Consider the following 57737-nt stretch of genomic DNA (forward strand, 5'->3'; position numbering starts at 1 on the left):
CTAGTAGAGCGCCTATGGAGGTCATTTATCAAATATAGGGTCAAGATCAGTGCTTATTATTATTATATTATTATTATTATTATGATTATTATTATTATTATATATTATTATTATTTATTATTATTATTATTCAATGTACTGCATACTTTTCAGAAGAGAAACCCTATCCACATGGAACAAGGCCACAGGGCCCATTGACTTGAAATTCATTCTTCCAAAGAATCAAAAATCAATTCGTAAAAATCCACGAAGAGAAAAAGCGGACGCTTGATGACTCCCTCATAGATTGGGACATTTTCCCGTTATTTTTGAAGCAGTTCTGATTCACTCCCCTAACAGATTCTTTTGAATAATCATAAACTCGGCTCGTGATAATAATGGCTCACCCTTGTGAGGGCAATTTTCGACCTGGCTGGTTGTAACTAATTGCAGACCCAAACAGATGTTTTTTTCTGACTAGTTCCGTGTTCGTCGGACGGACGTAGAATCTTTTGATTTGCTCAGCGGCTCAGAACGCAAGTGGGGGGAGGGGGGGGTGATTATGTGCTGATTATGTATGCATTTGGTAATCGTGGTTTTTGAACGTGGCTGCCTTCGTGCTGCGTTGAGATGGCTGTAAACAGTTTTATCGTCCATGTAAACATTTTTTCTTTTTTACGATTTCTCTGTCTCATTATATTAAAATTCGGTGCAAATGCCGTTTGAAAGCTCCGGTATAATGAAGTTTTTCCTCCTGTCCGTTATACATACATATATATACTATATATATATATATATATATATATATATATATATATATATATATATATATATATACAATTACTTTTATCTTCATATTCACGATTTAAAGTTTTAGGATTTATTGAACACACACACACACACCATTCTACCATGGATTTATGGATATATATATATATATATATATATATATATATATATATATATATATATATATATATTATATATATGTGTGTGTGTGTGTGTGTGTGTGTGTGTGTGTGTGTGTGTGTGTTCAATAAATCCTAAAGCTTTAAATGGTGGATAGGAAGATAAAAATAATTTCGAAGTCACGACGCAATAAATGCCAAGTATGGTGTTTGTTCCTTTGCAGTTATACACACAAACACACACACACACACACACTCACACACACACATATCGCTGAATCTTTTGTTTATGTTTATGACGAAGTTTCCCATCTCTCGTCCTTTCTTGTTTTCGCTGGGTTCTTGAGAAAACATCTGTGTTCTGTCATGACTTCCGCGGTTTACCTACCTATGAACTGTGCCTATCCACTTTTTTGTTATTTGTCTTATATTCCATTTGTATTCATTACGATGCTTCAATGAGACTTTGTGTAATGTTTTAATGAGACTTTTTGTAAGATCTTTAACCATTACAGCCATGAGGAGGCGACGACGAAAGCAACAGTCTTGAAATGTTGGCGTAATAAACTAATAGTGACATTGGTGTCTTTTCCCTTCGCCCCCGAGATTGTACAAGTAACCAGTGAAATAAACAATCTATGAATAGGCCAGCTATTCAGTAGCATGTTCCATGTTACCACTCCAGTACTACTCGTTTAACTTAGAAAAAAATTCCATAATATATATATAAAATATATATGTATATATATATATATATATATATATATATATATATATATATATATATATAGTATATTTAGCTAGTTTATTAGTTACGAGTTTTCTATGCAGAGAGAACTGACCTTAGAGAACTGGTCTTAGAGGTACATACATCAAGTTTGTGAGCGTACTTTTAGCAAGCCGTACCAAGTCACAAGCCTAGGTTTGACACTGGAGAGCATGTACATAAGTCTTCATATTCCGATTCACTTAGTTTTTTCTTCTCAAGAAAAGTTGTATTAGAGCGGATCCACCTGATCTGATTATTCCAAGACTGCCTGCCAGGGTCATTCAGAGGAGACATAATCCTTTTTGTCTCACGATGGATTTAGCTCTCGTGAATCTCTTCAATCAATTTCAATAGTACTAGTTTCCTAAAAAGGGAGATGTGAGAGGAGATATTTCCGTTTTAAAGCATCCATTCAGCCCATCGCTACAGCCTTTTACTTTACGTCCAACTTTCCTCGTTCAGTCTTGCTGTCCAACCTCTCTGGCCATGACTACTTAGTGCAACTGTGGGCGTTTCTAGAAGTTCCTTGTTGGAGAAGTGGCTTTCGCGCTCGGCTACCAATCCAGTGGTTCGAAGTTCGATTCTCGGCGCTCGGCCGACTTGGAATCAGAGGAATCAATTTCTGGTGATAGAAATTAATTTCTCGATATAATGTGGTTCGGATCCCTCTATAAGCTGTAGGCCCCGTTGCTAGGTGACCAACTGGTTCCTAGCCACGTGGATATATCTAATCCTTCGGGCCAGCCTTGGGGGAACTGTTAATAAGCTCAGTGGTCTGGTAAAACTAAGGTATACCTAACTTTTTTTTATCACCTTTAGATCCTTGCATGTCATGCTTTAAGGCCCCCATACACTGAACGATTGTCTGAATGACTGTCTGTATCGTTCGCAAAAACGCTGTGTATGTGCTAGTCTGAATGCAAAAGTGGGCGGAGCTTCGTGTCTGAACGATTGCAGCGGAAATCTGTCACGACCAGGTTGTTGCTGGCTTGCGACTTAAGTCTGTCACTCTGTCATACACAGATCGTTCAGTGTATGGGGTTTGACTGTCCATATAACGCCATCGCGCGCGTCTCTTCTAGAGATGATGCCATGTCTTCTCGAGACAAAATCTTTGTTCAGACTGAAATCGGTGCGGAGATCGTTCATACTGTATGAATAGTGTATGAGTGTGTGTGTGTGTGGGTCGATAACGACAATCGTTCAGACAGTCGTTCAGACAATCGTCCAGTGTATGGGGCCCTTTATCTTGCCGCCAAACCACTCTTAGCTAGTCCTTGTCGCCTGCTGGAGCACTGATTGTCCAAAAGTACCTCAGTGCTGTCATTGGCAAAGCAAACTTGCAATGTAATAGCTGAAAGTAAAAAGGAAATTATATCATATATACTTACTGAAAATTTGAGAAGAAATTTGTATGATTTAAAAAAAAAGAAACAAAATCTGTGGCTTTATCTTTTAAAGAGTACACTCATTAATAACATGTTATAATCTAATTGGCATATTCTAGAATCTGCAAATTAATTGCATAGTCAAATTTAGATGGTTTTCTCATGCTACAAATATCATTTGGTTTAAGTTCAATTTGACTAACTGAAGTCTCCCCCCTCTCTCTCTCTCTCTCTCTCTCTCTCTCTCTCTCTCTCTCTCTCTCTCTCTTAGGTTGTGACAAGCAAAGACGTGAAGTTTTTGTGCTTTATAACAAGTGAAACAAAGTTCAATTGATCTTCAAACAGTTAATCAAATTAGCTGTTAGACAGATGTTTAAAGGTTAAACAACTTGATCAATAAATAAAACATATTTGCCAGATGATGTATGAGATATTTTGTGATGCAAAGGACCTTTCCCCCTTCACGCTTTTCACGCCTTCAAATAGGACAGATTAACGGATGTCTCATCTTCTTACTTTATCACAGATAGCTTCAATCAGAACACTTGGTCACTCGAGGTATAGCGTCAACAGACTTTCACACTTGTGTGGGACTTCATATTGGTTATAACTGCAGTTATAAAAGATGGTAATGTCGTCTGTATCTTTATCATTACTAGGGAATAAGCAAGGAAGACTTTATGGCCTTTGGGAGAATTTGTCTAATTCTTCCTCGCACTTATAAAGTAAATCTGCCAATAAAATCTATGGAAAATAGGCTCTAAGAATCTGTAAGTACCTGTAAGTTACATAGGTAAATAATATATAGCACATATATGCCAGCTTAATCTACAGATACAGTTGGTATATGTTTAGGGGGAATGAAAACAGATGGGGCCAAGGTTTGGATATATGGGAGGACCGAGAACTAACAATGATTCTAATCACCTCCTGATTATCTACAATTACCTTCAAATTATTCAGGTACTAACTTGGCATATATATGCCTAGCTGTACAGATTACAGGCCAGCTAAATCTACGAGTAAACTTATACAGCGTCGTGATTTCTAGAAAATTATAAAAGGACATATTTTTAAGGCAAACATTACTTTCATATTTCAAACGTCAACATATGCTAGGTAACGGTCCTCGTGATATGCTCTGAATTTTCATGGCATCTCCAACAAATTCGTCTGCTTTTTCGAGCTACCAAAACGCTTAGCGCAGAAAGCCTTAGAATTTCATTTATTCTCAAATAAAAAACGACAGTATTTGATGCAAAATAGTATTAGATGATAAATTTTATATAAATTTCTTTTGATAATAAAAACATTAACTATGTTATTGAGTTTTTAATGTACAAGACAATAGTCCTTTTTTAAGAATACATAGCAGACGACACAGAGCAGACGAATATTGAGAAGGGGTAGAAGCAAAAAATTAAAAAAAAAATAAGACGTTGAGATGAAATTCTTATAAAGTATAAGTTATAACTTTTTGAATTTTAATATAGAAACATTTGTATATGATAGATTTAATGTGGGTTATATTAAAAGGTTTTAGCTTCAAGTTCTCGTATATCAAAACAATTCCATTTAAGCAAGTTTATAAGTTGCTATGAATTATTTTATATATAATTATCTAGCCAATTCTAGTGGTTTTAACTCAATACCTCTATAGCCAATGTGTTATGGTTGATATAATAATTCAAATTATTTATTAAACAGTGTTTAATTCGACCCAGCACCCTTTAAATCATAAAAAATATTTTCTATAATTACAAGATATTGTCAGCTACAATTAATAGCATTATTTAGGGTTTATATTGTAAATTATGTGGTCCAGAGCCATTTATGTGCATTAAGATATGATCTAATACAAATTTATTATCGATGCATCCCCAAATATAATACATTTTCAATATGACGAATTCAGTGTTATTTTAGTCCGGTTTCCCATTCAATACCGTCTTGGAAATATTTCACGAAACGACTCTATAAAATCTAACGAAGAATACCTTAATTTTCCAATAAAATCTACCTCTTTAATGTATGAACTTTATCACTACTTAATCTTATATGATTCAAAGCCCATAAATTGTATATTTATGAACCTATTAAATATACTTTTATGTTTCTTTGTCAAGTTTCAAAGATTTCATGACTGTCTGCTTTACCAAACTCTAAAGGGAAAATACCTTTTGAATTTTAAGCTCTTAATCAAAATATAGCATTTACTGTAATATTCAATATAATTAAATATAATATTTTAATAATAATATTAAGTAGTATTAGGATTCTCAAATAAATATTTTTACGTGCAAATGATTTAAAGTGTAGACAATAGTTGTATACTGAGAAGAGCCAGAAATTCAGTAGTTACTATATGCTGATTTTAGAATCTACTTATTTTAGAATTTTTAGCCAAAGCAAAGAATGATTTTTGAGACCAAAGAAAATAAGAATACTTCTTAATTTATTTATCACATTCAATCGTTAAAATCTTTTGTTATTTACGTAAAATCGAAGGGTAGATGTTTATATAAACAAAACAAAGTTGTTAGTATATTTAATATTTTTTTTTTTTTTCAGTTACTTAAATATTTCATAAATTGAAGGTTTTATTAACAACAATTTGATTATATTCAATCAGTTATGTTAAAAAGTACTTTATATTTGAGGATTTTAGTTTAGGCTCCTACTCCTTCTGAGCAAAGTGTAAACATCTGCTGTGATTTTTCGACCGTCATCTTATTTTACGGTAAGTAGGTATTTACGTAATTTTTCGTTACGGCGTCGTTTAATCGCGTCTATAATGAATTGTCGGTATATCTGTGACTATATATCAGCCATACATAACGAATTTATGTATAAATAGTATACGAATTTATTTTAAAAAGTTTTTTGAGTTGTGTCAACTGTCAATACCTTGTCATGTCCGACCTTTCTATCATCATTCATGGGCGTTTTATTTCGGCTCGTAATTTCCCATCGCTTTCGTGATTCTCATCGTAAGTGTTTCCCAGTACTTTATAAAATCATTAACACTTGGTTCAGTGTCATATAAACGTAAGACGCGTCAAATAAGTGTGGGAAAGATTTAGCTGTCACCATGAGAGACTCCCTAAGGCGACCCAGTAAGTGTCATGTTGCCTCGGTAGGGAACATGGAAGTTATTCTTTAAGTACGTTCGTTGAAATAGACTTTAGAATGGCACAGGGTACCCTAGAGAGAGACATCTAGCCTAGGGGTATGTTAGGCTCTGCCCTGCATAGCTCAGAGTATTCCTCAGTCTGGGTAAATCAATCCAGTTGTAGGTTAGACTCACTAACAGCTATATGCCACTGCCCTTGTGGTTAAATTTCTGTGTAGCCGAAGACTTAGAAGGGAGAAAGAGACCTAAGCTAACGGGCATTGGGTCTTCCGTGGCGCTTCTTTAACGTATTTGTCCCATACCACAGCCCTTGACTCTGTAGGTTTGCTGATTGGGTATTTCAGGGTTTTGGGGGGAAGGTATTTTGCCTTTAAGAAACATGTGAAGTATGACTTTTAAACCTTTCTATTCCTATGTTACAGCTTTCAAACCTCTGCATTCCTCTGTTACACTTTTCAAACCTTTCCATTCCTCTGTTACAGCTTTCAAACCTTTATATTCCTCTGTTACAGCTTTCAAGCATTTCTATTCCCTATCTACATCATTTCCTAAACCATCAGGGTCGTCTTCTTCCTTAATAGGAAACATGCATCTACTAAATGTATGATCTAGTTTATTATCCATCTCAACTAATCCTTCAACCAGGACACCTATGCTCACACTAGTCTTCCTTTTTCTACCTTTTTTCCTTCTTTGTCCCATTCTTAACTGTCTGTTAAAACTAGTAACTGTTTCTCTCTTAGGAGATCTTGCTTGCTCACTTCATCCTCCACTCTTATTTGCAGTCATTCATTCACTGATGGTGATGTGCCGTAATCTCCCATACATGTCCACCTTCACCCATGGATTCCAACAAATAGCTCAGCCCACTCGACCACACTTTAGCTACAACATGAGGCTCCTCATATTTCTCCCCAAGCTCACTTATATTCAGTCTTCCTTCCATTACAACCTCTTTTAACACTTCATAGCCAGATTTTCGTAAATCAGTCCAACCAACGTATTATATTTTTTGGGCAATTGTAGTCAAGGTACGCTCTGTTTCATTTCATGTTTGTTTCTTGAATATGCAAATTATGGAGGAGTTATGGAGTTCCATTTGGCAACGTCTGTCTGTGTGTGTGAGAGAGAGAGAGAGAGAGAGAGAGAGAGAGAGAGAGAGAGGATGTAATTGCTGTATGGATTGTTAACGATTGGATTGGCTGTTTGTGAGTTCTGGGTTGTCTGCTGGTGCTGTTAGAGATCAGAGTTCTGTGTTTTGAGTGAGTCAGCTGAGTCTTTCGTCAGTCTTTAGTCAGAAGCTGTGATAATCAGTAGTGTTGACAGTGGTCTGTGGAAAGTGTTGAGGGATTGGTTAAGTTATTTAAGTAGTGTGTTATTGGTTTGTCGCTGATTGTTGTTGGGATTGATATTGGTTGCATAGGAGTTGTTGTGCTGTGAGGTTTTTGTTGAGTTGTATGTGAGTTCCTGTTGGATTATATGTGAGTTGTGGTTGAGGGTTGTTGTTAGTGTGTGTGGATTTTTTTGTGTTGGTAATTGTTTGTGCATTGGTCTTTTGCTGTGTTGTTGAGTTTTTGTTGTTATATGTTAGGTTGTGGTTGTGTTCCTTGTTTGTTGTTGTGTTGTGGTTGTGTTCCTGTTTTTGTTGTTGTTGTTGTGTGGGTTGTGGTTCTGGGTTGTGGTTGGTATCTCTGTGACCTCGACCGGCAGACAGCACAACATAGCCCTGGAGTATCTGGAGTTGGTAAGTACAGTGTTTTTTTTTTTTTTTTTTTTTTTTTTTTTTTTTTTGTAGGTATAGGTCAAATGTCCTGTGTGTATGCTGTAGTGTAGAGGAAAGTGTGACTGAGGTGAGTTGGGCAGCTGGAGTGATTAGATTTATGTGTGGAGGATTTAGCCAGCTTGTTTTTTTTAGCTTGTGATCCCGCCACAAAATGAGAGTAGAGAAGAGAGAATTAGGAGTCATAAGTAACGTTGGTATTTAATATGAATCACACTAATTGCGGTTCATTGAGTTTCTGAGAGATTGCTGCCAAGATTTAATGTGGTTATTGAGAGAATTGATTTTATTCATACAAGGCTGTTACAATGGCACTTTTATTCTGGATGTAGTATTGTGTATCAGTTCTTGATTTGAATGGTCATTTTGTAAATGAAGTTTAGGAAAGAGTTTTTTTGCCAGGAAACAAATGCAGGTCTGATCCTTGTTTTGATATACTTTAGGCATTTACTTAAGGTACTTTGCAGCATCCATTCGGCCCCTAGCTGCAACCCCCTTTCCATTCCTTTTAATGTACCTCCTCTCATATTCTCTTTCTTCCATCTTACTTTCCACCCTCTCTTAACAGTTGATTAATAGCGCAACTGGGAGGTTTTCCTCTTGTCACACCTTTCAAGCCTTTTTACTGTCAATTTCCGTTTCAGCCCTGAATGACCTCAAAGGTCCCAGTGCTTGGCGTTTTTATTACATTGTTTCATTCATTGTCCGTAAAATTTTGTTTGTAGGTCTCTGGTACTCTCTAATGCATCTTAACCTAAGCTCTTACTTCCTGAAACAATATGACATTGAGTTCCGTTACAATATACTCCAAACAGGACATAAATTACATAGAGGCTGGGCTTCCTTTGAGTTCTAGAGTAGTAAGATTAATGTACTGTAGCTACTGACAATGTCCACTTCAGAATGTCCGCTTCAGATCAAAGGGAACTGACTCATTGAGAGTACTCTGCAATGTAGGTTCAAGTGGTTATTATAAAATGCTGTTCAGTTCAGCTATTGGCTAACTTTCTCCCGTTGAAAGAATATTAACCTTAGTATTGGTAAAAATTCAAGAAATCATTTCACTTATTGAAGTTCAGTATTTGATTTTGTAAAAGCTAGAACCTGAGTATAATTTTGTCATTTCTGCAACAATTTTAAGTAGATTCTAAACTGTTTGCAAGGCAGTGACAGTTCTGAAGTAGTTAATTACATGTACTGCTGGCGGAAGACTCCGCATCTTAAAAAGGCAACACTATACACTACCCTCTGATTCCTCTCCGTGTCCAACATACTGACATAAGGTAGCCCCTTTTCCTAAAGTGCTGTTTTTGCATGATACAACAACCCTCTGCCTTTCACACTTGAAGTACGTCTGCTGTCCTTGTGTTACTTATTTCATTGATGCTGCCTTGTCAGTTTATTCTTCCCTGCTACTGAATTCCTTGCTATTTTGTTTCAGTAATGTCCTGCGAGATTTGAAATACTATTTTCGCTTTCTACTAGGTTCCTTTGTTCTTATTTTGGTCCATTTTACCTTTGATTATAATGTTAATTCGTATTATAATATGAATTTTCCAACATGATGTAACCGTAACTAGTATTAATTTGGGTGCAATTAAATATACCGTGCGACTACTTAGCAGCGAAGGATTCTAATTAAAATTTGATTTATTGTAGCTCCAACAACGTAAGATTCGCTTATGATTTAAATATTGAAATATGACAGTGTTTCATTGATCAATTTAGCTCAGAATTCCGCATTTTAGCATACTACGGCTATAAAGTAAGTGACTTGATAGAATCAATAAGAAAATATATATTGGCAGAAATAAATAGATGAAAATAACGGAAGTCTGTCAATTAAATGGTTTTACCAAAGGCTTTAAACAATACCGAGCAGCTGTCGCGAAAATGTGAGCTCCATTTTTCCGTCAAGATCTTCACCAATGTGCTCTATTTAACAAGGGAAGAAGGCAGACAGCAGGGCAACTTCCTTTATATTCGCGGAGTTGTTGACAGTCCCTAACTGAATCTGATTTTTCGTAACTCGGGCAAAATCACCAAACATTTCACTCCGAGAAGATTATTTATTCACTTGTCTATATCAGTCCGGGTTTGTTTTAATCGACGGGATTTGCGTAATATCAGTGATACTGTCAGTGTAATTTGCCTTTTTGCTATGTCGAATTCATCAGTTTCACTGTACATATTAGAGTAAAAGTGGGTTATTTTTGTAATATTTGTAAAAAACAGTACCTTCTCGCTCGACCTTTGCTTCGGTTTTGCCGACTTTGCCAGAGGCCCAGTCGTGGGGCAAAATTCACGACAAATATGACAAAGAATTTATGGTTACTTGAAAGCCACGGCCTCGTAAATGTTGTGAGAAAACTGGCACTATTTTCTAGTCTTAGTAACACAAAACAAAAACAACGAAATTGTGATTGACATACAAGTTAGGTTCAAATGCGTTATATCTCCAATACACAAGCCAGTTACATTTAGTTTAAGTATCTGGCAAGTCTTTACACTGGAAGAAAAACTATGACATACATAAAGTCCTTGCAGGTTGAAAAATAACACAATGCGTAAATGATGGGAGTGGAAAAAAACTTTAGAAACTGCGCGCTAAGATTGCTCGACCTGCTCTCCTACTCGCGTTTCTTGTATTGCATTCCCAGTCATGGAACACATATGTAAATGGAATATCAATTCTTAACACTTTGATCATAACGTTATGTTCATGAAGTGTTGATTTGCGACGGTATTGTTGATGGGATCATAATCATCATATTACTTAATGCGCCAAGATCGCTTACCCTGAACTCCTATCTCATAAGGGTAGAAGAAGAAGACCAATGTCAACAACTCGAAATTCAAACTTGGTCTCCGATCTCCTCTAGCGTAATTCGTCAGCTGATAGCAAAGTTTCAAATTAATCTTCGTTACTGTTTGAAATGGCGAAGTGAGTATAAAGTAAATAGGACGAGGCTTGTGAGAGTTATTATTAAAAGCAGAAACCAAAGTAGCCGATCTCTGCAATTAGATTAGTAGCCGAATTGTTGGTAGGCCGTAGCGACTAGGCTACCTACTCGCCCAGCTTGGTTGTTGCGTGTCAAGGGTGGTAAGTTACGTAGGTAACTGGCCCAATGATAACAATTATTCGCCCTGGCAAAGTTTAAGAGTGTATTAGCGTTTAGCTGACATAGGAACACATAATAGGTAGTCCTTGAGTAGCTACCTAGCTCCGTGCGGCAAGGTGGGGTCATTGAAACAGAAGGTTACTACCGCTCCCCCTTTGGTTCAGCAGCGACCAGCACCGGGGTGAGGAACGAAAACATAATAAAAAGATACTGCAGATAGGCTTAGGCGTCCTTAACTCTAAAGGCTTAAACTTTAAAACAAGGAAAAGATGGTACTATAGGTAGGGTAGATCACCAGGCCACCTACATTCAACGCTTGCCACCCTCTGAAAAAGTACATTATAACGCGTCCTGACACCCGAGATGGGCATCAGTCGCGACTTGTTGTTGGTGAGAAACGGAGCTAAAGACCTCTACTCTCCTTTCGAAGTAAGTATTTTCTCCAAAGTTAGAAATTAAGGCCAAATTTTAAGATTAAACAGAGGGTACTGAAAAATGGCGCCCACGGCAGTGGAAATCTCACCAAAACGCTTTAGAAATTTTTTTTTTTACTTACAACTAAAAATGTTTCGAAGATTGACGCCATCTCGATGTTTACGGAGTCGCATGTGTCAACAAACTTTCCATTTCCTGTGATAAATCCGCACACCACTTGTACCCACAGACGCTGGAGCACTTTTATCACAACAATCGAAACACGATTTCTCACCAACAACAAGCCAGGAGTAAACAGCTGTTTTGGTAGAAGATGACGAGAAGCGTGCTCTTAGCTAATTTTTAAATAAGTAGTAAAACATCAATATTTTACATATTTATGATGATTAATTTGAAAATATTCGTTATTGAAAAAGTAACTCGACTCTGACTCAAATTTAAGTAATTATTTTTCTGAATTAGAACGTTCTTTTAAGTTCTGTATTATGACGTCACGACATCTTGACTTTCGTACCTATTGTAAATAATTGCTATACTCAACTGTCATTGCAGAACAGTTTACCAGTTATTCATGCAGATTGTTATCAGCTATACATGTAATTGTTATAATCGTAATGCGCATATATATCTTTATTATTTACTTTTTGGATATATGAAGATGTTTTACTGCTGGATTATCGCCGTAGTGTGACGCAATCGTTTTCGGTCCCTGGGCCTCTGTCTGTTTTCGCACCATAAGAAATTATGGGGCCGAATTTGCAATGACCAGAAAGTCGTTTAAAAGAGGAAAGTTAGCATTGAGGGGCATATGTTTTGACTGAGAAAAATACAAATTTATTCAATAGCTAGCTTGTAAAAAATACTTGGTTATAAAAACTTGATTGACAAACTAAGCAGCATGTCTACTATGGGTTTCAGAGACAGTGCAAGCACGTTTTTGGGCAATACCTATTTCTGTAACGAACACTCTTAACAGAACGAGATTTTGCTATAGTGCATTACACCCAGTGCCGTAATTTATAAGGGTATCGTGAATCACTAATCGTAAAGAATAACGACACTTGTCCTTGTACCAAGAGACAAAAACTCCATTATGCAGAAATGGGATCACGAACACGTGTATAAAGCTCCACCTACCCTCTCCCCCCCCCCCCCCCCCCCCCCCCCCCCCCCCCCCCCCTTCCACCCCCCCCCCCCCCCCCCCCCCCCCCCCCCCCCCCCTTCCACCGCCATCCCTTTTCTTCTTCGTTCCTCCGCCTTCCTTTCTCTCTCTCTCTCTCTCTCTCTCTCTCTCTCCTCTCTCTCTCTCTCTCTCTCTGTTGCCATTCGGTATGTGTTGACCCTCCAAACTGGGTATAAGACTACACACAAAACGTGAAATTGGTGAAATTAGGCTATGTATTGGAAGTATATATACATAAATATTAAAGCAATTTATCATTATTGCATTACTATGACAACTAGAATTCATGGAAACAGTTTATAATAATGGAACGGCGATGTGTGAAGCCTCCACTAATGTGGGCAACGATTATTTTGCCATTCTTAGCATGCAAACATTAAAGCATGCAAACATTAAAGGTTACATTTATTTCTGGCATACGATTATTAAAGAAATTCAAAATACTAATAAAGACTGAAATCAATGAAAAAGTGCTAGCAAAAACAAAAAAGCAAAAAAAAAAAAAAAAAACTAGTCGTTCCTCTGCACTTTTCCGTATTCGTTCCTCTATGGTTTTCGGCAGCCAGATGTACGAAAACGTTAGAAACATTTGATTTTATCTACTTAGAAATATCTGTAATTTTTCGGGGTAATTTGGTTGCAAAAAAAGGGATAATATACATGAATTAAATCAAAATTTTTAAATAAAGTAAATTTAAACTAAATAACGAGTAAAGTAAACAGTTTAGGGAATAAAACTTTGCAGTTTCGTCGTCTGTCGTCGTCTCCTGTTCGTAATTGTGTTTATGGCGCGCGCGCTTAGAAACCAGGAACAGCAACGGGTTTAAAGTGCAATGTGGAGTGAACTGAGACCAAAATGTGTATAATAACAATCAAATAAGCACTGTGGAGTTTCAGTTGTGATGGCAGTAAGGATTAAAAACCGCCGATTACAAGGTAGGAAGAATGAATTCAGTTTCAAAACCATAACCCCGGGGAATATACTTCACTAATATAGGCAACAAAATGTTGTTTTATTGTGCTGATTACAACTGCAATCTTGAGTAAGATCAATAAAAGTTACATACATACGCTAACATTGTTCAAATGAGTGCTGGGAAGGCTGGGGAAAGATGGTGGCCATCACTGATGAGAACCGTCCATGCAAAACGTAGCCGCCATATTGGATTTCAAAACTGCCTTGAAAACATATTTTACGAAGAGCTCACATGCTTATTTTAGTTCGTATGGGGCTTTCATATATCACAATATGTTGACGAAACTTCAGTCTTTTAAATGGTATGCTTAGAGTTGCAATTGTATTCATGTTTCACCAATTAAATATCGAGTGAATAAGACCCGTCCACCGTGATGAGGGTTGGCCTGTCGTGATATTCTACCCTACTACTAAATTTTAAGCTCAGGATATTGGTACGGCAGCCGTATCCTGATCACGGTAGATATTGGTACAGCAGTGAATTGCGTATGTGCCAATGTCAGACTTCCTGCCGTACAAATAACATAGTGTGATGGTGGTACGGCAGATTCTGTCAGTGGTGCCGTATTGCGCTCTTGACTTGCTGTAGGTACCCTAGCTGTATCCGTTTACCAGTTTGCTAATCATTCTGTATAGGGTAAAAAACCGCATGGTACAGGGGTGGACCATGTACGATCAATGTGTACAACCCCAAGAAAAGTACATTATAAGCGTCCTGATACCACCGGAGTTGAGGTCTTTAGCTCCGTTTCTCACCAACAAGAAGTCGCGTCTGATGCCCATCTCCGATGTCAGGACGCGTTATAATGTACTTTTTTGGGGGTTGTACACATTGATCGTACATGGTCCACCCCTGTACCATGCGGTTTTTTACCCTATTATGTGACCAGAGTTCAGCTTTTAGGCGGGACAGTCCAGCTTTTTGAAACATCTGTCCCCCTTTTTTGTTTTTTTTAATTAGCAAAATGTCCCCCCCCCCCTCTTTGTTTTGCTTTTATGAATTTTGTCCCTCTTTTGTGCTACAAAAAACAAAACTATCCCAATTTTAATGGAATAGTGCTGAAATTTTTTATTTTGCCATTTCACTAGCTGATATATTCTATTGTCTTCTCCGACAGCTGCAATACCATTGAAGTGAATAATATTGTAGTGTATAAAGTCTGCACTTTGCAACTGCCAGTGTCGGGCAGAATAAAGGGTCGATAAAGTCACCAAAGGTACGATGGTAGTGTATATATATTTATATATAATTCTCTTTGAATCTCCTCTTCGGAGTTCTTTTCAGGGCCGATTCGATCGTTCGTGACCTACGTAGTATATACAATTTTTGAAACTTTGAGTCTTCATAGATGTCTGGCTTTTTTCAGCTCATTAAAGCCTGAAAACATCTGTTTTTTGACGAAAACTAATGTATTATTCCGTGGTTCATGCTGTTCCATCGCCATTTTTCTTGCTGTCACTGATAAGCATGAGGCGGTAATCAAGGGTTCACGCATGCGCAATTCACTGCCGTACCAATATCTACCGCGATTGGGGTACGGCTGCTGTACCAATATCCAGTTCGTAAATTTTATGGTCACTGACTGCTGGGAACCAGGCTGTGGTAGTAGTCTTCAGTTTTACTACCCTATGTCAACCCTTACATGACAGGCTAAATATTTATTAAGTTCACCCCTAGACCTGGAATACTTTATGGTTGGCCAATCAAACAGAAAAAATTATGGAAAAAGGAAGATATGCAAATGCACTTACCTAGTAGGGTAAAATACTGAATGGCCACCTCTACCATAGTGCGACCACCTTCCCAAAAATCAAATTATGGCATTAATTTGTGACTTGGGAGAAAACACTTACTCTGAGAGAAAAGTAGAGGTCTTGAGGTATTGCTTCAACAGACACTGGCTCTTGACTAATGTCTATCCTCGGTTACAGGACGTGTTAAAGTACTTTTTCAGTAAGGAGCTCACTCTATGGTAGAAGCCAGCCATTTGGTATTTTACCCTAATTAAGAAAAATATTTAAAATTTTGTTTATAGCATATCTTCCACTGGAAATTGAAAATTAATATTTATAGGGTAAAACATTGCTGTGCGGCCATTTGATTGGGAAAATGAGCCACTTTTTCACTATATTTAATTGGTGAAACAACAACCCAATTCAATATTTAAGCATTCCATTCAAAAGATTGAAGTTTCGTCAACAAAATGAGATGTTTGAAACTGCTATACGAAGTAAAATAAGCCTGTGAAGTCTTCGTAAAATATATGTTCAAGGTAGTTTTTTTAATCCAATATGGCGTGGTAAGGTTGTGAGTGTCAGTTGGTTTTATAGTGGTGGACAGTGCTTTGAACATTTCTGACGTTGGTGGTTTATAGGTGGGGTAAAACATAAAACGAGTGAAATGCAAGGATGTTGATCCCACTGATACTAGCCATTATTGGTTCAGTTATCCTGTACAAGTTTATTAAAGTGAATGAAGCACTTGTATATTTCTTTTTCAAGTTTTCTTCTTGGTCACAATATAAGGTCTTTGAGGTGCCTTTGTCTATGTAATGCTCCCTCTCTCCATAATACAGTACTATTGCTATCTAGAGAGTTGCAGACTTTCAACCTTTGTTCCATTGTGGGACCCTTTCCAGGCCACCACTTCCCATATACACTGCATCAAAGCTGTTGAATATTCACTTACTGTAGTGAGTTTCTTTCCGGTTTTTTTCTTCAAGCTGAGGAACTTTTCCTCACATTAATTATTTTTACTCATTTCTGCAAGATTTCATTGTTCCCGAGTCTTCTTATTTTCAGTTATTGTACTGTAGAACTTCTCCTATTCCTTTTATGCTGCATGTTTTTTCATGTTTTCTACCCCATCAGCCTTTACTCAAACAAAGGGTGTCTGTCCTATTAGCCTTTACTCAAACATCAAGGATCTCTGACTCATCAGCCCTAACTCAAACACAAGGGCTTCTCTCCCAACCTTTACAAAATGAAAATAATAGATCATAAGTTTTCCTTTTATAACTTATTTTTCATGAAAAATATTAATACTTGACAGATACTTACATCTAAATTTCATCAACTAGACCTTTTGCTATGAGCATAAGAACAATAGTACAGTACTACTTTGTGTTCAAGTAGGGAAGTGTATTTGATTTACTGTCCTGTGGCTGTGATATTTGAAAATTATTTTTTCAAAGGAACCTTACCTCTCCATTATGTAGCTTTAACTTCTGCACCAGCCGTAGATGAACAAACTAAAAAGTGGTTTTCTATGAATATCTGTCTTCTAACCATCTACTTTTCCCATCCCCCACAAGGGGACCAATAGGCAGTTACATATAAGTTTTTGTAGTTGGGGGTGTCAAGTATTCATGGATTTTAGCTATTTGCAGGTGGTTATGGTCCCTTTCCCCTGCCAATACAGGGGGTTGACTCTAATGGAGAGGTAAGTATATATATTTAAAAATAGATCTTGAATTAAGTATTTATATTTTTATTATCTTTCTTATATAGGTCAGCAATGTATATAGACTGTATGCCGGATGAAGAAATTGCAGGTTTCCTGTCAAAAACCTTCGAAATGCGAGTCACCACACAAGATTTGCGGCAGCTTAAACCTGAGTTTGTCCAAAAGATGTACTGCAGTTTCTTAGTAGATTTTGATGTTTCACTGGAACAAATTAATCAGGTAATGTTGTCTAGTCAAGTACATACTGTACATATTCTGTAATACATGATTTTCAGTGGGTCTTTATTGGATATAGTACAGTACCCGTCAAAAAAACTGTCGTGGTAGCGATATCGTAAGAAAAAAACATGTTGCGGAAAAGAAAATATTACTTAAAAATCAATGGTAAGTAATAAAAAAAAAAAAAAATAGGTTAACACTCACCAACTCCTAGCCTAATATTTAATAGGCATTTCCCGACGTTTCCGAACTTCTTTAAGCCTATTGGGGACGGAATTTGCAAGTTTTTTCAGGAGCTTCTCGTCAAGGTTGTCCCAGATACGTTTCAACTCTGTCTCTAACTTTTCAGTTGTTGTCGTGTCAACGTCCTGTAATTTTCTTTTCATAATCGCCCAAAGATTTTCAATAGGCGAAATATCTGGGGAATTACCTGGCCAGTCTTGTATAAAATCAATTCCACAGTCCTTGAACCAATTAATATTTTGTTTCGCAGTATGCGAAGGCGCTCCGTCCTGCTGAAAAATACTTGTTTTACTGAGCTCAAAAGATTCCTCCAAATTCTCGTTCAACAGTGTGTAATACGAGTCCTTATTAACAGTATTGTTACGAGGTAATATTACTAAATTACCTTTACCACCATAACCAAAACAACACCCCATACCATTACATAAGAAGGGAATTTCACACACGTGGCAAGGTACTTGGGGTCCAGCGGGTCTGATGTCGACTTTCGCCACACACACTTTCCCTTATTGTCCGAAACAAAAAAACTTGCTTCGTCACTCCATAGCACTTGACGCCATTTTGCCAGAGCCCAGTCTTTGTAAGAACGTGCAAAATTTAGTCGAGTCTTCTTTTGTTTAGTGGTTATCAGCGGCTTCTTACGCGCCTTCACTTTTGAATATTTCAAGTCCTTGCTCAAGCGCCGCTGTATGGTCCTAACAGAAGCTCCTGCCACTATATCTGGATTTGCAACCTTAAGTTCTCTGGCAGTAAGGGTCGGATTAACTTCAATATCCCTGCCCAGCACTCTTAAACCCCTGTTACTAATGATACGTGGCCTCCCAGAACTTGTAGAAGCACGAGGTACTTCCTGGTCTCCATTGTCGCTGTATTTTTTCAAAATGCGCTGCACAGTTCGCTGGTTTACACCAATTTTCTTACTAATTTCGCCAGTTTTATAACCTTCACTGTGTAACTGCACAACTCGTACACGATTTTCAAATGAGGTATACCCTGTAGACATAGTACACTAGCGTACACACACACTTTCACAAGAAAATTCTGGAAGCGTGATCCAAAAAATCAGGCAGGTCACGATCGATGTCTACTGTTCATAAATCACTTAAGAACACTGACCGATAACTTTTGGTTACTTTTTCCCACGCTGTGAGTGAGACAAATGACTCAGTTGTGTTGCCAATTAGTCAGTTTCTCCCAGCCGATTTTTTCCCCATAGATATGGGGGTCGCCTTATTCGCGGCAAATAAACTGTCGCGTTTTGAAACGCGACAATTATTTTGACGTGCAGTGTATATCTTTGAGATTGCCTGACTTGTTACTCTGTAAAGCCTCGTCCTAGGAAGCAGAAAAGCTTGGAAGCTGAACTCTTTCCTATTTAAGTCTAGTCTGCAAGCAGATGAGGCAAGCCATGTGCACTTTATGGAGAATTTATATGAGGAATTTGATCTTTCCCTAGGCCAGGATGATGATACCTTCTCTCCTTTTAGTCAAAGGGTGACCTTCCCACATGGGCAAAAGCTAAAGGGCCAGTTTCTGCCACCCCCTAGGAGTATTTACTTTTCTCGTCGCTCCAGTTTTCAAGGGAGTCTATGGCCTGTTGATGACAATGGCAGCCTTAGTGGTAACTGGTTCCCTGGAGAGGCTATTGTATTATCCACCGAATCTTTTTTTGGGTGATGTGACGGAGAATTTGCTCGCTTTGATAGTATTAGAAACTTGTCTCCAGCTAAGAGGGTTGTTGATAATGCCATTTGTGGTGAAGTGAGAAAAAAGGAGAGTAGTCAAGCTTCTTCAAGTTGCTCATTACTTACTGAAGAGTTGGATTGGTGTAGTGCGACTATGAATTTCTTCAGGTTTACCACCCTCAAGTGAGACTTAGTCAAGTAATTCTTATGACTGTTAAACCTGCATCAGATAATACATAAAATGCTTTGTACCTGACAGTGATGTTTCTCCTGTAGTGCTCTTGGTTACAAACCTTATCCACACTCCAGTAAGGATGAAACGTGCGTTACTTCACCATCCAGTGACTCAAGTTTTACTATTGACATTGACTTGCTGTTTAATCCTGGTGTACGGCTCATCGGGAAGAAATTGTAAAAATGAGCTCAACTCAATGGAACTTATGGTTGCTCTTAAAATTCCATTAATGTATTCAGGGATAACTATTCAAGCTTGATACATGTAAGATCAGATATTTCCAAGAATGCAACAACTGATCATGTTCCCATGTTGCATAATGCTGCAGGGCTGTCTTTTGACTGTTCGTAAAGCTTTCCAAACTTATTACCTCTTTTTATCTCTTGATAACCTCTCCAATCACTTGCAAGAGGTCTGATTGGCCTCAACTTTTAAGTGAATATTCTGTGATGGAGGAGGATTGTAAATCTTTAAGATATTCTGTAAAGATACCTACAAATGGGAGAGGAAAGATTTGTTGAAGATTTAATGCCATTTTTCTTCTTCTTTTTCTTCTTGATACAGTGTTCATCTTGGAGTGCTGACCACAATAGGATGTATTGAGCAACTAAATTTTGCTCTTTTCACAAAATATTTTAGCATACTTTGGAATCCATTTTTGTTGCTTCATTTTTTCTTAAGGATTAATTGATCATAATTTTAAATGACAAATCATTATCATAATGTACTTTATATTTTTATTCTGTCAGTGTTATATGATTTTTTTTTTTTTCTACAGCTTCCATTTGATGTTTGTGATAGTGTCCGACAGCATCCACAGGCATATGCCTCTGCAGCAAGGATAATGATACTGGCAAAGGTCATTAATCACTTCCTTAAACGTATCAAGAAGGATATTGACTTTTATCAAGGAGATTTATTTGATCCAAGTGAGTGAAAATTATTAGTTTTAGTGAGGTGTGCATGTTTATTGTTGAGTGAATGAATGGTTCCAACAGACATATATTACTCTTGGTATGTAAGCAACTTATAAGAATGCCTATTTTCCTCCCACAATTCTTCAACACCACCACCACCCACCCTCTCCAACCTCCATTCACTTTTCTGGTAATACAAAGACCAATATGATGGGACGTTTATATTGCTTTTTATTTTCCTTGTCAGTTAAACATTAGCAAGACGAGAGGTCTTCTAATGAGTAATGCACTCATGTACTTGAGGTAAAATAACTAATATTTACGTCATTTTGAATTTTTTAAATATTTTTTAAGTTTCAATGTAACTGTTATTATTGTTTGCCTTGATTAGTGTAATGAGAATAATGGATCCTTTTTAGAGTGAGATTTCATCTGAAGATTTCTTTGCTGCATAGTATTGCAGTTGTATACATACTCTTGTTTCTAACTGCATTGTAAGTGTATGAACGACAAAAAATTGGAACTGTATGTATATCAGTTAATGGACTGTCAACGTATTGCCAGTATAATAACACTGATATGGGATTAACTTAAGACTTTAATATGTGATTACAGGGAACAAAGTAAAGTAACTTAATTTGTGATTTTTTTTTTTTTTTATTTTTTTTTACAGATCCAAAGAGAACCAGAAAGTTTTTCTCTCTCCTTATTGACTTTTATAGAACTGCAATGGATAATCAAGCTAGTCTTACCGCAATTGAGGAAAAGGTACGTGCAGCAGTTTTATTACTGTTTTTTTTCAGCCATTTTTGTTGGGTTAAGCCAATTGCTCTATGTAGACTTGTGAGGCAACCACTGTAAATTGTAAGTAAGACTACCCATGCAAGATTATCAGTCTATCATTAATCTTGATGACAATATTTTCATATTCATGCAGCCAGTGGATTTGGGTTTGTTAGATAATTTAGTACTATTTTGGGTTTATCCACTATGTATTAGTGTGTGTGAATGTCATTGTTTTCAGTTTCACTACTGTGTGTGGCTATTCCATTGAACAAAATTTATGATACTTCAGTGAGAATTATTGCTTTGTCATTTTCAGTTATTTTGCTTGCACCACTTCTGCTTAGTGAGGATATAACAATACCTGTATGTATGTGGTCCAGATGACTAAAGTATACATAGTACTTTTACTTGCAAAAAGTAAAAAATCGTCATCTAGACTGATAGATGATAAACATCCAGCACAATTGTAAGAATCTTTTGAATGGCTATGAATTTAAGAAGTCTTGTACCATCCTATATACTGTATCTTCAGTAATATATAGTACATATCTATAAACAGTCGACCCCTGATATTTGTGGGGAATAAGGACCACAACAACACGCAATAGTTGGTACCCCCTCTAAAAATGCTCGTAGCTGCCTATTTTAATAGTTCAAAACCAAATATACCTTAAACTATCATCCTACACCAAATATACCTTAAACTATCATCCTACACCAAATATACCTTACACTATCATCCTAAGACACTTTTAGTATCATTTCAAAGTCATCTTACAACATTACCCTTTAAAATGTATGGCTTACAACTACGTTGGAAAACTAATCTAGTCCCCCCCCCATTTTCTCTCATACAGCATTCATCTTGGGAATTCAAAATTTGAAAATGCATTGAAAAAAAATACCAAATTATAAGTGCTGTCAACAGTGATAGAATATTCTCTTGTGTACTGTGTAAGGGCAGTCCCCGGATTACGACGGGGGTTCCGTTCTTGAGACGCGTCGTAAGCCGGAACATTGTCAAAAATCCTAAGAAAACCTTACTTTTAATCCTTTGGGTGCATTGAAAATTATGTAAACTGCATTCTTATTGTATTTTTCATCAAAAAGACCTTCAAATATTGTTTATTTTGCATTTTTGGTGTCATATTTCATCTGCCAGATCAGCGTTGTAGGCGTCGTAACCCTGGAAATAATATTTGTTGAATATATTGAAAAGCGTCTTAATCTCGGAACGGCGTAAGCCAAACCCGTCGTAACCCAGGGACTGCCTGTATTTGCAGGGAGTTGTGGTCCCCATCCCCTGTGAATCCTGGTGGTCAAATGTGGTGTATCTGTAATGATAATGGGTTTTTTTCCCAGATAAGAATTAATTCTGTGTACTATATATAACAGGCAGTCCCCTGTTATTGTTGGACTCGGTTTATGGTGATCCGCTTTTAGGGCAGTTGTCTAGCGCCATAAAATTGACGATTTATGGCGCCATAACGGGCAGAGTTTCGGTTATTGACGCTGTAAGTGCTGATGATAGAGTTATGGCACCATAACATGCCTAACAGAGGTACAGTGGTCCCCCCGTATTCGCGGGGGATGCTTACCAGACCCCCCGTGAATAGTTAGAACCTGCGAATAGTTGGAACCCCTATAAAAATGCTGAAAACAGCCTATATTTTGTTAGTTAAAACTCAAGAAAAACCCACTAACAATTTTTATACCTGGTTTTTTTTAATAGTTTTATCACAAAAAGTTCATTTTATGATGAAATTGATAAAAAAACCAGGAATTTGTGGATATTTCTCATAGAAAAATACCGCGAATATGCGAATCTAACTTAAATAATGCGGGGAAACATTCCCGAGAGAAATCCGCGAATGTGTGAGTCTGCGAATCCGGAGAACGCAAATACAGGGGGTCCACCGTACCATTAACCAGTTATCAGTGCCATTAACAGAAACTCTGCGCCGTAAGCGCCATAAATCACTAAGCTATATGTGACTGTATTTATACGACACTCAAGCTTTTGGGGTTAATTTGTTAGAGTATATGATGATTCTGAGCTTAACAACAGCTTTAATCTGTTATCATTTACAGGCAAGAATTAAATATGATGCTAAATGTGAGATGATGAAAGATATTTCAAGAAAAGAAGAGAAACTTAGCCAACTTAAGCATGAAAATGAGTCTATTCGGATTCGTGAAGAGCAGGTAAGACACTAGTCTTAATGTTTTGTCCCTTAGTATTTCATTTCTTCTTGTCTCATCATCAGTTAATGTAAATGTATCTTGTTGTCAACCTTTGAAATGTCTCCCTGAGGTTGCCCAGAAGTGAGATGAATTTGAGATAACTTATCTTAAAGAGAGAAGATTTATTTTTTCACAATGCACATTAGTTTATTGTAAGGTACAGAGATGGAAATTTACTTGGATAAGGGAGGGTCCCTTTATCGTGTCAGATCTGGCTGGCTGAGTATCTTGCTCTCGGTATCTGGTCATTTTAGGAACCATATAAGAACTCTTGAATTGCATTATGCATGCAAATGCTTGTACGTATTTACTGATAGCCTCTTCATTTATTTTACTACTTTATTTCTGTGTGAATTACCACTGGTTAACGTCATAGTTGTATTCTGTGGCTATGTGGTTTTGTCATTCCGTCAATTGCCTCTATTGTTGAACAAAATCCACCATTTTGAAGTATTTTGGCTTTGTTAATTAAAGTAAGTATATACAGTATATTAACCCTCTTACGCCGAAGGGGTATAATAAAAATCGTCTCCCGTATGCCGAGGGGTTCTCGGAGTGAGCGCCGAAGCGGAAAAAATATTTTTTGAAATCACAGCGCGCTTAGTTTTTAAAGTTAAGAGTTCATTTTTGGCTCCTTTTTTTGTCATTGCCTGAAGTTTAGTATGCAACCATCAGAAATAAAAAAAAAAATATTATCATATATAAATAATGCAATATATGATAGCGCGAAAACAAAATTTTATATATAATTGTATTCAAATTGCGCTGTGAGCAAAACAGTTAAAGCTAACGAGTTAATTTTTTTTCATTGTATTGTACACTAAATTGCGATCATTTTTGTATATAACACATTGTAAGATGATCAAAGCAACACACAGAAAATATTATCACAAAATTATGCATGAATTTGTAACTCGCGGACATAAAAAATGTTTTTTTTTCAAAAATTCACCATAAATCTAAATACAGGTACTATCCTACTTGCAACCAAGTTTGGTTCCGACCCACTGGTTGTAAGTCAGAATGGATGTAAGTCGAACCTTAGAAAGTGGCCAACATACTGGGTAGGGTATACTATCAAACCTTTGCTATATAAAAGTGCCTGCTTAGTACTGTAATGTAATGTACAATCATTATTTCAATCTTTTTACCATAATGTACTTCTACTAATACATTTTAATCATTTATGTAATAGTATATATTACGTACAATCAGGCATTGAGTTACAATGGGGTTAGGTTCTTGCATGCATGTCAGAAGTTGATTCTTACGTAAATTGGTTTGCAATTCAGTCTACAGTACAGTTAATACCAAATGATGCTGCAGATAGGGCAGGGTAACTCAAACTGATGCTGCCTGAGTGATGAGAGTTCTCATGAGATGGTGCAGTGCCAAGTAACTCAATGGTCAACTGTCTGAAGTAAGGTTGTAAGTACGAGTGGTCGTATGTCGAGTAGGTTGTAAGTCGGATAGTACCTGTATTGTTCTCGAGACTTTCAATTTGTTTCAAAATGAAGATAAATGATTGAATATTACTATACTGTAAGAGTTTTAGCTTACAATTGCAGTTTTCGACCATTTCGGACAAGTTAAACTTGACCGAATGTCTAATTTTTTTTTATAAATTTTTTTTTTATATGCAAATAATTCAAAAATGAGAAAAGCTACAACCTTCAATTATTTTTTGTTGTATTCTACATAAAATTGTGCACATTTTCATATATAAAACTCTATGAAACGTCTAATATGAAACTGAGCAAATATAACGAGAATGCGACGTACGCATTTCGGAGATTTGCGGCGGAGAATCCGTGCGCGGAGGGAAGGAAAGTTTTTTTTTTAAATTCACCATAAATCTAAATATTGTGCTAGAGACTTTGAATTTGTTTCAAAATGAAGATAAATGACTGAATATTACTAGACTGTAAGAGTTTTAACTTACAATTGCATTTTACGACTTTTGGTAGAGTCAAAGTTGACCGAACGTGGTTTTTTTTCTATTTATCGTGATTTATATGCAAATATTTCAAAAATGAGAAAAGCTACAACCTTCAATTATTTATTGTTGTATTCTACATGAAATTATGCACATGTTCATATATAAAACTTTATGTAACAGCTAATTTAAAATGGTGCAAACATTACGACAATCGCACGAAAAAATTTAATTTTTTTTTCAGAAGTTACCGCGTGGACGTAAGGAAAGTTTTTTTTTTTTTTTTTTTTTTTTTTTTTTTTTTTTTTTAATAAATTCACCATAAATCGAAATATTGTGCTAGATACTTCCAATTTGTTGCAAAATAAAGGTAAATGATTGAATATTACTAGAATATAAGAGTTTTGGCTTACAATTGCATTTTTTTTACCATTTCGGTAGAGTCAAAGTTGACCGAAGGTTGAAATTTTGGCACTTATCGTTATTTATATGAAAATATTTCAAAACTGATCAAAGCTACAACCATGGGTTGTTTTGAGTTGTATTGTGCATGAAATTGCACACATTTCCATATATAAAACTTTATGTAACGGCAAATTTAAAATGGTGCAAACATTACGACAATCGCACGAAAAAATTTATCGGAAGAGTTACCGCGCTGACGTAAGGAAAACTTTTTTTTCGTAAATTCACCATAAATCGAAATATTGTGCTAGAGACGTCCAATTTGTTGCAAAAGGAAGTTAAATGATTGAATATTACTAGAATATAAGTGTTTTAGCTTACAATTGCGTTTTTCAACCATTTCGGTAGAGTCAAAGTTGACCGAAGGTTGAAATTTTGGCACTTATCGTTATTTATATGAAAATATTTCAAAACTGATAAAAGCTACAATCATGAGTATTTGTTTTGTATTCTACATGAAATTGCGCACATTTTCATATATAATACTCCATGTAACGGCTAATTTAAAATGGTACAAAAATTATGTCAAAGTGACGAAATAATTTCTGAGATGTGTCACTGATACTTTTTAGCGCGATAAGAAAGAAATTCGCGCTTGCGCGCCTGCGTAACGATTGTAAACAAAACAAGGCCTTGATCCGTGAGCTCCCAGCATCCCCCAAGGCGCGTGATTCAAAAGTTTTTGCCTGGTAGGCCTATAAGTATTTTTCCGCAAATTTAAAAAAAAAAATTTTTTGTCGACATTTATACGTCCAATCGGCACCCGGGAGATAATTTATCTCGACGTTTAATACGTCCAATCGGCGTAAGAGGGTTAAAGGCGGTAAAATGATTCAGGTTAGTTTAGATTAGGAACTTTGTGGAATTGCAGTTAGCTATAAGATATTTACAAAATATTCAAGTGTAACATATTTTTAAGCAGTAAAACTGTACCGATTAGTTTAGGTTAGGAACTACAGATGCCCCTCTACTTACAAACAAGTTAAATTCCAAACCGCTGTTTGTAAGTTCATTTTGTTCATAAGTTCAACTTTGTATACAGAAAGTTAATTTGTACTATTTGTTTTTTCATACTAAAACCCAACACCTTCACTGTTACTCTATTTGATAGCTGATGGGGAACATGTGATAAATAAACGAGAGTAATGCAGCTAGAGAAGAAAGAGATAACACAATCATTGTACCGCTTACAGTATACCATGTGTGTCAGATTTTTGTTGCACTGACCCTGTATCACTCAGTTATATCTATCAACATTTCACTGATACTTTCCATTTATTCTGCTTTTCACTCTTCCTCATGACTGCCTGTTCAGTCTTTTTGTCCTTCAAACCTCTGACATGGCCATATGTTTGGTTAGTGTGTGTGTGTCTGTCTGTCTGTCTGCAAGCAAGATTACATTAAAAAGTAAGGTGATGGTTTATATGGAAAGTTTCCCAAAAGGTGGGAAACTCGAAAAAAGTTGGGCCGCAGGAGGATTACATGATCATAATGAAAGATATAACTCAGAAATTTAAAAATGCTGTATGCATCTTGTTCTTGATGTTTCCATAAGTCAGCTCCACATTATTATTATTATTATTATTATTATTATTATTATTATTATTATTATTATTATTATTATTATTGCTAATTCAGCAGCATTAATCTTGTAGAGGTTCTTCTGTATTTTTCATATTTTTCTATTCATTGTAATCTACAAGATTAACGCTGCTGAAACAGCAATAACCTTCATCAAGACCTGTTTGAAAGAGAGTCTCCTACCATAATTATTATTATTATTATTATTATTATTATTATTATATTTTTTTTTTTTTTTTTTTTTTTTTTTTTTTTTTTTTTTTTTTTTTTTTTTTTTTTTTTTTTGCTCTATCACAGTCCTCCAATTCGACTGGGTGGTATTTATAGTGTGGGGTTCCGGGTTGCATCCTGCCTCCTTAGGAAGTCCATCACTTTTCTTACTATGTGTGCCGTTTCTAGGATAACACTCTTCTGCATGAGACCTGGAGCTACTTCAGCCTCTAGTTTTCTAGATTCCTTTTCAGGGATCTTGGGATCGTGCCTAGTGCTCCTATGATTATGGTACGATTTCCACTGGCATATCCCATATCCTTCTTATTTCTATTTTCAGATCTTGATACTTATCAATTTTTTCCCAACTCTCTTTCTCTCAACAAAACTCTGGTGTCCCATGGTATTGCGACATCAATGAGTGATACTTTCTTCTTGACTTTGTCAGTCAACGTCACGTCTGGTCTATTTGCACGTATCACCCTATCCGTTCTGATACCATAGTCCCAGAGATTATTATTATTATTATTATTATTATTATTATTATTATTTATTATTATTATTATTATTATTATTATGATTATTATTATATTATTTATATTAATTATAACCCTATTCATGTGGAACAAGCCCATGCAGGTCATTGATTTGAAATTGAAGCTTCCAAAGAATATGGTGTTCTTTTGAAAGAAATAACAGAAGGTTATGGGAAACAGAAAAAGAGATCAGTTATTGGAAAAGAAAAGATAAATTGGTAAATGTAAAACTGTCAGTACTACAGTAAATTATAAAATACAAGGAGACTTGCTTGCTTCAGGGTAGTAATGCATTGCATTTCTGCTTGAACTTTTAAGGCTCCAGTATTTGAGTATTTGTGGTTTTAGTAGGTAGTTTATTGTCAATACACGTACTACTTACTTTTTTCAGTTTATTGTGAATGCTACTTACTTTTTTCTATTTCAGACATTGAAACGTATTGCAGAGGTCAGAGGTGAAATACATGAACTTCAGACAGCCAAAGTGGAGATCAAAAGTAAGTTTGACCAGATAAATTTAGAAGTTGCCTCGTATGTGTCTAACATCAAAGCTGCTGAATTGGAGATTTTGGAGGTAAGATTATTAGCGCACACATTTCATTCATCTGTAATGTTCATCTGTAGAAATAATGCAAATTTAGAATAGTTTTGATTACACATTGACCCTTTTAGATTCTGGGGTCTTGTCAAATTGTGTGTTGCATTAAGACTCAGTTTTCACTTAACTGTTTAATGAATTAGCAATGCATTTCTTGGGTTACTATAAAGTTTAAATGCTAGGATGCTGATTTCAGTATAATTGAGAATTTGAATATGTAGTTTTTAATATCATTTCAGTCATCTTACAATATTACTGTACCCTTACAAATATGTATACATATGGCTTACAGCTACATGCAAACACTCCTACAATTGTTACTGTATCTTATCAGGCATACACATTTTCTTTCATATAGTATTAAAGCCTTACTGTTTTCTTTTAACGTAGATAGGGATGACATAGGTACATTAAGTACTGTACCTAAACGAAATAATGAGAAGTTTAAGATTACGCAAATCATCTTCATTCTGGATTAATAGATGCTGTTGGGGCTTTTCAAGTTACACAAATGGAGCAGGATACTCATGGGAACAGATTTGAAAGGATTCTTAAATAAAACTCTGACTTTTCTTAATCACTCTATTAAAATTATTAATTTTACGGTATAAGAACTTTCATCAAAATTTATCCTCTAATACGTAGATGAATCATTAGCTATGAGAAGCGTGGTGTTGGAGGGTGGGTTAGACATCTCTCAATCGATGGAACTCTTACCTTGTTTGTCGCTGCACTTGTTTTGGGCCATTACTTCTATCTTATCATTATGTTGACAATATTGTTCTGTTTTGTTTAAGTTATAAGAATTCATCTAATATTTTATTGTACACAGAAAAAGGAGAGATTAGAGATCCTAGCCAGTCAGGTAATACAAGCCAGTGAGCGCCAAGAGATTGAGGAAAGGGAAAATCGTCTCGCGTCGTACAGGAATGATAATGCTGTACGGAGTGAGAGTCTCGTCTCTTTGAAAAAAGCTTTAGAAGTAAACAAATCTGCATTGGATTTGATCAGTAATGAATTGATGCCAGTTTTAAAAGATATACAGCAAGAAATATCTAACACAAAGTATGTATATGTTGTACTTACTTCATTTTAACAGTTTTATGGAAAAAAATTTTGTAATATAAAAACATTTTTTTTTGCATAAGAAGCAGGTTCCTTGGTTCAAGAGCATTCTTGAATTTTAGATATGAATAACTTACACAGTGCAATATTTAATGAACGTATCTCTTTATTTTGCTGTGCTTGCCAGGGAATGTAAGGCAGCCATTGCCAAGAGTGAACGAGCTATGAGGTCTTGTCTTGAAGAAACTGAGGAGCAGGAGTTGAAGATCCAGCATATCAAAGGAATCCTAACATCCCGGCAGGAGAAAATATCACAAATGCAGATTGCATGGAAACTTAAAAAGGAAGTCCTTCAGGGGGAGATTAACCAACAGAAAGAGTAAGCATAATAATAGTTTAATCAATATGTAATAAATGGGATTTTTAGGTTCAGATGTACTTTGACACCGTAGGAGGCTGATTGTTGGATTTGTAGTTATTGTCATCAGTGTGCCAGGAAGCTGTTGATCTTAGTGAATAAAAGAAATCCGAGATCTTATCTAGATTGGTAATATTTTAAATAAAAATCAGTTTGTTTCACCACACCGATTGTTCATAATACAGCCAAGTTTCATTGTTTGGAAAATTCCTGACACATCTATTTTTGTTTTACAAAAGAGAAATGATAGTTATAGGAACTTTAGACATTTGCTCACAGATCCCAAGCCTCCAGTTATTATCAGTGTCACTTTAGGTGTTTCTTAATCTCTTTAGTAGCTCATTGAACTTCCCTCTCGTTTTTTCAAGATCACTGTAATTCGTTACTGTTTCTTGGCCTTTTTAATCTATACTTTTGATATGCTCCTACTTAATGCAACATCCACCAATTTTGCTATTCCAGTTGGCTAAGGGTCCTCACTGCCTGTTGGAGGTTTGCTGTAAGGAATTTTTACAGATACAGTATTTTTTCATTTTACTTTCTGCAGTTCCTTGTTCTTCCATCACCCTTTTGATATTTTTGTGGCTTGAAAGCTGCTGTGTTAAGTAGAACTATTAGCTGATGTAATTACTTGGTAAATATATATATATATATATATATATATATATATATATATATATATATACACACACATACACAGTGGTCCCCCCGTATTGTGGGGAATGCGTACCAGACCCCCCCTTGAATAGTTAGAATCGCGAATATTTGGAACCCTTATAAAAATGCTAAAAACAGCCTATTTTGTTTCTTAAAACTCAAGAAAAACCACTAAAAATGTTCATACTTGGTTTTTTAACAGTTTTATCACAAAAAGTGCATTTTATGATGAAATTGATAAAAAAACCAGGAATTTGTGGATATTTCTCATAGAAAAATACAGCGAATGTGCGATTTTTCAGCGAATAATGCGGGAAAAAAACGTTCCCGAGAGAAATCCGTGAATGTGAGAGTTCGTGAATCTGGAGAACGCAAATACGGGGCCCCCACTGTGTATGTGTATATATATATATATATATATATATATATATATATATATATATATATATATATATATATATATATATATATATATATATATATTATATATATATATATATACTGTATATATATATACGTATATATATAACTTTTTATGAAAATGTCAATTTTTTTAGAAAAGATGTTTTAAGAGAAATATATTTATGTAAAATATTTGTTTTGTACTCAACAGGACACTGCTTGAAATAATGCGCAATCAGACAGAAGACGAAATTGTATCCCGAGACTTACAGAAGGAACGTATGAAAATCATCCATGAATCTCAGATGTTAAAGGACCAGATCCACCAGTTTGACTTATTTGTGGCTAAAAATTACCAGAAAATTCTGGCAGCAGTATGTGTTTTCTTTTGTTGATTGATTTTTTTTATTTTTTCCGCAAGTCAGTGCTAAACATTCTTGAATGTAAGTTTATCTTTTCGTGGCTGATAGGTTTAGTTTCTATTGAATCATTATAGGTACGTATTTGTGTTGCTAGTAAATAGATGATCATTTTAGAGAAAGTTTAGATGACATTCACCAAAAGCAGTCATAAGACACTAATAAAACAGGAATAGATGCTTTTGTATGCATGATAAGCTTTGGGATGGAATTCAGCACCTTGGGTGGCATTGTGCATGGGTCAGACATCTGTTGGTGGAAGTAGAAGGGAGAGTATTTTTTTTTTCTTTTTTAAGTTACTAGCAAAAGCTGGAGTTGGAGGATAGATAGAGCCTCAGTCAGATGTTGTGGGGACAGATATCCTGTGTTTCTACTGATTCTTATGGTGCCTCATTCCTATAATTGTTATGAATAGCCTCTTCTTGTAGGTGGGAAGATAGTTGTTTGGGGAGGTGAGTAGTCATTGTAATGGAAGGAAAATATCACCCAATTTGGCATTTAAAAATGATATATAGATGACATACCACTTTTTTAAGGTATCTGAAGCAGTGGCTGGAGTAGCTGCAACAATTTTTATAGTACATATATGATTAGGGAAGTTTATGGTTACAAAAACAGAAATGTTTTCCTAAATTATTTTTCTTAAAATCTGATTGTTCCTACAACGATTACAAACCACTCGGCCAGAGCCAGAGGACTGATGGATCATCCATGTTAGCTTGTTACTCATTGAGCATTTTATGACAAATTAAATGGGTGAAGTATATAATGGATTTGTTGGAAAAATTGTTTTTGTGTTAAAAAATCCCCTTTTAATGTAATATTTTCTTTTTTGCAGATAGAGCAGCATAACTGTGAAATTCAGGAAAGTGTTACTGTTGTTGCAGAAGAGGTGTATAAGAAAGAGTCTGAAGACTGAAAAAGGGTAATAGAATGAAAATATGTGAGTTTGCATCCAAAAAGATACTGTTTATGATGCTTTTCAAATATATTTTTGAGTGCACATTTTATGGTACTGTCTATACAAAGATGCAAACTGTGCTGCAGTACCATTATGTAAGCATTCTAGATCTTTAGATTTTACAGGCTTTCTTTAACATACATATGTGGATCATATTACCACCAATATTTTTAATGTTTTTTACACATTTTCTGTACGTATAGGAAAAATGTATGTATATTTTTTCAGAATATTCTTGATTGTCTGTCTTCATAAGATTAAAAAGCAAGATCTCACAAAAGTTTCAGGTCAGTAGAATATCATATTTGGTGTACAGGCTGAGGAGTCTCCATGGATAATTTTCTGGTAATGCCTTGAGCTGTTGATATCTCATGTTCACTCTTTCAGAGGCTGAGTTTGAATCCCTTACTTTGTAGGGGGTAATAAAGACCTTTGCAGTATATCTTTGATCTAGCTGCAATGCTTCTGACTTCTCTTGCTTCTTTGCCGCTGCATTGTTGCTCATGAGAGCTAAGACAGTCCCATCTCTCACAAGTAACTAGCTAATGTTTAGTAAGTTTGCTTTTGTCACTGTCTTAGTAGAGGTAATTCCTGTGCTAGTCAGTTTTAAGAGGTTTCTTGTACCTCAGTTTTATGGAATTCCCTGTTCTTGATTTCCATAACCTTCTGAAAGTCTGTTGTATCCTTTTGCTTTTCACTCCAGCCTTCATTTCCTAGATTTTCCTCAACTCCAGAGAGTTAGACTTGATGGAGTCTGGATTCCTATTAATTTTTTTCAAAATTTTACATATGTAATGAACATTTTTAGCACAGCTTTGACACGTTAATCAACTGTTTTCACAAGGATTGATGTTATTCCCCTCAGAAGTCCATTTGATTTAAGTATTTTATCATGTAAGGAGTGAGTACTGTAACAATTTTTCTGTAATGAAACTTTTGTAGGAAATTGAACTTAATAAATTATAAGGCTTATTTGATTAAGGGCTGCTCTATGAGCCGGAGCCTGTGCTGGCACAAGGTCAGCTTAATCTAAAACAACAATAACAAGGCTTATTTTTACACTACATATTACTTTTATAAGAAGTTTGATGTAAATAAACCAGTTCTTATTTTGATATTTTATTGACATTCCAGAGGTTGTACTGAAAGAATTATAGTTTATTCCAATTATTTGGAGAGGAGATTCTTGCAATGACAAGTGATTATGAAAACAGAATATCCAGACATTTTAGCATGGATAATTCAAGCAACGAAAATCTGTCCAAAGTCAGCAAGTGTGAAAAATCCATGTAAGGAGTGTATTAAATCCAAGTTTTTAGTTCATGACAAGTCATAAAGATTCCATTAAGGTCTACTTGGGTAGGTCAAAGACTACAAAGGAGTTGGGGTTCTGCAGTTGTATGAAATAAGGAATCCCATGTAGTGACACCATTTGACAATATTTCGGTCTTTACTGCTGAATTGAACAGCTATCCTCAAACTCGCAGATGAAACTGATGGCAATAATTTAATATGTATTTAGACTCTTAGCACTCTATACAGAGAATTCAGGGATGGATAGAAGACAAGGCTCTGTAAATGAAAGATAGGTCATACATATCTGGTTCACAAGTTTCTATTGCAAGGCGAGTTGTCAGCGCCTCAGTGGCATGGTTGTTATGGTCTTTGCCTGTCACCTCGGTGGCCGTGAGTTTGATTCTCGGCCATTCCACCGAGGGGTTAGAGATGTCTATTTCTGGTGATAGAAGTTCACTCTCGACGTGGTTCGGAAGTCACGTAAAGCTGTTGGTCCCGTTGCTGAATAACCAGTGGTTCCGCGCAACGTAAAAACACCATACAAACAAGCAAGGTGAGTTGTCCAATTTGTGATCTTTGTGATAACCACATCTTTGTGGACTTTCCTAAGTCTGTCGAAGCGAGAAGGCAATGTACATTTCAGGTACTGAAGAAAAAATTATAAAAAAATTGGGGTTGATATACTGGAATGTTTTTGATATTTAGTTGCAGCAATGTTGATTTATTGTTCTAAATATCTTTTAATAATTTATTTTAATTATAATTATTAATGTTTTTATTGTATTTCTATATACTGAATATCATGTCAACACTAAAATTATCAGCGGATGAACAATTCACTGCAAAACACAGAACACAAATTGGGTAAAGAGAAAAAGCAATAGTAGAACGAATGGATATGAATGAGCAAAATGACAAGGAAGAGAAGAGGACTAAGTTTGAGTAGAAGTAGTAAGAATTTCTAGTGGAAGTTATGGGATAACATGAAAAAATGTGGATAAAACAAATTCAGATTTATGATGAAAACATGAATGTACCAACAAAATAAGCCTTGTAGGTAGGCAGCATGCTGTCAATACAGCTCACATGGTGCACTGTAGGCATTATTAAAGTGTCTGCAGCATCCCTTTGGTCCCTAGCTGCAAGCTCTTTGATTCCTTTTACTTACCTCTGTTCATGTTCTCTTCATTTGATTTTCCACCCTCTCTAACAATTGTTTCATAGTGCAACCCTGAGGTTTTCCTCCTTTTATACCTGCTTTCAAACCTTGGTGTCTATTTCCGTTGCCTTGCTGAATGACATCATAGGTCCCAGTGCATGACCTTTGGCCTAAATGCTATATTCTGCTCTATTGAAAGAACAAAGTACGTAAAAAGTAAAGAAATTCTAAAATTAGAGAGGAAAGCATCTGGCTTAGATGGTATAAAACCAAAGTGAATAAGTCCTGAAGTTAAAAAGGAAAAGTAACCAATGAATACATTTCAAACTAAGTGCACACAAATAGAAGTAGTAGCAAGAAAGAAACAAAGAGAATAGATGCAGTAAAAAATATATATTTATTACAAGAAAGAAAAGAAACCCACTGAAGAGGAACTGAGGTCAATAATCTTTAGTGTTTTATACAAAATATTGTCATTAATGAAAGGAGAAATAAAACCTCTGAAGATAGTAAATGGCAAAATCATAGAAAAGGAAACAGATTTCTCAAAAAGAGGAAGAGAAGGCCTAGATGATAAACTATACCTACTTCTTCATAATGTATTGTGCAGGAAAAAGCTCTAGAAGGAAACAAGGACTGAGAAGAGTGATATTGATAGATTTTAGGAAGGCTTACTTAAGACTCAAAAGAGAAGACTTTATAGAAATATTGAAAGAATGTAGAGTAGTAGGCCTACACCCAAATGTAACTGAAGCAGGAGCTGAGATATATGGAGGAGATTAGGACAAGAATAGACTGGGAGTGTAGACGTTAGAGGACTGAACAGTAATGAGAAGAATTAGCGAATGGCGTCCACAACCTTATTCAGATGACAATTTATAAAATTATAAAAGAAACAGAGAGAGAGATGGATTTAGTGAAGAAACCTTTATCATAGGGTCATTATCTTTTGCGGACGACGGACTGATAATAGCAAAATATATACTAACTGCAAAAGAAAAGTAGAGGTTAGTAAAGACGTGTAGGAAATATGCCTGGAAACGAATCGAGAACTGCAATATTATATGTAATATATCAAGCGTTAGTTAGAGGAGATAGAAGGCATAAAAATAACAGTATATAAAACATACTTAGGAATAATGATAGGAAATAAATATGTCCGAGACGAAAAAGAGGAAAACAAGTCAAAGAAAAGAAGCAAGAGTTAAGTGGAAGAGAGAACAGGCCAGGAGCAATTAGCTTACCCTTAAACGTATGGAAGAGAAAAGATAGCACGTAGTCTGTGTGGGCCAGAGGACCTTAACCACTTCAGATTGAAAAGTAAAACGAAGAAAAAGGAAAAAAAAAAAAACAAAAAAAAAAAAAAAAAAAAAAAAAAAAAAAGAAAGAAAGGTTTAGAAATACGATAGACATCGTCCATCTCGATCAACAGAGAGAAATGTAGGAGAGGACTTCTTAAAGAAGCGGAGAAGAAAGACGCACGACGCAAAATGTCGAAGACAAGAGGGCTTAGAAGTACGAGAACCGTATACATCGCCAATCTCGATCAACAGAGAAAAAGGGTAGCAAAGGACTTCTTAAAGAAGCAGAGAAGAAAGACGCACGACACAAAATGTGGAAGACTAGAGAGAACAAATGTTAGTACAGGTGCTGTATGGATCAGGGGACCACTTCAAAATGAAATGTAAAAGGAAGGAAGGCTGAGAAGTACGAGAAATGTAGCAGAGGACTTCTTAAATAAGCAGAGAAGAAAGACACACGACGCAAAATGTGAAAGACAAGAGAGAAAAGTCGCTGAAAGAGCTTAGGAACGGGACCTCCGTGCTCTCGGGAGGTGCCGATGTAAAAACAATGCCTTTCAAACTGACTGAACTATCAACGTGAGAAAACTTTTGCCTGGGTTCAGTCGGGAAAGTTTGGACTCGGTGTCTCCTCCAGTGAAGTCTAGAATTGACAAAGCACCCACCTGTATTTTGCGTCACTGGAGCGTCTAGGTTCGTTATTAATTTGTAAATGAAATGTAAATCCGAAATATAACGGGAGGCAATTCATTTAAAGAGCAACGGACGTTTCTCCGATGATTGTTGCTCAAAATATATAGGGTGAGATAAGACTTGTCCTGTCAACTACTTTAGAACAAAGAATAAGTAAGTTCTAACGTACTTTTCTGTCGTCGACATTAGGACGAAGAATAGAAAGGGATAATTAGCTATATAAACCTACCTTTAGGTAAATTTCTCTGATAATTTTAGGTTTATTTGTAGTTTTTTTGTTAACGTGAAGGTACTTAGGTACTTCAGGAATATCCATACCTACCTACGTCCTACTTGAACGCACATTTTTATAACGTTTTATTTAATTTGGAGTTAGGCTAATGTCTCTGGTTATTTTGTTTATTTTATTTGAATTTAACGTCTTTGATTATATTTTTTCCATTTCGATAAGATGGAATGGAAGGCAAAAAGCCACCTACCTAGGTACTAGCTTAGGTAGCTACCTACCTAGCTACCTAGTTTACTTCTTGCATGCACATAGGTATATAGGTAGGTATAGGTAGCCTAACATTTTATTTTTTATTTGAATTGAATTCAATGTCTCCGATTATTTTTAAAATTTTGTTTGGATTTAACGTCTTTGGTGATTTATTTTATTGTGTTTGGATAAGATGGAATGAAAGGCTGACCAGCTATTACTAGTAGGTAGGCTACACTAACTAATGGACTCTGCCGACCATAGGTATTACCTATATGTAGGTAGTAGGCTAGGGTAAAATAACGAATGGCCGGCCTCTACCATCGTGCGAACACCTTTCCAAAAATCGGAAATTAGGTATGTCCCTGATTTGTGACTTGGGAGGGAAAACTTACTTCGTGAGGAAAGTAGAGGTCTCGAGGTGTTGTTTCGACAGACGCTAGCTCTTGACTAATGTCTATCCTGGGTTACAGGGCGTGTTAAAGTACTTTTTTGGGAAGGTGGTCACACTACGGTAGAGGCCAGCCATTTGGTATTTTACCCTAGGGCTAGTAAAATAATGTAGTAGGTATAGTATAATGAAGATTTAGAATTGCATATACCCCATTGTCCAATGAAAATGTTTAGACAAAGCTGAGGCTGGCTGCTAAGGCAGCCTAACTCTGAAGGTGGCTACAGATCCACATAACCTTATGCCGGTGTGAGGTTAGGCTAAAAAAACTGTAATGTATAGCTAGTGCACTTAGGCATATGCATTGCCTTCCTCTGACAATTTTAAGGAAATTTGTGTAGAAGATTTTTTTTACATTTTTCATACTTGTATGTCTAAAAAAAAAAAATAAGAACTTGGGTCTGGGGTACATCCTTTTTTTCCACTTATCATTATAATAAGCAACAGTGTCAGACCTTCTACCTTTTTCTTCCTAATTCCCCGAGCACATCCAGTACTGTTTGTTTTGTTCCAAACCCTTCAAACTGAATTATAAGAGGAGGTTTGGGAAAAAGGTGTATATCTTAGTTTAACCAGGCCACTGAGCTGATTAACAGCTCTCCAAGGGCTGGCCCGAAGGAGTAGATTTCTATTTACGTGGCTAGGAACCAAATGGTTACTTAGCAATGGGACCTACAGCTTATTGTGGAGTCTGAACCATATTATATCTGTAAATGTATTTCTAAATACATTCCTCTGATTCTGCGCTGGCTGCTGGGAGCAAATTAGGGGTACCAGATCGGTAGGCGAATATGTAACCGACTTGTCTAGTGAGGAAGTTTGGGAAATTTAGCAGTATTTTTGTACCACCTTCATATACCCAGTACTGTGCAATAGTCTTGAATGATAGTACTCTGTGTTCTTCCAAACAAACTACTGGTAAAGAAGGTGTTAAGTTGCTGTATTTTAATTTTTCACACATATTAAGGTGTTACTCTGCAGTATTTCTAAGTAAAACACATTTCAACTAAGGTGAGACAATACCAATTGCTTTGCTTTGTACATGCAACTTCCCCGGCAGATATTATACTTAGCTTATGTCTCTGACGTCCGACAGAAATTCGAATTTCGCGGCACACGCTGCAGGTAGGTCAGGTGATCTACCCCCACCCTGCCGCTGTGGGTGGCAGGAATAGGAACCATTCCGTTCTAGAACCAGATTTTCTGCTGTCGCGGTAGTGTCAACATATGTTGTTGCTACCATCCTGACTTGATTTTCGTTTTTCATCGCCATCGATCTCTGGGCTGTCTTTTGCAGGGAAGTACTGGGTCTTTGGTTCGGCATACGCTTTTATTAACTTTTTAATGAATTTGGCTTCGAAAATTTCGAAGAATATATGACGTGTAACTACCGAAATTTTCGGTAGACATCACATAGTTTGCAAGAAAGGGAAATATTAATATTTATTCATTAATACGTGTAATAAGTGTTAGAATTGATTGAGGAAATATACTGACTTCCTACTTTAGGGAGTCAGTAAGCATGTAACTAGATACGTTTCTTTTAAAAGTTTTTTGGAAACTCGTACTAACGAGCAATTAGAGTATTAACAGTACTAGTAGTGTTGCATCCTCATCACCTTCTTACTTCGCAGAAACTTCAAATTCATAATTGCAATTTGAAGACAAGGATTGTGGCTCAAAATGCGAGCTATTAAAAGGTAAGAAGTGATTACTAGTGTTCCCCATTGCAGTGGAGGGTGCGTCTGATCGGCTCTGTCTCGCTCCCTAGGTCTAGACCTCTTTCAAGCTCCAAGCCCAGGGGAGAAGGAATGTCGAAAGCCGTAAGGAGGTTTCAGAGAATCCCCACCAGGTCCAGGCGTCCCTCGGCAGGTTCTGTAGAGCGTCCCAGACTGCCAAGGATAGCCATTGAAAAGGCATCCTTAAAAAAGTGCGTCTCTTCATCTTACATCCGAAAAAGACGAAGAATGGTATGTTTTGATGATCTAGCGCGTTCTCTGAAAACTAACAAGAGAACACTGAGCAAGAGCCAGCCAGGAACTTAGGAAGCCGCGTTCCAGCAAGCAAAGCTAGCGTGAGCCACGTTCCAACAGCCAGCAGCGAGCCGCGTTCCAGAAAAACAGAACTAGCGCGAGCCGCGTTCCTACAACCAAACGCGAGCCACCGCGTTCTAGCAACTGAGCGGGAGCCACGTTCTAGAACATTTTTCTTGGCGCAAGGCGCCATTCAAAGAGACGAAGCGCCAGCCTGGCGCAAATTGCGCCAGAAAAAACAGACGGCTAGAGCAAGGAGCCTTATAGTACAGTGGCAATCAGAGCGATCCTTCCATTGAACGTTTCCGGGCAAGAGGCTCTTTCTAAAAGGGGTCTAGTAGGCGCTCGGAACTATCAGGGAGCACGGGACCTTCCACGCAAGCGGAACGCTCCAGGAGCGAGTCTCCTTTCTAGCGCGCGGAACTATCCAGGCGCTAGGCGCAAGGAGCCAGGCGCCAGAATATTCCAAATCTTCTTATGAGAGTGAGGTCAGTCGCGAGGCTCCTCTTTGAGTTTTAACTTGAGCAACTTTCCCCTGGCAAAAGGTGCAAGATGTCGCACAGGCGGGCCGTCGCGTTTGTCAGAAAGGATTCTGATACTAAGAGAAGCCATTTGTTCCGATACGTAATACAAACCATCTTGGTCCTTTTAACAATAGGAAGTAGCTAGCGGCAGCTGGAACGGTCGTAAGCTTCGAACAAGGGGAGAACGGTAGTTAACTGCTTGTCCGATCGTCGCGCGCGCGCGACTGGGAGGTAAACAAATCACTTTTGCTTTCGCCTGTGTGTGGGAAGGACGTGTTCGCCATCGCTCTGCCCGCTTGTCGTTTGCTTCATCTTTGAGTATTTGTTTTCTCTTTCTGTATATCAGGAGTGATTGTAAGTACTTTTTTTCTCTATTCAATTGATGTGCAATGAGTGAATTAGAGGAGATTGAGATTTCACCGCGCCCTCCAGTCGCCCGTAGAGTGTGTCCGGGCTGGAGGGTACGTAAATGTGGGGGGTTCAGGTCTTTTGTGGAGGTGGACCCCCACGAGGTTTGTTCTCGTTGTCGAGGGCGAGAGTGCTCTCGCAACGAGCCATGTATGGTTTGTATGAACTTGGTCCGAGGGCGCAGTGGGTGCTGTACGAGGGCAGGAAGAGACTTAGGCCGGCCAAGAAGTCATCGGAAAGTCCAGTGACTCCTTTGGTGACGGACACTTCGTCCTCTTTCCTGCCTCCCGGCCAGCCCCCACGGTTTGCGCCTTCCCCTGCGGGGGGCGTAGCGGAGTCCTTTTCCTCTCTCGATCCGTCGAGTGTGGAGGAGGGCGCCCGCTACCCGGACGTACAGTTGTATTCGGGGTCTTCTGTCCGCTCTGGGGGGGTATTTCGCCCCCCAGGCGCGGGGAAGCCCCTCCTATTAACCCGACTGTTGCTTCCGCAGGTGTGCCAGCAGCGAAGGACGACTTGGGACAGGTGTGGGAGTCGCTGGGACTGCAGGGAGTGCCAGCATCCAGGGGTTGCTACAGCGGTTGGCGGGTCGGCCGTGTCACTCATGGTGCGGTGACCACCACGACGACCACATTAACTACCCCTGCGTATGAGATGCCACCACATCTTGTATATACGCCTCATATAATGTCGGTGACACCCACGGTGGCAGTACAAAAACCAATTGCCGCCGTTCCAAAGAGGACGATGCCACCACCACCTGGATTTTTTCCTTTGCCGACCCCGGACTTCCGCTGCCCCAAGAGTACCCCCCTGGACCTGCCGCCAGTGCCACGGATGACGATGACTGTCGACAGGACGCCTGGCTCTCCCGTAGTACCTGCCGTGCCTGCCGTACCTGTGGCCGCTCCAGCGACTCTTTCCCTTTCAGGTACACATTACCTTTCAGATGTTCCTGCTGTTCCTGCTGTTCCCGGACCTGTTCCTGCCGTTCCCGCTGCTGGTGTTGCTGTAACAGTCTCAGGTCCTTCCGGACAGGTGCAGTCGGGCCCTGTTGCTTCGGCAACTGCCCCCCGGCTCCCTCCTGGATGGAAGACCTGGACGTCTGTCCTGCGGAGCCTGGCGAAGAAGAAGAGGAAGAGGAAGAAGGTGTCGTCATCGTCTTCATCGTCTTCTTCGTCGTCTGCTGCCTCTCCTTCCCCTTCGACTTCTAAGGCCAAACAGCCGAAGAAGAAGAAGGTTGCCTCCTCCCCCCCTAAGAAGACTCCTTCGGGATCTTCTAAGGGCCCGGCTCGCTCAGGCGAGCTGGGGAGCTTCTTCTGCGGTCGTCCTCCTCCCCCCCGTCCTTCGGGTGCGGGGCCGCCCGTCGCTTCTTCTGCAAAGAAGAAGTCGACGGGGACCAGAGGGTGCATCAGCCTCGGCTGTGCGGTCCTCACCTGGTGCTAGTGGTTCTGCCGCTAAACCAGGTTCCGTCTCGGCTGCTTCTCGTTCGCGAGAAGCACCGAGTGGACGCTCTTCTAAAGAGGACCGTCCAGCCAAAGTTTCGACGACCGAGCTCGCTCGCCGTCAAGACAGCGGCACGGAGCAGAAGACTGTCGAGAGTCGTGCACCGCGACTCTCAGCCAGGCCAGTGGACGCTCTCGCAGCGACCAACCGGCTGCTCGGGCTGACGTGACGGTCATGACCGGCCACGGGTTGAGGCGAGGAAGGAGTCCCCACGGCCGCCGGTACCAGCCACGGCTGGTACCAGCGGTTTGACGCGCCGAGAGGACGCTGGCCGGTCTCGACGCGAAAGGGAGCCTAGCAGGTCACCCGTCCGCCGCTCCCGATGGGACCGGGCGGAGACGGTGACCAGCGGCAGCTCGCCTGACGCTAGAGAGCGGTCTCGACGTTCTCAGCCGAGCCAATCGCCCCAGGCGAGCGGCGACGCTAGGCCTACTGCTAGACCGTCACCGCGGGGTGACGATCGGCAGCAGCCCTCTACGCACGCTGGTCCTGCCAGCGAGCGTGGGGGGGAGCGTCAGGTCTGCCTCTCCTATACCTTCAAACCTCCTCGGGCTATACCGGGAGGAGCGAGGTACCAAGGATGCGATCACGAGAGGTGCGCCGCTCGTGGACCCGGCTATGACGCCGTACGGCTCAGGCACGGTCTTAGGACCGAGAAGAGGACGTTACGCGCAAGTAGTTGGAGGCGACCGTCAGGGGTCTGTCGCTGTTCCTCCTTCTGAAGGAGGAGTATCGAGGGATATGCTCTTGTTGGTAGGGACTGGACGGTCCTACTCCACAAGACGCTGTGACGCCCGAGATACAGAGGAACTTCGCGGAAGTCATTAAGCTGATGCGTCTGCATAATGCCTCGCGGAAGGATCGCCGCTACCACCATCGGAGCCCACGTCCCGGCTCGAGTCATTTTGGGGTCCCAAGAGGGAGCCCAAAATGATGATGGGGTTGCCACGATCAGAGCTTGCGGACTCAGTCCCTGGATCAGGTGGAGAATCTCGTCTCAGGACGGGAGGACTCGCTAAAATCCGGACGGTCCTCTAAGCTGCTTCCTCCTCCTCTACAGCGGCAGAGGCGTTTCTACGTGCCATCAGAAGACCCGATACTGCCGAAACAGGTTAACCCGGAGTTAGCGAGGCTGACTCCAGGTGTGTCCCTGCAGCAGCTCCTGTCGGAGAACCTATGGTTCTCGCAGCAGGAGGCACTTGCCCTGGAATCTACCGCTATGGCAGCATTCCAGGCAGTTTCCTGGTTGGATTTGTGGTCCCTCACAATATCCAAGGTAGCGGCCGGCTCCGGGAGTTCTGCTCTCGAATACGACGACGCTTCTTTTAGGAGACTGTGCCAGTCTGGAGGAAGAGCAATCTCTTACCTCGCCCATCAGACTGCTAACCTGTGGGCCAACTTGGTTTCTTCTTCGGCGTAGGGATGCAGTCCTTACCCGAGTGACCAAGGGGGCTGGGCGTGTGAGGCGGCACTCGGCTAAGAAAATGGACCTCTTAGGAGTTCCCCAGCTCTCTTTCCTGGAGAGATGGTGGACGCTGCGGTGGAACGGCGGCGCACTGACGAGAGTGACCGCTTAGTTCACCAGGCAGTCTCGAAGGTTTCTGGGCAACCTCGAGTAACTGCGGCCAAACAAAGAGCTTGGCTAGCGCTTCCACGGCGGCGAAGACGGTTGCACACCGTCCAACCCAACGTGTGAAGACTCCAGTTGTTTCGACTTCTGCGAGAGGAGGCCGCAACCAGCCCTCCTCCCAGCCCTCCTTTCCCCGAGGAGGTGTTGGGAAGAAGTCGAAACGAGGAGGGAAACGCTAGGGACGGCGTTCCCCCTCACCTGCTGCCGGAAGTGGGGGGGTGCCTGGCGAGCCATTGGGCGACTTGGCAGCGCTACGGCGCCGAGAACTGGATAGTAGACGTCCTTCGGGAGGGATATCTACTACCCTTCGAGTCTCGGCCCCCCCCCCTCATCTCCAAACCGGTCCATCTACAGACCTATGTGTCCGGGGATCAGCAAAGGACAACGCTCTTCGACGGAGGAGATCAAGACCATGCTGGCGAAAACGAGCTGTAGAAATCGTGGAGGACCAGTCACCAGGCTTCTCACAGCCGCCTCTTCCTAGTGGAGAAGGCATCGGGGGGCTGGCGCCCGGTGATAGACCTCTCTCCCCTGAACCGCTTCGTTCGCACGACGCGGTTCACGATGGAGTCGGCACGCTCAGTGCTCGACTCAATCAGGGAACGATTTCATGCTTTCGGTGGACCTGAAGGACGCGTATTTTCAAATACCCATCCATCAGTCCCTCCAGAAAGTACCTCCGCTTCATCTCGACGGGACGGTGTACCAATTCAGGGCACTTTGTTTCGGTCTCTCAACCACCAGGTGTTCACGCGAGTGTTCACTCTGGTGTCGGCTTGGGCCCCATTCGAACGGGATACGTCTTCTGAGGTATCTCGACGATTGGCTGTCCTGGCGAGCGCTGCAGTTGCTACAGGACAGAGATCGACTCCTCAAGTTTTGTCGCGATCTGGGGATCGTGATAAACTACGAGAAGTCCGATCTCGAACCCAAGCAGAAGATGAAGTACCTGGGTAGCTGATAGATACGGTAGCAGGGCAAGTCTTTCCCGCAGACTTGCGTATCAGCAAATTCAGGGAGCAGGCCCGCCGGTTCCTGTCGCGGCAGGAACAGGCAGCACAGCAATGGCAAGTCGTGATCGGCCATCTGTCGTCACTCGAGAAGTTAGTCCCTCACGGGCGTCTTCACCTGCGGTCTCTCCAGTGGAGGCTAAGGGAGAGTTGGTCTCAGGCCAAGGATCCTCCTTACTTTTCCCGTGGCTATCACGGACAATGGTGAGGCAGGACCTAGCCTGGTGGCTCGACGACAAGAACCTCTTAAGAGGAGTGCCCATACGCACTCCCCCCCCGGAGATGCTTCTGTTCTCAGACGAACGATCGACCGAGGGATGGGGCGCACACCTGGAGGAGTTGCTGACTGCAGGTGTGTGGGACCATCACGAGAAGCACCTTCACATCAATGTCCTGGAACTCAAGGCGGCGTTCAACGCTCTCCAAGAGTTTCGGGACCGCTTGGTGGGACACTCAGTGGTGTTGATGTGCGACAACACCACAGTAGTGGCATATGTCAACAAGCAGGGGGGGCTAGTGTCTCTTCCGCTCCATCAGTTGACGGTGCAGGTGCACGGAGTGGGCCACGGCTCACTCGATAGAGCTGTCAGCACGCTACATTCCAGGCAAGAGGAATGTAGTAGCGGACAAGCTCAGCCGCGTCGGGACTCAGGTGATAGGGACCGAATGGTCTCTACACCAAGATGTGGCGGAAAGGCTCTTCAACCTGTGGGGGGCGACCGGTCGTAGACCTGTTCGCCACCCGGCACAACAGGAAGATCCAGGTGTTCTTCTCGGCCGTGCCGGACCCATGGGCAGCTGCAGAGGACGCTCTCCAACACCCCTGGGACAACCTCTTCGCTTACGCCTTTCCTCCCTTCTGTCTGATTCGGAAAGTGATCAGTCGAGCGCTGGTCACTCCCAATCTCAGAATGATCCTGGTGGCTCCCAAACGGCCCTCAAGCCGTTTGGTATCCGGACCTGTTGGCTCTTCTTGCAGACGCACCGAGAGAGCTACCCAACTGGCACTTAACCTTCTAGCCCGAGCCAGCACTAGAACGGTACCACCGCGCGCAGTCCAGTCCCTTCAACTTCACGCTGGCTGTTATCCACCATCTCTTGCGAACGAGAGGCTTTTCTCGTAGCGCAGCAACAGAGATGGCTGGACACGTCAGACAGTCCCTCTGCAGCTGTGTACCAGGGGAAGTGGGCCGTCTTCTGTGGTTGGTGTCGTAGACCAGGGTTTGTCTCCTCTCAGAGCCACTCTTCAGCAGGTAGCGGATTTCCTCGTGTTCGTTCCGCCGAGAGAAGCTCCTCTCAGTACCCACAGTTAAGGGATATAGAGCCGCTCTGGCTCTCGTCCTAAAACTGAGGGGACTGGACATCACGAATTCGTTCGAGATATCCTTGCTAATGAGGAGCTTCGAAAGGTCTTGCCCACCCAGGGAACTCAGGCCCCCTGCGTGGGACGTGACTCTCGTCCTTAGGAGTCTGACTCGAGCACCGTTCGAGCCACTCCGAGAGTCGTCAGAACAGGGATCTGACCCTCAAGACCCTCTTCTTGCTGGCCCTGGCATCGGCGAAGAGAGTAGGGGAACTACATGGCCTTTCTTATGATGTTTAAAACATACCAGAGGCTGGGGATCTGTGACGCTCGATTTCGTCCCGAACTTCGTAGCTAAGACTCAGAATCCGTCGATCCCTGACGACAGGTTCGAGTCTTTCACGATCCCCTCCCTGCTGGACTTTACAGATAACGATGCGGATGAGATGCTGCTTTGTCCTGTGAGGGCGCTACGGCGCTATCTGAAGAGAACTCGACATCTCAGGCCTGAGTGTCGACGCCTCTTCGTTAGCACTGGGGTCACCAAGAAAGAAGTCTCCAAGAACACGCTTTCTTTGGCTACGTGAGGTGATCAGGAGAGCGTACGAAGCTGATGGTAGCGACGACATCCGTACGCTCCGTCCGAGAGCCCACGAAGTCAGAGGTATCGGACCCTCCTTAGCGTTCCGTAAGAACTTCTCCGTGGCGCAGGTCCTGAAGGCAGGTGTCTGGGCCAACCAGACCACCTTCACGTCCTTCTACCTTCGGGATATTGCCCACAAGTCCTTGGATACTTTTTCCTTGGGACCTGTGGTGGCTGCTCAACACGTTGTGTAAGCTTACCCAGCACCCGAGCAGGCAGAACAGCATCGATTCCTGGTATGACTGGGAGAATGAATGCGTGAATGAGAGTGACTGGCTTCTCTTCACCATCTTTTTCTACCTCTACCTGTGGGCAGAGGGATACGGTCGTTACCTTGCTGGATAGGAGTCCGATGCAGGTAAGCTATTCAAACAGAGCTCCATCCTATCTCTTTAACTAGAGATAGGAGTAAATATCCACCACTTTCTCCAACAAGGGGGAGAAAGTGGAGGCCAACATGAGACAAACCCATTACTTTACATTTGCTCATGTAAGGAAAAAGTTCTTACAATGCTGGTACGAAGAGATACGCTTGCCTCTCTCTTAGTACTCGGCCAGAGGTCTGACCATTGATCCTGCGGTGCACACCCCGATCAATCGGACAGAGGCTTGGATCCCTCCCTCGCTCTTACGACCAGGGAGGCATTCCAGGGATGGACGAACACCAGTCTGTTCATCAAAAGACTCAGATTCCACCCACCAAGAAGTGAGTCTTCCTATTGTTAAAGGACGATGGTTTGTATTACGTATCGGAACAAATGACAATTTGTGCGAAAATTGCATTTTTCCTAACTATACAAACCTGAGGTCCTTTAACATAAAGTCCCTCCTCATGCCACCCCTCACTCTGCGTATTTTGCATGGGCCAAAAGCAAAAGTGATTTGTTTACCTCCCAGTCGCGCGGCGCGCGACGATCGGACAAGCAGTTAACTACCGTTCTCCCCTTGTTCGAAGCTTACGACCGTTCCAGCTGCCGCTAGCTACTTCCTATTGTTAAAGGACCTCAGGTTTGTATAGTTAGGAAAAATGCAATTTTCGACAAATTGTCATTTTTCATTATTCAGAAGACTCCTGTGTTTGGCAGTTCCTCTCAATGCGGACTCTCTCCTTCATTCATGCTCTTCCCTCGTTATGAAGAGGCAAGAGCTTTGGGAGTTTTTCTTATAAGAATCTCATCGACGTTTGGGTATGATGGCGGATAGGAAATATCTACTTCCTTCCGTAAACCCTACAGATGAACAGGAATTCTGTCTCTTCCTTCCGCGATTTATGAGGAAATCACGAAGATTTAAAGAGTTCCTGGATTAACTTCCCTTCCTTAAGGAGATATATATACTCTTTCTATCGTTCTATTAACGAAAAGAACGAAGACAGTAAAAATTTTTCCTTTCTCTATCTGCCTCGGCAGGGAAAGAAGGTAGTGGAGTATCTGCTGTATGAGAATACGATACGGCAAATCACACATACCGTAGTTACTTCTTTGCAGAGCAACTCAATTACAGTATCCTTCCAGGAATTTCCTAGGAAGGACTACGCTTAAAGGGATTGTTAAGACAACACCTACTTAGCTTCTAGATTTATCGAAGTCTGTTTCGCTTAAAAATATGCATTAATAAGAACTTCCCGAAGTTCGATAATAATTTTATAAGATTCCTTTATTTAATGGAGTAGCTGGCAACTCTGGAAGAGTAAGGCCAGACGGCTAACGGAGACTGCTATCGCGCCTTAGAGACCAACGCAGTAACATGTAGGTGCGGTCATGACTGGTTAGTTACATGTCTCTCTCCTGCGGGATGGAATAACTAACCGTGTCTCTCCCCTACAATCGCGGTTTTAGCTTCGGATTGAGGGGATAGTTAAGCAAACATAAATAAAATATTGTCTGCCTTTTGCTAAGAAGCTTTCAATAAGAAAGATATTACAACATTTCAATGCTGTTTACCGTAGGTAACATTATTAAAGGATTCTAACTCAGCGGAACTCTATATTATATGATGCTCTCATGCTTACGAAAGCATGGCTTATTAGAGTACATGCTTAGTGAGAAGATGAATGTAGTAGAAGAGAATTCACTTTAAGACTACGGTATGGTCAAGTCTTATGCACATAATGAGGTTAAACTACAGAATTCCTAGTATCCTTACAAAGGTTTCCTAGATTAATGCTGTTTACCACAATGTGACAGTATTATAAAGGATTCTAATACGGCAGAGCACGATATAATATAATTCTCTCATCCTTTCGAGAAACGCACACAACCTTTTTAGAATCGGATATTGCTCAAGAGAAGATGGGTGAGTCGGATGGGAAACATTCTCTTAGTGGCAGAAGTTGTTTCTCTGAATGGACTATACTACGTATATAAAAGTTTTTTCCTTCTAAGAACGGAATTAACACGTGAAGGATGTCGGGTACCATAAAGGCACAGATGTTCTGGCACATAACCTTAAAAGAACTAGAAGGAAGCGCCAGCCTGGCGCAAAGCGTCAGAAGCGCCAGCATGGCGCAAAGCGTCAGAAGCGCCAGCCTGGCGCAAATTGCGCCAGAAACGCCAGCCTGGCGCAATGCGCCAGAAGCACCATCCAAAATATTTTCTCGTTTTAGCGAGTTATTAACCTAAGAGTCCAGTAGTGGTTGGTTTGGTGTTTGCTTCTGAGACACCTCGGTGGTCGCGGGTTCGATTCTCGGCCATTCCATTGAGGAGTGAGAGATGTGGTTTACTGGTGATGGAGAATTGTTCACTCTCGACGTGGTTCGGAAGTCACGTAAAAACGGCAAGATTTCGTCCTGATTTCGTTACCCATTTAATCGGAAAGGGGTCGCTTACAAGGAATGATGAATTATTTTATTTTAATCACTTAGGCCAATTCCACGACTCTCTCATATCGCAAAGAGCATCGAGAATCTCTTTTTTTTTTTTTTCGCCCCTGTTCGCGTTAACAAAAGAAAACCTATTTGGGAACAGACACGGAACGTAACGATCCTTAAGAGGTTCGATGCAAGATTTTGCATGTCCGTGAGAACCTTCTCGATCGAAGATAACAACTGTTAACGTATGTCTAACATTTATTGAAAAGAGTTTTGAGAACCTGCGGAAAGTCTTCTTCATAGATCTCTTCGCAAGGTAGAAGACGAACAGGCTTCCTATAGACTGCTTCCTTTTCCTCGAACCAAGAGAGGTAGCAATATACGACATCTTTAATTTAAAGAAGGGGAATAAACTTTAGTCTTTTTTCCCCTAGTTATAAATTCTTAAGAGATATTAAGATAAATGGGCGTCAAAGGAAGAGAGGATGAATGCCTCATTTTGGCCTTAGAGAGGTTGGATTCACAGAAGTCACGTTCTTCTCACAGCATGTTTCGTAAGGCTTTTCAAGAGTATCTGGATTATTCTATCAGAAATCTATTATAAATAAGACCTGAAAAAAACTCTCCACTCTGAGTCTGTCCGCGTGCAGACTGACCAGAATGGACATGAATGAGAGGATTTTTCAAGGTAAATGACATAGTCATGGCTAAGACATAGAATGTGCTGCAGATCGTGCTAGATGGAATGAGGAAACTGTCCTCTTCCGATACCTCTGTGAACCACATAGCGAGGTTCTTTCTTCACTTTCAGAGGGAAGAATCACCTAGGTATATCTGCTATCAAAGAACACAGTAAAAGGCTATACTCTGTCTCTACAACGGGAATTAGAGATACAGAAGATTAAGATCTTCGGGATCTCATACGATACCGCAATACGACAGAGTAGGATACATGTACTTCGAATGGGATCTTATTGTGGCCACAGATTCCGTGTTCCGACAAATGGAACTGCTCCTCATCAAACTTCTTTGAGAAAGTTTATGAAGGAAGGTTCTTTGTTTCTCTTAGCCCTCAACGACCAAGAAGACAAGTGAATTTTTGTGCATTGGAATCTCGCATCAGATTCAATGGAGACTCGGCAATGGGTTCTTGCCAGCATAGTATGTCTGGCAAAGAACTAAAACCCTCTATTCCTGACGCAACGCTTTCAGATAGAAGTTCGTGCCCCAGGCAGGGTACTTACTTTTTCATCTACAGAAGAAGAGATGGTTTAAACGTTTGCCTACAGAGTCTTCGGGGTGCGATGAGGGCTCGAAATGCTTCCCAGAAGGTATTCAGGATACAATAAGAGCTAGAAATCAGGGTTGCCGCCCAATTTCAGCTCAGAGTCTCCTTCAACTTCCAGACTCCTTCCCTTCCTTCGGGCAAGGATAGGGAAGATTCTGCAACAAGGAACCTCATCACATGTAAGAAGAGATCTCGTTAGCAAAGGAAGTATTCACGAAGGATCCTCCTCAGAGGAAGACTCTTCTCTCTCGTATTGTTAGATATCCTGTCGTCTACTGGATGTAGCTGACTACAATCACCTCCCCTTGCCAGGGGCCAAAAGCTCAAAGGGGAAGAATTTCTTCCACCATTCTCCAGTCTCCTGTAGACTATGTGGTTGTTCAGGACTCTCGGACAATGTAGCGCCAGCCAGGCGCCAAATTGCCAATACGGCGAAAAACGCCAAGAGGCGGACAGTTCCAAGGACTCTGTCATGGTCTGATACTGAGAAGGAGCGGGCCTCCAACCTGGCGCAAATGCGCCAGAGGCGAACAAATCGGACAGATATAAGAGGTGTCCGATGTGGACATCGCCAGACAGCCTAGAGACTCTTCCAAGCTCGAAGCTCCACAAGTGTGGAGGAGCCAAGCCAGGCGCGAGGCGCCAGCCAGGCTCTAGGAGCCAGCCAGCTCTAGAAGCCAGCCAGGCGCCATCCAGGTGCCAGGCTCCTTCAAGGCTAGGCTCCAGTCAGGATTGAGGATCCATCCAGGCGCAAGGCTCCTTCCAGTTAAAGAGAAACCTAAAGCTCTGTCATGTAAGAGGGCTAGTCCCCATTGATATGATACAGGTAAGGCTCTGCCATGTAAGTGGGTCAGCCCCCATTGGCACGATCCGAGAAGGCTGTCGTGTAAGCGGGCTAGCCCCCATTGACATGATCCAGAAGGGTTTGTCAGTCATAGGTCCCTACCTCGCTGAAACTCTTGAGGCATGCAGACTCATAGACAGTAATCATGAAGTCTTCTGCCAAGCTCCAGGCGCAAGGCGCCAGCCAGACGCAAGGCTCCAGACAGGCGCAGGCGCTAGCCAGGAGGGAGGAGCCAATCAGGCGCCAGCCAGGCGCGAGGCTCCAGCCAGGTCTGTAGGCGCCATTCAGGCGCAAGGCTCCAGCCAGGCGCGAGGCGCTAGACAGGCGCTAGGAGCCTGCCAGGCACGAAGCGCTAGCCAGGCTCCAGGCTTCACCCAGAAGAGATCTATATCAAAGAATGCCCGCTGGCCTTCTTTGAGACAATGTGATCTCCTAAGCACTTGACAAGTGCATTGATGATTCCTTCAAACAGCTGAGAATTAAAAGCGCATGAAGTGCGAGCTTTTCCGAATTCTTGTTCTTTCCTTAAACAATATGTCATAAGGACATATTAGCTGTCCACATACGGAGATGCAACTCTGTGTTGACTTCCCATATCCGAAGGATGTCAAGATAACCTACGAGAGATCCTTTCTCTCTTGGTTGATATGTCTGCGGATACATTGCTGGATAGGGAGCCGATACTGACCAACTAGTGAGTTAAATTTTATTTAAAAGTCTGTGTTTTTTTCTTTGGGTTGTTTGAAAGGAGTTTGGGGATAACTCTTTCAACTAAGCACTAACCCTCGTGTTAGGATCAGGTGATCGGGATCGGTGTTGTGCTCCTTAATCATGCCATGCCACTAGGCATAGGCATATTGTCATGTAAGAGGCTCTGTCGAGTAAATGGATAGACCCCCCATCGACAGACCCACAAGAACTCTTAGCCATAGGTCACATCCTCGCTGAGGCTCTTGAGGCGAAGCAGATTCCTAGGCATTAGCCATGGAATCTTCCGCCTGAACAAGTAGGAACCAAGGTTTTATTTATTTATTACCTACAACGTATGTTGTTTACCTGTCTATTCAGTAAATAGTTGTCTCTTACCCACCACCAAGGGTGTCAATCAGCTAAGTATATATCTGCCGGGGAAGTTGCATGTACAAAAAAATGATATTGTTAGAATACAATAAAGTTTTTGTACATACTTACCGGCAGATATATACGATGAATGGCCCACCAGCCTCCCCTCAGGAGACAGGTGGAAGAGAAAATCTGGTTCTAGAACGGGAATGGTTCCTATTCCTGCCACCCAGCGGCAGGGGGTAGATCACCTGACCTACCTGCAGCGTGTGCCGCGAAATTCGAATTTCTGTCGGACGTCAGAGACATAAGCTAAGTATATATCTGCCGGGTAAGTATGTACAAAACTTTATTGTATTCTAACAATATCATGTTTAAAGTCACCTTGTTTTTCTTACACCATTTAACTTCATCATATGATTGTTGATGTAATACCTGAACTTAATGCTATAAAGTTTTAGCCCAAATAGTATTCTATTTTGTCGAGAAATTATCTGATAACTTATCTAATCTGAAGTTGAGAATGGAGGATAACTGTGCTTATGTGCCTTGCAAATTGAAGGCATTTCTTGTTTGGGTAATCCTCTTATAGTAATGTTTTTTTAAGTAAGTTAAATGGGATACATAATGTATTTCACTTATATATATTTTGCGAGCTACAGTGGTTTTAAGCAAGGATTTTCACCCCTTATGAATATCAAAAGTAACTTTTTATACCACAATTATGTTCGCTTTTATTTAATGTTTATTGATTTCTCAGAAGTGCAGAGTATTAGATAAGATAAGTATGGCATTTTCCTTATCTGATTTTCATGAGTGCCTTGGTTAGTGTTATCATATTTTATTAGGGTATCAATACCAAACAGTTATGATATAAGAGCACTGTGTTGCTTTATTCCCTGTATAGTGGACCTGTTAATAGAATTGTATAGAAAAATAGTTTCCTTTTTCAGGTTGTGATGTGAAACCATGGTGGTGGTGTTGTAAGATTTTTAGTAATCACTTTTGAAGGTGATTATATTGGTAGCAGATCTTGTAACATCTGTGGGATTCTTAGTTTGTTAGAATGGATTCACATACATATCCTGTGGAAGTAGAGGAAATTCCGCTAGAGGGAAGTAAGTATTACAGTATGTATAATTCATTGTGCAGACCATTGTCTTTTACATAGGTTAAAGAGTTTTAATTTTTACTATAGGAAGATGTTTAAACTGGAGTGTGATCTGTTTTCTGGTACTCGCAAATTTGTATGGGACTAGGTCTTCAAAGGAGTCTTTACAGTCTTTAAATAAGTACAGAAACTCCTTGGTGGTGTTTCACAGTGGAGAAGAAATATTTTAAATCATAAACTTGATGAAGTCCTGTTAATCCTAATGGTAGAGTAGTTTTGCTTTGAAATAGTATATTTATTTTATCATTCTTTTCTCCCATCATCCTGAATAGGATCAGATAGAACTTGAAATGTATCTCTTAATATATTATGAAGTTTAATTTGCGCACAGTATTTGAAGGATAGGAAAAAAGAAATTAGGTTTAGACATGTATCCCTTGTTTTGTCACTAGATAGAAATTTGTAGAGTAATGAAGTCTAATAAAAAAAAATTTTACTGAAAAAACTATCACTTTATCATTATATTAACATAAGGCTATGTAACATTTTCAAGTGCTTGACTACTACGTAGTACTTGTATATTTATATATAATTGGCTCTGTGCACTTTAGCTCTGCCAACTATGCACAAAAATGTATAGATTTTTATTTTGTCATCTGTAAAATATATGTTTATCGTGTTTGTAGAGGTTAATGAACTGAGATATTTCAGTTGGACAAGAACAGGACAATTCCTCTAGCGAGGATGAACACAGGCAAGTTAACTTACGGAGGGCTTGCACAGATGTCCACATGTCACCAAGAAATACAGATGTTGCAGCTAAATGTCATTCCTATAGTGGGAGAGAGCATCGTCTGAAAAACACCCTGCCATCACGTTCTGGAGGCAAGTACTGTAATCATTGAACTATCTCACATGTGTTGTTAACAATAGACAATATTGATTTTTTGTCTATATTGATTATTAAAAGGTTCATTTGAAATGATCTAGTAGTCTAGCTTGGGGAGTGAACTCCAAACTGTTCCCTGGTCAGGTTTGGACAAGGTTTCTGTTGTTTTTCAAGCATGAGAAAAGGTTCTTGGTAGCTGCCTTAAAGGCTAAAGTCCCATGTTGATTATGGATATTGGACTTATCTGAGGACAAAGACATCTAGCTATCTTTTGCAGTGTTAAGGTGGAGTTTCTCTGGTATGCATTTTACCATGGATCTGTACGCAGTTTTTAATTTCCTTATGCTGTCTCCCTTTGAACCTTTTCGAACAAGCTCCTTTTGAGGTTTCTGTGGAAACTTCACATTACCCTTAACTACGGCTGAAGAGTGGGAGAGCTGCAAGCTTAGTCAGCTTAGGTAAGCTATGCTAAAGACAAGGAAAATCTTTTTGCCTTATTTTGTGCTAGGCTCTTACGTACAACAATCTCTTTAGCCAGCTTGGAATCACTAGAGCCTGAGGAACTTGACCATTTTGTGAGTCTAATGAGAACTTTAAAATTAAAATAGGTCTCTGGTTAAGGATTTATGCTAATCTATATTCTTAATGGAAAGTAAGCCATTTGACATGGGAGCTTTTAAATTTGAGGAGAGCTGGTCCGTGAATAAGTTCGTGAAGTCACTCGGTGACATGGTAATAATATATTTGCTGAGCTTTATCTTAATGGTGCGGAGAGTCAATACGATCATTGCAGAGTTTTAACTTTAACTCCTTGGGTTTGTGTAGGGGGTATTATGTATATCCTGAATCGGTCAGTAGCCTTTCCTGCCTACTGCTTTTTAAATCTGGTTGTGCTTTTTGGGAAGCTTGGTAGTATTCAGTATGGGTACATGTTAGTTATCCATTGTTCATGGTGGTTTAGTGATGTATTTGCTGACCAACTATTAATATAAGACATGAATGAAGCAAAAAGTTCTGCAAGTAATTCAGTTTAAAGATTTTTGCTGGCAATAAATACATACTCATGAGGAAGTGGCATGCACAAATCAGTAATTTTTTTTAAGTTTGCCATTTTTGTTTTGTTCTTTTTTCTATTTATTTAATTATTTTCTCCATGATACACCTACGTTCCAGGTCACAGCATTCCTGTCTTGTTTTTTCACTGTACAGCTTTTTTCATTTCAGATAGCTGGAAAAAGGCGGAGAAAGTTGTAAAGACTCTCTGACTGTCTTGAGAAACTGGTGTCATAGTCACTTGAACAAAAGCTTTGACAGAATCACCAAAGGTCTTGAGAGTGATAAAAGTATTTATTCACATTCTGGTTAAAAATATATTGGTAAATTGCAGAACTCTCTTGGTGGGTTGTTTATCTTGACAGGATATCCTAGACAGGAAATGCCTTCAACACTTGTGCTCTGTATTGGTAGCTCCGCTGACATTTTGAAATCAGTGCTGGTTGTGACAGCCTTTAGGTAGAAATTCATAGTTTTCAGGGAAGTAGAGTCATAGGAGCAATTTCCTTGGAAGTGGTTTTATCTTCACAGTAGCTATGGCTCACACTTTGACAGAAAGTTTTGAAATGCTTTGTTTTGAGGAAGAGTTGCCTCATCGAGTGCGCTTTGCTGATAATGAGAGTGATTCGTCTTCAGGTAGTAGACGCAGAGGTGAAGGTGTGTTTTTGTCCAAAAATGTTTTGTACACAATACCACACGAACTGCTTTTCAGTTAGTTTTTCATGATAGACCCTGTATATTGTTGTTTTCTAGAAGTCAGGTTCTCTTTACATAGATGTATCAACTAAAGGCGTTGTACAGTTTGTAACTTTTTATTTAGTGTAATGATGCGCTGTAAGCCGATTTCTGCTATAAGTCAGTTTTTCGCCATTACCGGCGCCTTAAGAGCACTCATGGTGCCACCACTCGAGTAACGGCGCCGTAACTTCTTGTTACAGTGCTGTAAACACCGTTAAGTTGATGCTCAATGTTGCTTACAGCACTGTAACCTGATGGAACATCAAGTTATGGTGCTGAAGAGCGCTGTAAGATTGAATCACCATAAATTTTCTATATTCATGAGTCAAACTTAAGAGTCATGTGGAAGGGGGTACAGGTTGGAAACCTACCCTATTGTGTAAGTTGGGTTAAAAGATGGCCACAAGCCAAATTTTGTCCAGATCAGTCAAGCGGCTACCACGTAAGTTACAAAGGGAAGGAGAAGGGGGTATGGTTTTCAAACCTACCCTATTATCTAAGTTGGGTTAAACGATGGCCTCATGTTTATATTTATTTATATATATATGTGTGTGTGTTTTTTTTTGTATGTATGTATATGTGTTGTCTGTGGATAATGTGGAGCTCCTGATAATGTGTATTCAGGTAATCAAGGGATTATTATTTATTTGAATTGTTCGTAGCATACGAACTTGAAGTTCTTTACATGACTCACCTGAGCCATCCTTTTTTGAATCTTGGTCCAGAATGCCAAGTGGAGTGCAGACCGATGGGTAGGCTGGGCTTTCCCCACCTGTCAGTAGTCAACAACCATGT

General features: G+C 39.8%; 1 protein-coding gene and 1 long non-coding RNA gene across 2 annotated transcripts; both read left to right on the plus strand.

Moving 5' to 3' along the window:
- The first annotated feature begins 10753 nt into the window (after window positions 1-10753).
- Window positions 10754-33826, plus strand: LOC135202913 (uncharacterized). Its single transcript, XM_064232366.1, has 10 exons — window positions 10754-10901; window positions 17184-17358; window positions 20300-20450; window positions 21112-21206; window positions 23316-23429; window positions 28624-28770; window positions 29627-29859; window positions 30047-30238; window positions 31548-31710; window positions 32594-33826. Exons 1-10 carry the CDS (start codon window positions 10894-10896, stop codon window positions 32672-32674), a joined length of 1359 nt encoding a protein of 452 aa, XP_064088436.1. The 5' UTR covers window positions 10754-10893; the 3' UTR covers window positions 32675-33826.
- A 3005-nt stretch (window positions 33827-36831) lies between these two features.
- Window positions 36832-55164, plus strand: LOC135202914 (uncharacterized). The gene is made up of 3 exons (XR_010311822.1): window positions 36832-37165; window positions 54105-54269; window positions 54974-55164. It is a non-coding gene; the product is annotated as an uncharacterized LOC135202914 (long non-coding RNA).
- Window positions 55165-57737: the final 2573 nt, after the last annotated feature.

The sequence above is a fragment of the Macrobrachium nipponense genome, chromosome 33, assembly GCF_015104395.2.
Source record: "Macrobrachium nipponense isolate FS-2020 chromosome 33, ASM1510439v2, whole genome shotgun sequence".
NCBI lineage: Eukaryota > Metazoa > Arthropoda > Malacostraca > Decapoda > Palaemonidae > Macrobrachium > Macrobrachium nipponense.

What these genes read in the sequence shown, in the direction of transcription:
- LOC135202913 (XM_064232366.1), top strand. An exon ending in CACTGGAACAAATTAATCAG is followed by an intron (nt 17,359 to 20,299) that starts GTAATGTTGTCT and finishes TTTTTTCTACAG; the next exon opens with CTTCCATTTGATGTTTGTGA. An exon ending in CAAGAAATATCTAACACAAA is followed by an intron (nt 29,860 to 30,046) that starts GTATGTATATGT and finishes TGTGCTTGCCAG; the next exon opens with GGAATGTAAGGCAGCCATTG.